The sequence below is a fragment of the Opisthocomus hoazin genome, chromosome 1 (assembly GCF_030867145.1).
Source record: "Opisthocomus hoazin isolate bOpiHoa1 chromosome 1, bOpiHoa1.hap1, whole genome shotgun sequence".
Classification (NCBI taxonomy): domain Eukaryota; kingdom Metazoa; phylum Chordata; class Aves; order Opisthocomiformes; family Opisthocomidae; genus Opisthocomus; species Opisthocomus hoazin.
The window spans coordinates 148,710,983-148,771,930 of NC_134414.1; the positions used below are offsets into that span (position 1 = coordinate 148,710,983).

Here is a 60,948-nt window from a genome sequence, read left to right on the forward strand (position 1 = left end):
CCACTACGCTACAATTTTTGCCTGTCAAGTCGCCGGGGTGTTCAAACAACACGGCTGCATTTTCAGCTGCTCCGTACGCAGCAGCTCCTGCTCCAGCTCCCGAGAGCCACCCCGGTGTGGGATGCGTGGCACAGGTCCCTCTCTTCCCAGCAGCTGCTGAGTCTGTACCGGGACGTCTGAACTGGATGGAGAGTTTCAGAACATGCTGAGGGCCTTCCTGGTCACACTTGTACCACGAGCCATTCCTCCACCATCCCCAGCAGGGGAAGAGCCGAGGGACTGAAGAGGCTGAAGCTGTAGGAACGGAAGATTTTGACAGCTCCGCACACCAAGCACAATCTTAATCATATCACTGCCGTCTCTTTTGTACATCTTTATTTCATGTTGCCTAAGACAAAAACCTCCTCTTTAAACAAAGACATTTACAAACTGCCCTATGAGCTTAAATAGCTCGCTGAATTACATCTTCTTGTATCTTACTGGAAGATTCCATGACAGACTCGCTGCTGGCCAAGGCCAAGCACAACAGTGATGGTGCCAGCGCCTCTGTGACAATGTATTTCAGATGGGGGAAAAAAAACCCTGCAGCAGGAGAGAGGAGTGAGATGATGTGAGAGCAACAACTCTGCAGACACCGAGGTCAGTGAAGATGCAGGGCGAGCAGCTGCTCCAGGTGCCAGAGAAGAGAGCTTTCACCTGCAGCCCGTGATGAAGACCATCCCGAGGCAGACTGTCCCCCTGCAGCCCATGGAGGTCTACGGTGGAGCAGATCTCCACCTGCAGCCCATAGAGGACCGCACACCAGAGCAGGTGGATGTGGGAGAAGTCCTTCCCTGAGGAGGAAGGAGCAGCAGAGACAGCGTGTGATGAACTGACCACAACCCATTCCCTGTTCCCCTGTGCTGCTCAGGGGGAGGAGTTAGAGAATTCAGGAGTGAAGTTGAGCCCGGGAAGAAGAGAGGGGTGGGGGGATGGTGTTTTTAAGATTTGTTTTTTATTTCTCATTATCCTGCTCTGACTTGATTGGTAATAAATTGAACTAATTTCCCCAACTCGACTCTGTTTTGCCCATGATGGTGACTGGTGAGTGATCTCTCCCTGTCCCTCCCTCAGCCCATGAGCCCTTAGTTGTGTTTTCTCTCCCCTCTGCAGGTGAGGAGGGGGAGTGATAAAGCAGCTTTGGTGGGCACCTGGTCTCCAGCCAGGCTAAAGCATGACAATGGAATACAACATAACATAGAATACGGTCCAAAATGTCAGAAAGGGTAGAAAGTTCCCCAGAACTTCCAGATATGAAGGCCAAAGCTAGGTGGGGGTCAGAGGTATGCACTTGTTTTCCAGTCACTGCTTTTTCCCCAAAAAGGCAGATATCTTCATTCAAGTGATGATGATTTATCCATAAAATAAAAACAAAACATATCTTCATTCAAGTGATGATGATTTATCCATAAAATTAAAAAAAGAGGTTTCATAACACAAAGACCTCCGTCAACATTAGTCATTATATAACTTTCATTCACCTCGAATCCACGACAAGCCGGTCAACAACAGAATTTGAATCCGAAAGTACCACATGTTCTGTAAAAGTGGATCGTTATTTAAATTACCATTTTTGTACAGTGATAGTAAATTCTCAATTTTTTCCTAGTCTGATCCTTAGCAACATTATTCAGCCTTCAGGTCAAGACATCAAATGCCGTTTACAGGCTCGCTCAATACTGACTTAGTTAATGAAGACTTTGATTAAAAACATAAGACACAAGTGCCACTTCCTAAAAAGGAGAAATACACAGTTTTATGAACTTTTGTAAGTAATATGAGCAATAGGCTTTAAAACATGCCATGATCCTTAATAGAAACTGTAAAAAAAAGCAGAAATTCATAAACAAGAAGCCAAAATTGTCTTGCTCACACCTTGTTCCCCACGGAACCAGGGACTCCTTTCCTGCTCCTTGCCGACCCTTCAGCTCCAGCTTCTCCGACCTCCACTCCCTGCCCAGCCCCCCACTCATTCTCCCCGTCTGTCTGTCCATCTGCCATCCCTCTCCAGCCACCCCACCTCCCTGCCCTGTCCTGCCCTGTCCTGTCCTGGCCCCCCTCTCCTCCTCCTCCTCCTCCTCCTCCTCCTCCTCCTGCTCCATGCCCCCTTGCCCGAGACTCCCCCAGACCCACCAGGCACCGCAGGGCCGGGGCTCGGCAGCACTTGCCAGTGTCTCTCGACCGCTCCGTCCCTCTCACAGCTCCCCCTGCTCCGGCACGGGCTCCCCACGGCCGCAGTCGATACCTCCTGGCGCTGGGATCGGCTGGGGCACGGCCGTGGCGGGACGCAGCCCTGAAGCAGGGCTTTCAGCAAGCGGAGCCGCAGCTCTGGAGCAGAGCCGGCTGCTGGAGCCGCTGCCCCGCACAAGGCCTCGGGCTTATTCACATGAAATCCTGCGCCGCTGTCACGGCCAGTAGCAAAGCGCCTGTGCTTCTACACGCTACAGAAATCTGGGGCATGGTGGAGGGAGTTCAGCCAAGGGCAATGAAGATGACGAAGGGATGGGAGCATCTCCTGTGCGAGGACACACTGGGAGAGCTGGGCCCCTTCAGCCCGGAGGAAGGAGAGCTCTGGGGACCTTAGCAATGCATACCCAACGGGGACAGTAACAATGACAGAGCCAGAGCCCAGTATAAATGCTTATTTGTTATGAGCAGACGCATGTTCCTTTTTGGAAGAGCAATTCCACAAAACAGTGAGGGGATCTGAAGACTTGTTTAGACGGGAGCACTGCAAACGCCAGCCTCTGAGTTCATGACCTGCCTCCCATTAATGTTAGGTGAGATTGTATCCACCGTGAACAACCACACAAAAACAACGGCGCTTTGGAAAAGACTCAAAATTTTTATCACAATTCTCATAAAATTCAGTGTCCTTCTGAAAGCTCAAGAGCAGGAGGCTAAGGTCACTACGGACGACTACCAGCTTTCTCTTCAACTAATGAGGTTGATTTCAGGGTTTTTTCCCCCCAACACACTATTATGGATATAAGCTTTGTGAAATATATTCATCTGATTCGTGTCAATGCTAGGGCAACAGGATAAGATGTGATTTTCTGTTTTGCATATCATTGTATAGCCACAAACTTAGAGAAAACAGAGCGGTTAATATACATAGTTTCTGTATCTTGCAAAGTTGCCTGACAAACACCTTGGTATCCCAGTTTAGACCAGTTTTGTCACTAACCACATGGTGTTATGTACGAGAAGCCTATAGGGTGTAGGTACGGGTGCTGGGTGATCTCTCCACAGAGCCAGCACACCGCTCAGCAGAGGCCCACGGACCATGTACTCTTACCAAAAACCAGAAGAAATTCCTCGTTACATTCCGATCGGTTCGTGGCGTTACAGCTCACCTTAGAGGTATACTCCTGCCTTCCTTAACTGCACGTGCTCACGCGCTGGGGAGGTGCAGCCTTTTTGGTTCTGAATGGAGGTGGTGGTCGCCATCTCCCCCTGCCGCCTTTACCTTTCTCCAGTTGCCCTGGATTTTTGTGAACTTGGTGCTTCATCGGCAGTCATCCCGCTTTCGGCGCCCTCGGGAATGGATGTTCCTCTTCTATCGCCTGTCAGCTCCTCTCCAAGCCGTAATTGTTAGGAAGGCACGCATTGCTTACACAAAGTAGCCAGGCCTAAATTAAAAAATGCCACTACGACCTAAGCATTATTATGCTATAAATGTTTCTGCCCGCTATCACAGTCACCAGCAAGTCAGTTAAATGTGTATTTGCACCCAGTCTGGAGAGAATTAACCTGAGGTGAGACACAGGACAAGACACAGAACCTTTGGAGGCTGCTTCACATCTCCTGGACTGTCCCTGCCTGGGTGTCCTCAGAAGCTGCACGTCAATGCGATCTTGATGAGGTGCCACTGCGAGTGCCATCGACCCTGCCATTCTCATGGCCCTTTTTCTGCCAGTCCCGAGTCTTCCACGCTCAGATGTTTCCCTCCATGCTTGGTCATACCACTCACCAAACCACAAAATCATTCCTAGCAGAAGGAGGTCTGGAAGGATGAGGACTCTTGTGCAACCACTGGCTCAGGGCAGGGTCAACAGTGAACACAGACCTGGCTGCTCGGGGCTGTGGCCACTCAGCACTTGAAGGCTGACCTCAGGCTGAGGGTTCCCACCTCCTCTCTGGGCAACCCTCTCCAGTGCTTCATGATCCTCACACGGATTTTGGTTTTGACGCCTTATCTCCAGCCTGAGCCTCTCTCGTTTCAGGAGATGCCACCGTCTGCCACCCTCCCTCCGGGCAGTGCTGGCAAGAGCCTGTCCCCATCCCCTTGATGCCTTCCCCAAAGCCACTGCGCTGTACTGTGAGGTGTCCCGACCCCTCCTCTGCTCCGTGCTGAACCAGCCCCATCCCCACAGAGCCTCCTTGCCTGCCCTGAGCCCCTCTGGTTTGTCAGCCTGTCTGCGGGACCCCAAATGTGTCCCAGTGCCCGGAGGAGGCCTGGTGGGTGCTGAGCAGAGGGGATCACCCTTGTGCCCTCTGGCTAGGGGAGAGAGACGGGAGAAGACCTGCCAAAGCGATCCAAGCACTGCCTTTGATGCCCCGTGGGAGGAAGCAGGGGAGCCCTGAGGGCTGGCCAGCAGTGCTGGGGTGTGGGGAGAGCCAACGGGACTTTGTCCTGCAGCCCCCCAGGGAGGCACGAGGTGTTACCCAGCGAACCTCTTGCCATAGGTGCCTGGAGACTCTGCCCCGGCCAGAGCGACCTGACGGGGCCCTGGGAAGACATGGCCGAAGCCTCGGTACCTGGCAGGAAACACCAATGCCGAGCCCAGGGCAAGAGGTGAGGGGACGGAGTGGGCCATGGCGTCACCCACGACGCTCGCCCCAGCATCGCCGTGGCCCCAGCACATGTGTCGGGGGTGGCGATGGCCTGTTGGAATGTCCTGGAGCGAAGGGTTCCGCCGTCAGTTGGGTTCTGGATGGGTTCTGTTGTCAGCAACGGATGGTTCCGATGTCACCTAGCGATGGATTGTGCCCAGGAGCCTCTCGCAGCCTATCCCTGGGCACCGAGCCCCAGCCACAGCTTTGGTGCTGGTGTCCTGCGTGGGGAGTTGTTCTGTGCTCTCCGCACCCGACCCCAGAGCCGCTGAAGGATTTTCCCCAGCCTTGCCAGCCTCAGGCAGCCGGGGCACCCAGGAGCCGCGCTCGTGGCAGCAGAGGTGAGCTGGGGGGGAAACCTCACCCTGGGCAGCTGGGAGGGTTTCCTTCTTGAGGGACCTGGGCACTTCTTCCACCCCTCCCCAGGCCAGCCAGTGACTGTGGCCTCTCTTCCTTTTCCAGCACGACACCAGCTGCTGCATCGCCCGTGAGAGGGAGCATTTTGTCATCTCCAGCTCCCCCAGCCGACTGCAGCGGGTGGAGAGCATGGCCGCAGAGGTGGGGGACCGCTGCCCAGTGTGCCTGGACAGCTGGGATGATGCCGCCTACGTGATGCCGTGCCTCCACCGCTTCTGTTACCACTGCATCCTGCGGTGGGCTGAGAGCAAGCCCGAGTGCCCCATCTGCAAGAGGGGGATCCAGTCCATCATACACTCGGTGCAAGCGGATGACGACTTCAAAGAGGTCGTCAACAGACCATCCGGGCTGGCAGCAGCTGGCACCTGGCAGGCAGGAGGAGCGCCCCGGGACCCAGCCACCCAGAGCCCCCCTCGCCTGGTCAGACCCCAGAGAGTAGTGGTGGAGTCGGTGCACAGGGCTGCAGTGGGCGGCCTCCAGCCGGGCACCTGGGCGGACCTCTTCGATGAGCACCCGGCTCTCCTCCAGCCCCTTCTGCCCTGGCTGCAACAGCAGCTGGGGCAGATGTTTGCGGAGGAGCCTTCAACAGCAGCCATGCTGGAGGAACTCATCGTGACCGTGCTGAGCCTCTTCGGGCTGGACGAAGAGGTCCTGGGCCAGCTGCTGGAGCCCAGCCTGCAGCACCGCGCGGCGGCATTCGTGCAACACCTCCTCGATGCCGCCGTGCAGCGCTGCAGCCGGGAGGCCCATCGTCTGCTGGGCCTGGAGGGCGGCCCCGCTGCCGAGGGGCGGGAGGGCAGCCCCGCGGGGGCCCCTCGTCCTGCTGCCTCCCGAAGGGGGTCTCCCGCCCCCGGCCCGGCCCCCTCCGGCAGCCCAGCAGCAGCCCACCAAGAGGAGCGCCCCAGCACCTCCACCGCTGCTCTTCGCGGGGGTCCCAGCAGCCCCCCGAACGCCCCCGTTCCCACCCACGGGGAGCAGGAGGGGCCGCACGAGGGGCCGGGGGAGGCCGTGGCAGGGCCCTCCTCTCCCAGCCGGGGCAGGGACCAGCGCCCTGCGGGGCCACGGCGAGCCCCGAAGAGGAGGGCCGCCAGCTCCCACCACCCCTCCCAGCCCCGCAAGAGGCCACCCCGCCGGCACCGCTAGAGCCAGGCCCAGGGGCTGCCAAACCCAGGGCCGGGCCAGCAGCTGGGGCACCTGCCGGCCCGCGACTCCATCACCAGGCTCTCCCTGCTCTAGACCCAGGCTCACGTCACCAGCCGGGGGGTCTCCAGGGCCAGCCCGTGCCCCACCGCTCATCTCCCCAGCCCCGTCCCCCTCCCCACCGCACCCTCTGCCCCACGGCCCGGGGCTCTGCTCTCCTACCAGCCTGCGCTGCCCGCTGCAGCCTCGCGACGGCGGCGCCCAAATCCCTGCTCCTGCACGGAGTCACGGCTTGGGGCTGCTCTCGGCATCACCCCAGGCCCCTGCCCTGCCAAGGCAGGAGCCCCAGCAAGTTCAGCCAGGGGAAGCGCAAAGTCCTGCACCTGGGGAGGGACAAGCCCAGGCTCCAGCACAGCCGGCGGGCTGGGCTGCCTGGCTGGAAAGGAGCTTGGCAGAAGAAGCCCTGCAGGTCCCGGTGGGCACCAAGCTGACCGGGAGCCAACAACGCGCCCTTGCCACAAGGAACACTAACCGTGTCCTGGGCTGCGTCAGGAGGACTGAGGTGAGGAAGGTGAGCCTTCCCCTCCACTTGGCACTGGTGATGCCACAGCCGGAGCACCGCGCCCGCTTCTGGGTTCCCCAGAAGCAGAGAGACAGGCACGTACTGGAGAGAGCCCAGCAAACGGCTGTGAAGATCATTAGGGCACTGCAGCATCTCTCCTCTGAGGAAAGGCTGAGTGAGCTGGGACTGTTTAGCCTGGGAACGAGGAGGCTCAGAGGGCATCTCATCAACGCAAAGAAAAGGCCTGAAGGGAGGCTGCAGAGTAGACACAGCCAGGCTCTCTCCACTGGTGCCCAGACACAGGAGAAGGGATACTGAAGAGCAGTCTGGACATGATGCTGGGGCAGCAGCTCCAGCCGTCTCTCTGCTGGAGCAGGCAGCCCTGACAGGATGGCATCCTGAGGCCCATTCCAGCCTCAGCCTTCCTGGGACTCTGTGACAGTACTTGAGCTGTGTATGGAATCCATTCTTAACAACTTCATTTTGGTTCTCTGCATTAAAGAAGGAAAGTAGTACAGTTCTGCTCTGCTGACTCTTATTAGCCATCCTCAGCACACACACCAGGACGGATGGCACAAGTGCAGTTTCTGCTGCGAAGTCAAGGGACTGAAATCTAGGACTACTAGGAAAGACTCAGAACCACTACGCTACAATTTTTGCCTGTCAAGTCGCCGGGGTGTTCAAACAACACGGCTGCATTTTCAGCTGCTCCGTACGCAGCAGCTCCTGCTCCAGCTCCCGAGAGCCACCCCGGTGTGGGATGCGTGGCACAGGTCCCTCTCTTCCCAGCAGCTGCTGAGTCTGTACCGGGACGTCTGAACTGGATGGAGAGTTTCAGAACATGCTGAGGGCCTTCCTGGTCACACTTGTACCACGAGCCATTCCTCCACCATCCCCAGCAGGGGAAGAGCCGAGGGACTGAAGAGGCTGAAGCTGTAGGAACGGAAGATTTTGACAGCTCCGCACACCAAGCACAATCTTAATCATATCACTGCCGTCTCTTTTGTACATCTTTATTTCATGTTGCCTAAGACAAAAACCTCCTCTTTAAACAAAGACATTTACAAACTGCCCTATGAGCTTAAATAGCTCGCTGAATTACATCTTCTTGTATCTTACTGGAAGATTCCATGACAGACTCGCTGCTGGCCAAGGCCAAGCACAACAGTGATGGTGCCAGCGCCTCTGTGACAATGTATTTCAGATGGGGGAAAAAAAACCCTGCAGCAGGAGAGAGGAGTGAGATGATGTGAGAGCAACAACTCTGCAGACACCGAGGTCAGTGAAGATGCAGGGCGAGCAGCTGCTCCAGGTGCCAGAGAAGAGAGCTTTCACCTGCAGCCCGTGATGAAGACCATCGGGAGGCAGACTGTCCCCCTGCAGCCCATGGAGGTCTATGGTGGAGCAGATCTCCACCTGCAGCCCATAGAGGACCGCACACCAGAGCAGGTGGATGTGGGAGAAGTCCTTCCCTGAGGAGGAAGGAGCAGCAGAGACAGCGTGTGATGAACTGACCACAACCCCATTCCCTGCTCCCCTGTGCTGCTCAGGGGGAGGAGTTAGAGAATTCAGGAGTGAAGTTGAGCCCGTGAAGAAGAGAGGGGTGGGGGGATGGTGTTTTTAAGATTTGTTTTTTATTTCTCATTATCCTGCTCTGACTTGATTGGTAATAAATTGAACTAATTTCCCCAACTCGACTCTGTTTTGCCCATGATGGTGACTGGTGAGTGATCTCTCCCTGTCCCTCCCTCAGCCCATGAGCCCTTAGTTGTGTTTTCTCTCCCCTCTGCAGGTGAGGAGGGGGAGTGATAAAGCAGCTTTGGTGGGCACCTGGTCTCCAGCCAGGCTAAAGCATGACAATGGAATACAACATAACATAGAATACGGTCCAAAATGTCAGAAAGGGTAGAAAGTTCCCCAGAACTTCCAGATATGAAGGCCAAAGCTAGGTGGGGGTCAGAGGTATGCACTTGTTTTCCAGTCACTGCTTTTTCCCCAAAAAGGCAGATATCTTCATTCAAGTGATGATGATTTATCCATAAAATTAAAAAGAGGTTTCATAACACAAAGACCTCCTTCAACATTAGTCATGATATAACTTTCATTCACCTCGAATCCACGACAAGCCGGTCAACAACAGAATTTGAATCCGAAAGTACCACATGTTCTGTAAAAGTGGATCGTTATTTAAATTACCATTTTTGTACAGTGATAGTAAATTCTCAATTTTTTCCTAGTCTGATCCTTAGCAACATTATTCAGCCTTCAGGTCAAGACATCAAATGCCGTTTACAGCATCACTCAATACTGACTTAGTTAATGAAGACTTTGATTAAAAACATAAGACACAAGTGCTACTTCCTAAAAAGGAGAAATACACAGTTTTATGAACTTTTGTAAGTAATATGAGCAATAGGCTTTAAAACATGCCATGATCCTTAATAGAAACTGTAAAAATAAGCAGAAATTCATAAACAAGAAGCCAAAATTGTCTTGCTCACACCTTGTTCCCCACGGAGCCAGGGACTCCTTTCCTGCTCCTTGCCGACCCTTCAGCTCCAGCTTCTCCGACCTCCACTCCCTGCCCAGCCCCCCACTCATTCTCCCCGTCTGTCTGTCCATCTGCCATCCCTCTCCAGCCACCCCACCTCCCTGCCCTGTCCTGCCCTGTCCTGTCCTGGCCCCCCTCTCCTCCTCCTCCTCCTCCTCCTCCTCCTCCTCTTCCTCCATGCCCCCTTGCCCGAGACTCCCCCAGACCCACCAGGCACCGCAGGGCCGGGGCTCGGCAGCACTTGCCAGTGTCTCTCGACCGCTCCGTCCCTCTCACAGCTCCCCCTGCTCCGGCACGGGCTCCCCACGGCCGCAGTCGATACCTCCTGGCGCTGGGATCGGCTGGGGCACGGCCGTGGCGGGACGCAGCCCTGAAGCAGGGCTTTCAGCAAGCGGAGCCGCAGCTCTGGAGCAGAGCCGGCTGCTGGAGCCGCTGCCCCGCACAAGGCCTCGGGCTTATTCACATGAAATCCTGCGCCGCTGTCACGGCCAGTAGCAAAGCGCCTGTGCTTCTACACGCTACAGAAATCTGGGGCATGGTGGAGGGAGTTCAGCCAAGGGCAATGAAGATGACGAAGGGATGGGAGCATCTCCTGTGCGAGGACACACTGGGAGAGCTGGGCCCCTTCAGCCCGGAGGAAGGAGAGCTCTGGGGACCTTAGCAATGCATACCCAACGGGGACAGTAACAATGACAGAGCCAGAGCCCAGTATAAATGCTTATTTGTTATGAGCAGACGCATGTTCCTTTTTGGAAGAGCAATTCCACAAAACAGTGAGGGGATCTGAAGCCTTGTTTAGACGGGAGCACTGCAAACGCCAGCCTCTGAGTTCATGACCTGCCTCCCATTAATGTTAGGTGAGATTGTATCCACCGTGAACAACCACACAAAAACAACGGCGCTTTGGAAAAGACTCAAAATTTTTATCACAATTCTCATAAAATTCAGTGTCCTTTTGAAAGCTCAAGAGCAGGAGGCTAAGGTCACTACGGACGACTACCAGCTTTCTCTTCAACTAATGAGGTTGATTTCAGGGTTTTTTCCCCCCAACACACTATTATGGATATAAGCTTTGTGAAATATATTCATCTGATTCGTGTCAATGCTAGGGCAACAGGATAAGATGTGATTTTCTGTTTTGCATATCATTGTATAGCCACAAACTTAGAGAAAACAGAGCGGTTAATATACATAGTTTCTGTATCTTGCAAAGTTGCCTGACAAACACCTTGGTATCCCAGTTTAAACCAGTTTTGTCGCTAACCACATGGTGTTATGTACGAGAAGCCTATAGGGTGTAGGTACGGGTGCTGGGTGATCTCTCCACAGAGCCAGCACACCGCTCAGCAGAGGCCCACGGACCATGTACGCTTACCAAAAACCAGAAGAAATTCCTCGTTACATTCCGATCGGTTCGTGGCGTTACAGCTCACCTTAGAGGTATACTCCTGCCTTCCTTAACTGCACGTGCTCACGCGCTGGGGAGGTGCAGCCTTTTTGGTTCTGAATGGAGGTGGTGGTCGCCATCTCCCCCTGCCGCCTTTACCTTTCTCCAGTTGCCCTGAATTTTTGTGAACTTGGTGCTTCATCGGCAGTCATCCCGCTTTCGGCGCCCTCGGGAATGGATGTTCCTCTTCTATCGCCTGTCAGTGGCCACTCAGCACTTGAAGGCTGACCTCAGGCTGAGGGTTCCCACCTCCTCTCTGGGCAACCCTCTCCAGTGCTTCATGATCCTCACACGGATTTTGGTTTTGATGCCTTATCTCCAGCCTGAATCTCTCTCGTTTCAGGAGATGCCACCGTCTGCCACCCTCCCTCCGGGCAGTGCTGGCAAGAGCCTGTCCCCATCCCCTTGATGCCTTCCCCACAGCCACTGCGCTGTACTGTGAGGTGTCCCGACCCCTCCTCTGCTCCGTGCTGAACCAGCCCCATCCCAACAGAGCCTCCTTGCCTGCCCTGAGCCCTTCTGGTTTGTCAGCCTGTCTGCGGGACCCCAAATGGGTCCCGGTGCCCGGAGGAGGCCTGGTGGGTGCTGAGCAGAGGGGATCACCCTTGTGCCCTGTGGCTAGGGGTGAGAGACGGGAGAAAATGCAAGAGACCAAGACAAGTGCTGCTTGTGACTCCCCAGGGGACAAACTAGGGGAGCCCCGAGGGCTGGCCAGCAGTGCTGGGGTGTGGGGAGAGCCAACGGGACTTTGTCCTGCAGCCCCCCAGGGAGGCATGAGGTGTTACCCAGCGAACCTCTTGCCATAGGTGCCTGGAGACTCTGCCCCGGCCAGAGCGACCTGACGGGGCCCTGGGAAGACATGGCCGAAGCCTCGGTGCCTGGCGGGAAACACCAATGCCGAGCCCAGGGCAAGAGGTGAGGGGACGGAGTGGGCCGTGGCGTCACCCACGATGCTCGCCCCAGCATCGCCATGGCCCCAGCACATGTGTCGGGGGTGGCGATGGCCTGTTGGAATGTCCTGGAGCGAAGGGTTCCGCCGTCAGTTGGGTTCTGGATGGGTTCTGTTGTCAGCAACGGATGGTTCCGATGTCACCTAGCGATGGATTGTGCCCAGGAGCCTCTCGCAGCCTATCCCTGGGCACCGAGCCCCAGCCGGCTGGCTCGTGCCCGCACTCCAGCTGAGCAGTTCGCGAGGCTGGAGCGTTGAGCACAGCTTTGGTGCTGGTGTCCTGCGTGGGGAGTTGTTCTGTGCTCTCCGCACCCGACCCCAGAGCTGCTGAAGGATTTTCCCCAGCCTTGCCAGCCTCAGGCAGCCGGGGCACCCAGGAGCCGCGATTGTGGCAGCAGAGGTGAGCTGGGGGGGAAACCTCACCCTGGGCAGCTGGGAGGGTTTCCTTCTTGAGGGACCTGGGCACTTCTTCCACCCCTCCCCAGGCCAGCCAGTGACTGTGGCCTCTCTTCCTTTTCCAGCACGACACCAGCTGCTGCATCGCCCGTGAGAGGGAGCATTTTGTCATCTCCAGCTCCCCCAGCCGACTGCAGCGGGTGGAGAGCATGGCCGCAGAGGTGGGGGACCGCTGCCCAGTGTGCCTGGACAGCTGGGATGATGCCGCCTACGTGATGCCGTGCCTCCACCGCTTCTGTTACCACTGCATCCTGCGGTGGGCTGAGAGCAAGCCCGAGTGCCCCCTCTGCAAGAGGGGGATCCAGTCCATCATACACTCGGTGCAAGCGGATGACGACTTCAAAGAGGTCGTCGTCAGACCATCCGGGCTGGCAGCAGCTGGCACCTGGCAGGCAGGAGGAGCACCCTGGGACCCAGCCACCCAGAGCCCCCCTCGCCCGGTCAGACCCCAGAGAGTAGTGGTGGAGTCGGTGCACAGGGTTGCAGTGGGCGGCCTCCAGCCCAGCACCTGGGCGGACCTCTTCGATGAGCACCCGGCTCTCCTCCAGCGCTTTCTGCCCTGGCTGCAACAGGAGCTGGGGCAGATGTTTGCGGAGGAGCCTTCAACAGCAGCCATGCTGGAGGAACTCATCGTGACCGTCCTGAGCTGCTTCGGGCTGGACGAAGAGGTCCTGGGCCGGATGCTGGAGCCCAGCCTGCAGCACCGCGCGGCGGCATTCGTGCAACACCTCCTCGATGCCGCCGTGCAGCGCTGCAGCCGGGAGGCCCATCGTCTGCTGGGCCTGGAGGGCGGCCCCGCTGCCGAGGGGCGGGAGGGCAGCCCCGCGGGGGCCCCTCGTCCTGCTGCCTCCCGAAGGGGGTCTCCCGCCCCCGGCCCGGCCCCCTCCGGCAGCCCAGCAGCAGCCCACCAAGAGGAGCGCCCCAGCACCTCCACCGCTGCTCTTCGCGGGGGTCCCAGCAGCCCCCCGAACGCCCCCGTTCCCACCCACGGGGAGCAGGAGGGGCCGCACGAGGGGCCGGGGGAGGCCGTGGCAGGGCCCTCCTCTCCCAGCCGGGGCAGGGACCAGCGCCCTGCGGGGCCACGGCGAGCCCCGAAGAGGAGGGCCGCCAGCTCCCACCACCCCTCCCAGCCCCGCAAGAGGCCACTCCGCCGGCACCGCTAGAGCCAGGCCCAGGGGCTGCCAAACCCAGGGCCGGGCCAGCAGCTGGGGCACCTGCCGGCCCGCGACTCCATCACCAGGCTCTCCCTGCTCTAGACCCAGGCTCACGTCACCAGCCGGGGGGTCTCCAGGGCCAGCCCGTGCCCCACCGCTCATCTCCCCAGCCCCGTCCCCCTCCCCACCGCACCCTCTGCCCCACGGCCCGGGGCTCTGCTCTCCTACCAGCCTGCGCTGCCCGCTGCAGCCTCGCGACGGCGGCGCCCAAATCCCTGCTCCTGCACGGAGTCACGGCTTGGGGCTGCTCTCGGCATCACCCCAGGCCCCTGCCCTGCCAAGGCAGGAGCCCCAGCAAGTTCAGCCAGGGGAAGCGCAAAGTCCTGCACCTGGGGAGGGACAAGCCCAGGCTCCAGCACAGCCGGCGGGCTGGGCTGCCTGGCTGGAAAGGAGCTTGGCAGAAGAAGCCCTGCAGGTCCCGGTGGGCACCAAGCTGACCGGGAGCCAACAACGCGCCCTTGCCACAAGGAACACTAACCGTGTCCTGGGCTGCGTCAGGAGGACTGAGGTGAGGAAGGTGAGCCTTCCCCTCCACTTGGCACTGGTGATGCCACAGCCGGAGCACCGCGCCCGCTTCTGGGTTCCCCAGAAGCAGAGAGACAGGCACGTACTGGAGAGAGCCCAGCAAACGGCTGTGAAGATCATTAGGGCACTGCAGCATCTCTCCTCTGAGGAAAGGCTGAGTGAGCTGGGACTGTTTAGCCTGGGGATGAGGAGGCTCAGAGGGCATCTCATCAACGCAAAGAAAAGGCCTGAAGGGAGGCTGCAGAGTAGACACAGCCAGGCTCTCTCCACTGGTGCCCAGACACAGGAGAAGGGATACTGAAGAGCAGTCTGGACATGATGCTGGGGCAGCAGCTCCAGCCGTCTCTCTGCTGGAGCAGGCAGCCCTGACAGGATGGCATCCTGAGGCCCATTCCAGCCTCAGCCTTCCTGGGACTCTGTGACAGCACTTGAGCTGTGTATGGAATCCATTCTAACAACTTCATTTTGGTTCTCTGCATTAAAGAAGGAAAGTAGTACAGTTCTGCTCAGCTGACTCTTATTAGCCATCCTCAGCACACACACCAGGACGGATGGCACAAGTGCAGTTTCTGCTGCGAAGTCAAGGGACTGAAATCTAGGACTACTAGGAAAGACTCAGAACCACTACGCTACAATTTTTGCCTGTCAAGTCGCCGGGGTGTTCAAACAACACGGCTGCATTTTCAGCTGCTCCGTACGCAGCAGCTCCTGCTCCAGCTCCCGAGAGCCACCCCGGTGTGGGATGCGTGGCACAGGTCCCTCTCTTCCCAGCAGCTGCTGAGTCTGTACCGGGACGTCTGAACTGGATGGAGAGTTTCAGAACATGCTGAGGGCCTTCCTGGTCACACTTGTACCACGAGCCATTCCTCCACCATCCCCAGCAGGGGAAGAGCCGAGGGACTGAAGAGGCTGAAGCTGTAGGAACGGAAGATTTTGACAGCTCCGCACACCAAGCACAATCTTAATCATATCACTGCCGTCTCTTTTGTACATCTTTATTTCATGTTGCCTAAGACAAAAACCTCCTCTTTAAACAAAGACATTTACAAACTGCCCTATGAGCTTAAATAGCTCGCTGAATTACATCTTCTTGTATCTTACTGGAAGATTCCATGACAGACTCGCTGCTGGCCAAGGCCAAGCACAACAGTGATGGTGCCAGCGCCTCTGTGACAATGTATTTCAGATGGGGGAAAAAAAACCCTGCAGCAGGAGAGAGGAGTGAGATGATGTGAGAGCAACAACTCTGCAGACACCGAGGTCAGTGAAGATGCAGGGCGAGCAGCTGCTCCAGGTGCCAGAGAAGAGAGCTTTCACCTGCAGCCCGTGATGAAGACCATCCCGAGGCAGACTGTCCCCCTGCAGCCCATGGAGGTCTACGGTGGAGCAGATCTCCACCTGCAGCCCATAGAGGACCGCACACCAGAGCAGGTGGATGTGGGAGAAGTCCTTCCCTGAGGAGGAAGGAGCAGCAGAGACAGCGTGTGATGAACTGACCACAACCCATTCCCTGTTCCCCTGTGCTGCTCAGGGGGAGGAGTTAGAGAATTCAGGAGTGAAGTTGAGCCCGGGAAGAAGAGAGGGGTGGGGGGATGGTGTTTTTAAGATTTGTTTTTTATTTCTCATTATCCTGCTCTGACTTGATTGGTAATAAATTGAACTAATTTCCCCAACTCGACTCTGTTTTGCCCATGATGGTGACTGGTGAGTGATCTCTCCCTGTCCCTCCCTCAGCCCATGAGCCCTTAGTTGTGTTTTCTCTCCCCTCTGCAGGTGAGGAGGGGGAGTGATAAAGCAGCTTTGGTGGGCACCTGGTCTCCAGCCAGGCTAAAGCATGACAATGGAATACAACATAACATAGAATACGGTCCAAAATGTCAGAAAGGGTAGAAAGTTCCCCAGAACTTCCAGATATGAAGGCCAAAGCTAGGTGGGGGTCAGAGGTATGCACTTGTTTTCCAGTCACTGCTTTTTCCCCAAAAAGGCAGATATCTTCATTCAAGTGATGATGATTTATCCATAAAATAAAAACAAAACATATCTTCATTCAAGTGATGATGATTTATCCATAAAATTAAAAAAAGAGGTTTCATAACACAAAGACCTCCGTCAACATTAGTCATTATATAACTTTCATTCACCTCGAATCCACGACAAGCCGGTCAACAACAGAATTTGAATCCGAAAGTACCACATGTTCTGTAAAAGTGGATCGTTATTTAAATTACCATTTTTGTACAGTGATAGTAAATTCTCAATTTTTTCCTAGTCTGATCCTTAGCAACATTATTCAGCCTTCAGGTCAAGACATCAAATGCCGTTTACAGGCTCGCTCAATACTGACTTAGTTAATGAAGACTTTGATTAAAAACATAAGACACAAGTGCCACTTCCTAAAAAGGAGAAATACACAGTTTTATGAACTTTTGTAAGTAATATGAGCAATAGGCTTTAAAACATGCCATGATCCTTAATAGAAACTGTAAAAAAAAGCAGAAATTCATAAACAAGAAGCCAAAATTGTCTTGCTCACACCTTGTTCCCCACGGAACCAGGGACTCCTTTCCTGCTCCTTGCCGACCCTTCAGCTCCAGCTTCTCCGACCTCCACTCCCTGCCCAGCCCCCCACTCATTCTCCCCGTCTGTCTGTCCATCTGCCATCCCTCTCCAGCCACCCCACCTCCCTGCCCTGTCCTGCCCTGTCCTGTCCTGGCCCCCCTCTCCTCCTCCTCCTCCTCCTCCTCCTCCTCCTCCTGCTCCATGCCCCCTTGCCCGAGACTCCCCCAGACCCACCAGGCACCGCAGGGCCGGGGCTCGGCAGCACTTGCCAGTGTCTCTCGACCGCTCCGTCCCTCTCACAGCTCCCCCTGCTCCGGCACGGGCTCCCCACGGCCGCAGTCGATACCTCCTGGCGCTGGGATCGGCTGGGGCACGGCCGTGGCGGGACGCAGCCCTGAAGCAGGGCTTTCAGCAAGCGGAGCCGCAGCTCTGGAGCAGAGCCGGCTGCTGGAGCCGCTGCCCCGCACAAGGCCTCGGGCTTATTCACATGAAATCCTGCGCCGCTGTCACGGCCAGTAGCAAAGCGCCTGTGCTTCTACACGCTACAGAAATCTGGGGCATGGTGGAGGGAGTTCAGCCAAGGGCAATGAAGATGACGAAGGGATGGGAGCATCTCCTGTGCGAGGACACACTGGGAGAGCTGGGCCCCTTCAGCCCGGAGGAAGGAGAGCTCTGGGGACCTTAGCAATGCATACCCAACGGGGACAGTAACAATGACAGAGCCAGAGCCCAGTATAAATGCTTATTTGTTATGAGCAGACGCATGTTCCTTTTTGGAAGAGCAATTCCACAAAACAGTGAGGGGATCTGAAGACTTGTTTAGACGGGAGCACTGCAAACGCCAGCCTCTGAGTTCATGACCTGCCTCCCATTAATGTTAGGTGAGATTGTATCCACCGTGAACAACCACACAAAAACAACGGCGCTTTGGAAAAGACTCAAAATTTTTATCACAATTCTCATAAAATTCAGTGTCCTTCTGAAAGCTCAAGAGCAGGAGGCTAAGGTCACTACGGACGACTACCAGCTTTCTCTTCAACTAATGAGGTTGATTTCAGGGTTTTTTCCCCCCAACACACTATTATGGATATAAGCTTTGTGAAATATATTCATCTGATTCGTGTCAATGCTAGGGCAACAGGATAAGATGTGATTTTCTGTTTTGCATATCATTGTATAGCCACAAACTTAGAGAAAACAGAGCGGTTAATATACATAGTTTCTGTATCTTGCAAAGTTGCCTGACAAACACCTTGGTATCCCAGTTTAGACCAGTTTTGTCACTAACCACATGGTGTTATGTACGAGAAGCCTATAGGGTGTAGGTACGGGTGCTGGGTGATCTCTCCACAGAGCCAGCACACCGCTCAGCAGAGGCCCACGGACCATGTACTCTTACCAAAAACCAGAAGAAATTCCTCGTTACATTCCGATCGGTTCGTGGCGTTACAGCTCACCTTAGAGGTATACTCCTGCCTTCCTTAACTGCACGTGCTCACGCGCTGGGGAGGTGCAGCCTTTTTGGTTCTGAATGGAGGTGGTGGTCGCCATCTCCCCCTGCCGCCTTTACCTTTCTCCAGTTGCCCTGGATTTTTGTGAACTTGGTGCTTCATCGGCAGTCATCCCGCTTTCGGCGCCCTCGGGAATGGATGTTCCTCTTCTATCGCCTGTCAGCTCCTCTCCAAGCCGTAATTGTTAGGAAGGCACGCATTGCTTACACAAAGTAGCCAGGCCTAAATTAAAAAATGCCACTACGACCTAAGCATTATTATGCTATAAATGTTTCTGCCCGCTATCACAGTCACCAGCAAGTCAGTTAAATGTGTATTTGCACCCAGTCTGGAGAGAATTAACCTGAGGTGAGACACAGGACAAGACACAGAACCTTTGGAGGCTGCTTCACATCTCCTGGACTGTCCCTGCCTGGGTGTCCTCAGAAGCTGCACGTCAATGCGATCTTGATGAGGTGCCACTGCGAGTGCCATCGACCCTGCCATTCTCATGGCCCTTTTTCTGCCAGTCCCGAGTCTTCCACGCTCAGATGTTTCCCTCCATGCTTGGTCATACCACTCACCAAACCACAAAATCATTCCTAGCAGAAGGAGGTCTGGAAGGATGAGGACTCTTGTGCAACCACTGGCTCAGGGCAGGGTCAACAGTGAACACAGACCTGGCTGCTCGGGGCTGTGGCCACTCAGCACTTGAAGGCTGACCTCAGGCTGAGGGTTCCCACCTCCTCTCTGGGCAACCCTCTCCAGTGCTTCATGATCCTCACACGGATTTTGGTTTTGACGCCTTATCTCCAGCCTGAGCCTCTCTCGTTTCAGGAGATGCCACCGTCTGCCACCCTCCCTCCGGGCAGTGCTGGCAAGAGCCTGTCCCCATCCCCTTGATGCCTTCCCCAAAGCCACTGCGCTGTACTGTGAGGTGTCCCGACCCCTCCTCTGCTCCGTGCTGAACCAGCCCCATCCCCACAGAGCCTCCTTGCCTGCCCTGAGCCCCTCTGGTTTGTCAGCCTGTCTGCGGGACCCCAAATGTGTCCCAGTGCCCGGAGGAGGCCTGGTGGGTGCTGAGCAGAGGGGATCACCCTTGTGCCCTCTGGCTAGGGGAGAGAGACGGGAGAAGACCTGCCAAAGCGATCCAAGCACTGCCTTTGATGCCCCGTGGGAGGAAGCAGGGGAGCCCTGAGGGCTGGCCAGCAGTGCTGGGGTGTGGGGAGAGCCAACGGGACTTTGTCCTGCAGCCCCCCAGGGAGGCACGAGGTGTTACCCAGCGAACCTCTTGCCATAGGTGCCTGGAGACTCTGCCCCAGCCAGAGCGACCTGACGGGGCCCTGGGAAGACATGGCCGAAGCCTCGGTACCTGGCAGGAAACACCAATGCCGAGCCCAGGGCAAGAGGTGAGGGGACGGAGTGGGCCATGGCGTCACCCACGACGCTCGCCCCAGCATCGCCGTGGCCCCAGCACATGTGTCGGGGGTGGCGATGGCCTGTTGGAATGTCCTGGAGCGAAGGGTTCCGCCGTCAGTTGGGTTCTGGATGGGTTCTGTTGTCAGCAACGGATGGTTCCGATGTCACCTAGCGATGGATTGTGCCCAGGAGCCTCTCGCAGCCTATCCCTGGGCACCGAGCCCCAGCCACAGCTTTGGTGCTGGTGTCCTGCGTGGGGAGTTGTTCTGTGCTCTCCGCACCCGACCCCAGAGCCGCTGAAGGATTTTCCCCAGCCTTGCCAGCCTCAGGCAGCCGGGGCACCCAGGAGCCGCGCTCGTGGCAGCAGAGGTGAGCTGGGGGGGAAACCTCACCCTGGGCAGCTGGGAGGGTTTCCTTCTTGAGGGACCTGGGCACTTCTTCCACCCCTCCCCAGGCCAGCCAGTGACTGTGGCCTCTCTTCCTTTTCCAGCACGACACCAGCTGCTGCATCGCCCGTGAGAGGGAGCATTTTGTCATCTCCAGCTCCCCCAGCCGACTGCAGCGGGTGGAGAGCATGGCCGCAGAGGTGGGGGACCGCTGCCCAGTGTGCCTGGACAGCTGGGATGATGCCGCCTACGTGATGCCGTGCCTCCACCGCTTCTGTTACCACTGCATCCTGCGGTGGGCTGAGAGCAAGCCCGAGTGCCCCATCTGCAAGAGGGGGATCCAGTCCATCATACACTCGGTGCAAGCGGATGACGACTTCAAAGAGGTCGTCAACAGACCATCCGGGCTGGCAGCAGCTGGCACCTGGCAGGCAGGAGGAGCGCCCCGGGACCCAGCCACCCAGAGCCCCCCTCGCCTGGTCAGACCCCAGAGAGTAGTGGTGGAGTCGGTGCACAGGGCTGCAGTGGGCGGCCTCCAGCCGGGCACCTGGGCGGACCTCTTCGATGAGCACCCGGCTCTCCTCCAGCCCCTTCTGCCCTGGCTGCAACAGCAGCTGGGGCAGATGTTTGCGGAGGAGCCTTCAACAGCAGCCATGCTGGAGGAACTCATCGTGACCGTGCTGAGCCTCTTCGGGCTGGACGAAGAGGTCCTGGGCCAGCTGCTGGAGCCCAGCCTGCAGCACCGCGCGGCGGCATTCGTGCAACACCTCCTCGATGCCGCCGTGCAGCGCTGCAGCCGGGAGGCCCATCGTCTGCTGGGCCTGGAGGGCGGCCCCGCTGCCGAGGGGCGGGAGGGCAGCCCCGCGGGGGCCCCTCGTCCTGCTGCCTCCCGAAGGGGGTCTCCCGCCCCCGGCCCGGCCCCCTCCGGCAGCCCAGCAGCAGCCCACCAAGAGGAGCGCCCCAGCACCTCCACCGCTGCTCTTCGCGGGGGTCCCAGCAGCCCCCCGAACGCCCCCGTTCCCACCCACGGGGAGCAGGAGGGGCCGCACGAGGGGCCGGGGGAGGCCGTGGCAGGGCCCTCCTCTCCCAGCCGGGGCAGGGACCAGCGCCCTGCGGGGCCACGGCGAGCCCCGAAGAGGAGGGCCGCCAGCTCCCACCACCCCTCCCAGCCCCGCAAGAGGCCACCCCGCCGGCACCGCTAGAGCCAGGCCCAGGGGCTGCCAAACCCAGGGCCGGGCCAGCAGCTGGGGCACCTGCCGGCCCGCGACTCCATCACCAGGCTCTCCCTGCTCTAGACCCAGGCTCACGTCACCAGCCGGGGGGTCTCCAGGGCCAGCCCGTGCCCCACCGCTCATCTCCCCAGCCCCGTCCCCCTCCCCACCGCACCCTCTGCCCCACGGCCCGGGGCTCTGCTCTCCTACCAGCCTGCGCTGCCCGCTGCAGCCTCGCGACGGCGGCGCCCAAATCCCTGCTCCTGCACGGAGTCACGGCTTGGGGCTGCTCTCGGCATCACCCCAGGCCCCTGCCCTGCCAAGGCAGGAGCCCCAGCAAGTTCAGCCAGGGGAAGCGCAAAGTCCTGCACCTGGGGAGGGACAAGCCCAGGCTCCAGCACAGCCGGCGGGCTGGGCTGCCTGGCTGGAAAGGAGCTTGGCAGAAGAAGCCCTGCAGGTCCCGGTGGGCACCAAGCTGACCGGGAGCCAACAACGCGCCCTTGCCACAAGGAACACTAACCGTGTCCTGGGCTGCGTCAGGAGGACTGAGGTGAGGAAGGTGAGCCTTCCCCTCCACTTGGCACTGGTGATGCCACAGCCGGAGCACCGCGCCCGCTTCTGGGTTCCCCAGAAGCAGAGAGACAGGCACGTACTGGAGAGAGCCCAGCAAACGGCTGTGAAGATCATTAGGGCACTGCAGCATCTCTCCTCTGAGGAAAGGCTGAGTGAGCTGGGACTGTTTAGCCTGGGAACGAGGAGGCTCAGAGGGCATCTCATCAACGCAAAGAAAAGGCCTGAAGGGAGGCTGCAGAGTAGACACAGCCAGGCTCTCTCCACTGGTGCCCAGACACAGGAGAAGGGATACTGAAGAGCAGTCTGGACATGATGCTGGGGCAGCAGCTCCAGCCGTCTCTCTGCTGGAGCAGGCAGCCCTGACAGGATGGCATCCTGAGGCCCATTCCAGCCTCAGCCTTCCTGGGACTCTGTGACAGTACTTGAGCTGTGTATGGAATCCATTCTTAACAACTTCATTTTGGTTCTCTGCATTAAAGAAGGAAAGTAGTACAGTTCTGCTCTGCTGACTCTTATTAGCCATCCTCAGCACACACACCAGGACGGATGGCACAAGTGCAGTTTCTGCTGCGAAGTCAAGGGACTGAAATCTAGGACTACTAGGAAAGACTCAGAACCACTACGCTACAATTTTTGCCTGTCAAGTCGCCGGGGTGTTCAAACAACACGGCTGCATTTTCAGCTGCTCCGTACGCAGCAGCTCCTGCTCCAGCTCCCGAGAGCCACCCCGGTGTGGGATGCGTGGCACAGGTCCCTCTCTTCCCAGCAGCTGCTGAGTCTGTACCGGGACGTCTGAACTGGATGGAGAGTTTCAGAACATGCTGAGGGCCTTCCTGGTCACACTTGTACCACGAGCCATTCCTCCACCATCCCCAGCAGGGGAAGAGCCGAGGGACTGAAGAGGCTGAAGCTGTAGGAACGGAAGATTTTGACAGCTCCGCACACCAAGCACAATCTTAATCATATCACTGCCGTCTCTTTTGTACATCTTTATTTCATGTTGCCTAAGACAAAAACCTCCTCTTTAAACAAAGACATTTACAAACTGCCCTATGAGCTTAAATAGCTCGCTGAATTACATCTTCTTGTATCTTACTGGAAGATTCCATGACAGACTCGCTGCTGGCCAAGGCCAAGCACAACAGTGATGGTGCCAGCGCCTCTGTGACAATGTATTTCAGATGGGGGAAAAAAAACCCTGCAGCAGGAGAGAGGAGTGAGATGATGTGAGAGCAACAACTCTGCAGACACCGAGGTCAGTGAAGATGCAGGGCGAGCAGCTGCTCCAGGTGCCAGAGAAGAGAGCTTTCACCTGCAGCCCGTGATGAAGACCATCGGGAGGCAGACTGTCCCCCTGCAGCCCATGGAGGTCTATGGTGGAGCAGATCTCCACCTGCAGCCCATAGAGGACCGCACACCAGAGCAGGTGGATGTGGGAGAAGTCCTTCCCTGAGGAGGAAGGAGCAGCAGAGACAGCGTGTGATGAACTGACCACAACCCCATTCCCTGCTCCCCTGTGCTGCTCAGGGGGAGGAGTTAGAGAATTCAGGAGTGAAGTTGAGCCCGTGAAGAAGAGAGGGGTGGGGGGATGGTGTTTTTAAGATTTGTTTTTTATTTCTCATTATCCTGCTCTGACTTGATTGGTAATAAATTGAACTAATTTCCCCAACTCGACTCTGTTTTGCCCATGATGGTGACTGGTGAGTGATCTCTCCCTGTCCCTCCCTCAGCCCATGAGCCCTTAGTTGTGTTTTCTCTCCCCTCTGCAGGTGAGGAGGGGGAGTGATAAAGCAGCTTTGGTGGGCACCTGGTCTCCAGCCAGGCTAAAGCATGACAATGGAATACAACATAACATAGAATACGGTCCAAAATGTCAGAAAGGGTAGAAAGTTCCCCAGAACTTCCAGATATGAAGGCCAAAGCTAGGTGGGGGTCAGAGGTATGCACTTGTTTTCCAGTCACTGCTTTTTCCCCAAAAAGGCAGATATCTTCATTCAAGTGATGATGATTTATCCATAAAATTAAAAAGAGGTTTCATAACACAAAGACCTCCTTCAACATTAGTCATGATATAACTTTCATTCACCTCGAATCCACGACAAGCCGGTCAACAACAGAATTTGAATCCGAAAGTACCACATGTTCTGTAAAAGTGGATCGTTATTTAAATTACCATTTTTGTACAGTGATAGTAAATTCTCAATTTTTTCCTAGTCTGATCCTTAGCAACATTATTCAGCCTTCAGGTCAAGACATCAAATGCCGTTTACAGCATCACTCAATACTGACTTAGTTAATGAAGACTTTGATTAAAAACATAAGACACAAGTGCTACTTCCTAAAAAGGAGAAATACACAGTTTTATGAACTTTTGTAAGTAATATGAGCAATAGGCTTTAAAACATGCCATGATCCTTAATAGAAACTGTAAAAATAAGCAGAAATTCATAAACAAGAAGCCAAAATTGTCTTGCTCACACCTTGTTCCCCACGGAGCCAGGGACTCCTTTCCTGCTCCTTGCCGACCCTTCAGCTCCAGCTTCTCCGACCTCCACTCCCTGCCCAGCCCCCCACTCATTCTCCCCGTCTGTCTGTCCATCTGCCATCCCTCTCCAGCCACCCCACCTCCCTGCCCTGTCCTGCCCTGTCCTGTCCTGGCCCCCCTCTCCTCCTCCTCCTCCTCCTCCTCCTCCTCCTCTTCCTCCATGCCCCCTTGCCCGAGACTCCCCCAGACCCACCAGGCACCGCAGGGCCGGGGCTCGGCAGCACTTGCCAGTGTCTCTCGACCGCTCCGTCCCTCTCACAGCTCCCCCTGCTCCGGCACGGGCTCCCCACGGCCGCAGTCGATACCTCCTGGCGCTGGGATCGGCTGGGGCACGGCCGTGGCGGGACGCAGCCCTGAAGCAGGGCTTTCAGCAAGCGGAGCCGCAGCTCTGGAGCAGAGCCGGCTGCTGGAGCCGCTGCCCCGCACAAGGCCTCGGGCTTATTCACATGAAATCCTGCGCCGCTGTCACGGCCAGTAGCAAAGCGCCTGTGCTTCTACACGCTACAGAAATCTGGGGCATGGTGGAGGGAGTTCAGCCAAGGGCAATGAAGATGACGAAGGGATGGGAGCATCTCCTGTGCGAGGACACACTGGGAGAGCTGGGCCCCTTCAGCCCGGAGGAAGGAGAGCTCTGGGGACCTTAGCAATGCATACCCAACGGGGACAGTAACAATGACAGAGCCAGAGCCCAGTATAAATGCTTATTTGTTATGAGCAGACGCATGTTCCTTTTTGGAAGAGCAATTCCACAAAACAGTGAGGGGATCTGAAGCCTTGTTTAGACGGGAGCACTGCAAACGCCAGCCTCTGAGTTCATGACCTGCCTCCCATTAATGTTAGGTGAGATTGTATCCACCGTGAACAACCACACAAAAACAACGGCGCTTTGGAAAAGACTCAAAATTTTTATCACAATTCTCATAAAATTCAGTGTCCTTTTGAAAGCTCAAGAGCAGGAGGCTAAGGTCACTACGGACGACTACCAGCTTTCTCTTCAACTAATGAGGTTGATTTCAGGGTTTTTTCCCCCCAACACACTATTATGGATATAAGCTTTGTGAAATATATTCATCTGATTCGTGTCAATGCTAGGGCAACAGGATAAGATGTGATTTTCTGTTTTGCATATCATTGTATAGCCACAAACTTAGAGAAAACAGAGCGGTTAATATACATAGTTTCTGTATCTTGCAAAGTTGCCTGACAAACACCTTGGTATCCCAGTTTAAACCAGTTTTGTCGCTAACCACATGGTGTTATGTACGAGAAGCCTATAGGGTGTAGGTACGGGTGCTGGGTGATCTCTCCACAGAGCCAGCACACCGCTCAGCAGAGGCCCACGGACCATGTACTCTTACCAAAAACCAGAAGAAATTCCTCGTTACATTCCGATCGGTTCGTGGCGTTACAGCTCACCTTAGAGGTATACTCCTGCCTTCCTTAACTGCACGTGCTCATGCGCTGGGGAGGTGCAGCCTTTTTGGTTCTGAATGGAGGTGGTGGTCGCCATCTCCCCCTGCCGCCTTTACCTTTCTCCAGTTGCCCTGGATTTTTGTGAACTTGGTGCTTCATCGGCAGTCATCCCGCTTTCGGCGCCCTCGGGAATGGATGTTCCTCTTCTATCGCCTGTCAGCTCCTCTCCAAGCCGTAATTGTTAGGAAGGCACGCATTGCTTACACAAAGTAGCCAGGCCTAAATTAAAAAATGCCACTACGACCTAAGCATTATTATGCTATAAATGTTTCTGCCCGCTATCACAGTCACCAGCAAGTCAGTTAAATGTGTATTTGCACCCAGTCTGGAGAGAATTAACCTGAGGTGAGACACAGGACAAGACACAGAACCTTTGGAGGCTGCTTCACATCTCCTGGACTGTCCCTGCCTGGGTGTCCTCAGAAGCTGCACGTCAATGCGATCTTGATGAGGTGCCACTGCGAGTGCCATCGACCCTGCCATTCTCATGGCCCTTTTTCTGCCAGTCCCGAGTCTTCCACGCTCAGATGTTTCCCTCCATGCTTGGTCATACCACTCACCAAACCACAAAATCATTCCTAGCAGAAGGAGGTCTGGAAGGATGAGGACTCTTGTGCAACCACTGGCTCAGGGCAGGGTCAACAGTGAACACAGACCTGGCTGCTCGGGGCTGTGGCCACTCAGCACTTGAAGGCTGACCTCAGGCTGAGGGTTCCCACCTCCTCTCTGGGCAACCCTCTCCAGTGCTTCATGATCCTCACACGGATTTTGGTTTTGACGCCTTATCTCCAGCCTGAGCCTCTCTTGTTTCAGGAGATGCCACCGTCTGCCACCCTCCCTCCGGGCAGTGCTGGCAAGAGCCTGTCCCCATCCCCTTGATGCCTTCCCCAAAGCCACTGCGCTGTACTGTGAGGTGTCCCGACCCCTCCTCTGCTCCGTGCTGAACCAGCCCCATCCCCACAGAGCCTCCTTGCCTGCCCTGAGCCCCTCTGGTTTGTCAGCCTGTCTGCGGGACCCCAAATGTGTCCCAGTGCCCGGAGGAGGCCTGGTGGGTGCTGAGCAGAGGGGATCACCCTTGTGCCCTCTGGCTAGGGGAGAGAGACGGGAGAAGACCTGCCAAAGCGATCCAAGCACTGCCTTTGATGCCCCGTGGGAGGAAGCAGGGGAGCCCTGAGGGCTGGCCAGCAGTGCTGGGGTGTGGGGAGAGCCAACGGGACTTTGTCCTGCAGCCCCCCAGGGAGGCACGAGGTGTTACCCAGCGAACCTCTTGCCATAGGTGCCTGGAGACTCTGCCCCGGCCAGAGCGACCTGACGGGGCCCTGGGAAGACATGGCCGAAGCCTCGGTACCTGGCAGGAAACACCAATGCCGAGCCCAGGGCAAGAGGTGAGGGGACGGAGTGGGCCATGGCGTCACCCACGACGCTCGCCCCAGCATCGCCGCGGCCCCAGCACATGTGTCGGGGGTGGCGATGGCCTGTGGGATGTCCTGGAGTGATGGCTTCTGTTATCACCGAGTCCCTGAAGGATGGGTTCTGTTGGCAATGATGGATGGGCTGGGATTTCACCTAGCGATGGATTGTGACCAGGAGCCTCTCGCAGCCTATCCCTGGGCACCGAGCCCCAGCCGGCTGGCTCGTGCCCGCACTCCAGCTGAGCAGTTCGCGAGGCTGGAGCGTTGAGCACAGCTTTGGTGCTGGTGTCCTGCGTGGGGAGTTGTTCTGTGCTCTCCGCACCCGACCCCAGAGCCGCTGAAGGATTTTCCCCAGCCTTGCCAGCCTCAGGCAGCCAGGGCACCCAGGAGCCTCGCTCGCGGCAGCAGAGGTGAGCTGGGGGGGAAACCTCACCCTGGGCAGCTGGGAGGGTTTCCTTCTTGAGGGACCTGGGCACTTCTTCCACCCCTCCCCAGGCCAGCCAGTGACTGTGGCCTCTCTTCCTTTTCCAGCACGACACCAGCTGCTGCATCGCCCGTGAGAGGGAGCATTTTGTCATCTCCAGCTCCCCCAGCCGACTGCAGCGGGTGGAGAGCATGGCCGCAGAGGTGGGGGACCGCTGCCCAGTGTGCCTGGACAGCTGGGATGATGCCGCCTACGTGATGCCGTGCCTCCACCGCTTCTGTTACCACTGCATCCTGCGGTGGGCTGAGAGCAAGCCCGAGTGCCCCCTCTGCAAAAGTAGAGTGCGATCCATCGTGCACTCGGTGCGGGCGGACAACAGCTTTGAAGAGGTCGTTTTCAGACCATCTGGGCTGGCCTCAGCATCAGCTGGCACCCACCAGGCAGAAGGAGCTCATGGCCGTCAAGCTGCCCACAGCCCTGCAGCAAGAGAACAGCAGCCTGTGGGGATGGTGCCCAGGGCTCCTCTGGACGGCCTCCGGCCTAGCACCTGGGCAGCCCTTTTCCAGGATCACCCTGATCTCCTCCAGTCCCTTCTGCCCTGGGTGCGTCAGGAGCTGCGACTGATCTTTGGCAATCGACGTTCGCGGGCAGACATAGTGGAGGACATGGTCATGCCCCTGCTGGTCCTGTTCGGGCTGGATGAAGATCTGCTGGTCCAGCTGCTGGGGGCCACCCTCCAAAACCATGCGGCGACATTTGTGCACCAGCTTATTGATGTCGCCATGCAACGGTGCGGCGGGGAGGCCCGCCGTCTGCTGGGCCTGGAGGACGGCCATGCTGCCAGGGGCTGGGAGGGCAGCTCTGTGGCTGCTCCCGGCCCCGCTGTCTCCCGAGGAGGGTCTCCTGCCCTCCACCTGGCCCCCTCTGACAGCCCTGAGGGAGACAACATGGACAACCTCCCCACCACCTCATCAGCTGCCCTTCGTGGGGGTCCTGGCAGCCCTCCCTCTTCCCCCGTTCCTATCCCCGGGGAGCAAGAAGAGCCCCGGGAGGAGCCCGAGGAGGCCGCGGCACGTCCATCCACTTCCAGCCGCGGCAGGGAACGCTCCCCTGGGCGGCCACAGCGACCGGCAAAGAGGAGGGCTGGCAGCCCTGAGGCCTCTTCTCCAGCCGAGAAGAGGCCACCCCGCCGGCAGCAGTAGAAGAACGGCCCAGGCGCTGCCAAAACCAGGGCTGGGCCGGCAGCTGGGGCGCGTGCTGGCCCTCAAGGGCTCCTGGCCCTCTGAGTTGAATGAGAGACAGTAAAAGAAAAGCAAGGCCTGAAAACTGAGGAAAAAGTCTCAGTGTCACTGACAGTGCTGGTGGAGTTGCTATCCCCACCCGTGCTGCTTTCTGCCCCTTTTCCTGGGGCTGTGTCCAGCATTTCCTGGGCAGTCAAACACTGGAACAGCCTTCCTAGAGAGGTGGTCAATGCCCCATGCCTGTCAGTGTTTCAGAGGCATTTGGACAATGCTCTTAACATGCTTCAACTTTAGGTCAGCCCTGGAGTGCTCAGGCAGTTGGACTAGATGATCATTATATGTCGCTTCCAACTCCTCTCCTCTCCTCTCCTCTCCTCTCCTCTCCTCTCCTCTCCTCTCCTCTCCTCTCCTCTCCTCTCCTCTCCTCTCCTCTCCTCTCCTCTCTTCTCCTCTCTAGGACAGAAGGAAACAGATCAATAGCAAAAGCGAACCAGAATGCACCTATACTTTGACCTTGCCACCCTCCTGAGTTTTCTAGTGCCTTCCTTCAAGCCTGGTATGCACAAGTGTCAGCTAAGCCTCTGTTCCACCCTGTGAGCGTTTCTGTTGTGTACCAAACGCTCATCTCTAGGAAATGGAAAGGAGTCCAGCTAAGAACGTCCTGCTAACTTTGGGTGACACATCTGGCCACGTTTGCATTTGGGAATTAAATTTTCATGAAAAAAAAACAAACTAAAGCTCATGGGGGCTTCTGATTTTTTTTTTCTTTAATCTAAAAGCAAAGGATGCAAAGTTGTATAGTATAATGTTGTGTTACTGCAAGTACAGCTTGCTTGTTTTCATTTCTTTATTTTGGAGCATATCCTATCCATCCCTTCCATAGCTACAGATTGTGTGGCTGGAGAACACAGGCAGTTTTGCTAGCCTCCTATGGGACAGGCAGAATTATACACTTTAACAAGCACCAGTTTACATATGATAGTGTTGAATAGAAATGAAGTGTTGGAGAAACTCGAAGAAGCACCATAGCTCTTGCTCTGGATCTCAAATACGCTTGCACATCACTCCAACCATAAAAACAGCATTACCGAAGTTGCAGGTGGAAGGAGATTTAAAATTTTATCAGTGAACATTTTTGCACTGATTAAATGATGCAGTTAAAAAAGTGAACTCCAGGGCTCACAAGAAGGATTAAAGCCTTGTGCAAAAATGCTCTAGATTGGTCTAGAACTGTGATCCCCAAGTTTGATCTGTCAAGCCACGGCAACTAGTTTGTGGCTGCCCTACAGAACTATTTTAAGTACTGAAATGCTTACGTTTTAATTACATTTCCTTCACTTCAGTTGCAGTGTGAAGCTGGACAGTGATGCTTGAAAAATATTGAGGTTTAAGAATGGTCTTGGTGGAAGTATTTGGGAGCCATTGGTCCAAAAATTCAGCTAATTATCCAGGTGAAGTTCAAGTACCTTTGGCTACGGAATCTGAAAAGTAACTGTGTAGCTTATACTGCACCATTTTGATTCCATATTGATGTGATGTAACCCCAGCAGGCAGCTCAGCCCCACACAGCCGCTCCTTCAGTTCCCCTCAGTGGGAGGGGGGAGAGGGTCAGAACAGTAGAAGTGAGACAGCTTGTGGGCTGAGGTAGAGACAGTTTCACAGGCAAAGCAAAAGCTGCGCAAGCAAGCAAAGCGAAAAAAGGCAATCAGTCACTACTTTCCCTTGGCAGGTAGATGTTCAGCCATCTCCAGGAAAGCAGGGCTTCACCACGTGTTATTTGGGAAGACAAATGCCATCACTCCACAGCACCCCCCTTCCTCCCTCTCCCCCCAGATTTGTGTTGCTGAGCATGGTGTCGTACGGTCTGGAAGAGGAGGGTGAGCAGAAAGTGGAGATTGTACCTTTGTTATACTAAGGAATAAAAAGGGGAATCAAAATGTGAAATGATAATTGAAATTAATAAAGCTCTGCCTCTATTATGGTTAAAAGTTTAAAATTAACTATACTGGGTTTAGAAAAACTAATAAACAGGATTTTGAAGGATGAGTTACTGTTTCCTAAGAAGGATGTACCTGTCCAAAGTAGAACCAGAGAGTGAGGAGTTGTAAGAATAGCTGTGAAAAGCCGCTGAGGTTGCTGAAAGAAACGGGTAACTAGGGGAAAGGTAATCCCGGCAGGGAGAGACTGTGACCACCGACTCACAGACCACCTGCCTCAGTTATCCCCCAGACTCAAAAGGTGAAGAAACTGAGCGTGCGTACTAATTTACATGCTGGACGAAGAGACTTTGACCAATCATTTAACAGAATAGCAACACATGTGTATTAGGAAGGTGAACTTGGTCATGTGAAGTGTATAAACAACTCTCGATTTGTGAACCAGGTGTGTTGTCTGGGGACAGAGACCCGTATTTGCGCAAATACGCAATAAAACAGCTCTGCTCTGTGTGTATGTTGGCGTACTGCACACCAGGGAAACGAACCCCAGCTTTTGGGACAACAGCGAGAGTTAATTGTCTTCGCAGCAGCTGGTCTGGGGCTGTGGTTTGGATTTGTGCTGAAAACGGTGTTGGTAACACAGGGGTGTTGTAGCTACTACTGAGCAGTGCCCACGCAGAGTCAGGGCCTTTTCTGCTTCTCACGCTGCTTCACATCATGCAGCGAGTATGTGCAAACACAGACATGCAGTCTTTAGGGCCTCACTGCATAAAATGCTGAATATCCACAATTTCCTTTGGCCCCTCTTTGGGGGCCTGAGGACGGAGACTGCCAGGCCACAGGGGATGAAGTAAGCTAACAGGGATCTGGAAAACATGCATGTATTTTTATGATTTATTAGTAATTATGCCTTAAAACATAGCTCGTAAAAACCATTTCAACGGTCAGATTTTCAGAAACAGATTAAACAGCATACTTTTTAAATTTCCATTTTTTTATCAGTCTTGAAATGTTATAGTGTACTTCCTTCATCCTGTTTTCTAACTTGCAATTTAATCATACATTGATCTCCAGTTGATCATTTCCTTATTTCAATTTAGATTGTTCTTGTCGACTGAAGCACTCGCTTCACCTCTTTCTCCTGTCCCTCCTGTCCACGTAGCATTCTCCTTTTCTATTCACTTCCATGTCTTCTTGACTCTGTTGTCAAAAGAGACATACAGAACATTCTGTGCACAATTTATTAGAGCAGAACTATGTGCTCTTTCAGAAATACCTGAAGAAGTAAGCTTTCAACGAGAGACACAAGGTAGAGGTTGTAATCTTGGCTTTCAGGACAGGTGTAAAATGTAGTCATGGTCCTTAGGGTATCTTGTGAATGTTTTGTAGCCTGAGTCCTTTCAGGAATTTGGACCTCGGCTGATCATCGTTCAGCTATGGCAGATGCCCCATGAGCAATCAAAGAGAGAGGCAACGAGATCACACTCCCATGCTCTCTGCTGTGCTTTGTCTGGTGCTGCAATCCAAACCCCACTGCTTGGAGCTCCTGACTTGAAAGGCAGCTACATATTTCGCTCTCATATCAGTACTGGTGGGAAAAATTAGAAACCACGGGTTAGTTCTACAGGCAAAATTACGCGTGGTCAAAGAAACAAAACTATGAAGTGCTCTTTCAGACTCCTCAGCATTGCTTAGTATCTGGCAGGTTTGGGCCAGGGAGGTTTTAAGAGCACTTTTGCATTTCCGAGGTGGGGAGAGACAGGACACTTTTCCTAAAAAGACCGAACTGTAAAAATGCCTCTCAAACAGTTACCTGAATGGTTGTTTTGAACTTGGAGAATGTTTTCGCATGTGGATTTCTTTTCTTCCAGGTTGCTGCATTGGAAGATCCTGAAGTATATTTGTCTGTAGAAAAAACATACACATTGTTTTTTCGTTTCAGCTACAGTTTCAGGAAAGACTGTCTTAGTGTGATATGGGAATTAAAAGTTACAGTAGCTGAAGTGTCAACGAACGCATCAGGTGAATCGTACACCACCTCTGAAACACAAGCTCGTATGAAATACAGACATTCTCGAGTGCTTTATGAAATACACACTCTCTCTCTCTAGTACTTAGAAGATATCTGCCACCTTGCAGCGCTTCTGTCAGGCTCACAGGATGTTCCAGATGAGGCGATTCTGCCACGGACATCCTTGACTTGAGCTGAGTGATTGTTCCTGTGTTGAAAATCTTCCCAAAGGCATCAGCTGCTTTTAGATTAAAGGAATGCATAATCCAGTCTCCTCTTTTACCCTTACTTGTGAGAGCACTAGGTGCAAGCAGCAGTCTGTTGCTGGGCTGGGCAGATGACTTTGCATCAGAGTGTGCTGCCTAATGACTAAATATTTTCTGTAAAATTTGGTTAAAAATTAATATTATTAATACTTTGGATTTCTGTTAATTCCACCTTAATTGTGTAAATTTGTATTATTAATTCCACAAGAATCCTTATATTTTCAGTTTATATACAACAGGTAATTATTACCATAGCTTTCCGTTTGGGTCCCAAATCTCCTGTTTGTGTCAAGCTGATTCTTTTGTTCGGAGCATTTCCCGCCAGACGGCTCAGGTACTGCTGAAAAGAAAGGTAGCGAAAGCGGTAATGGCTGCTCTTCCGACAAAAAGGCCGATCCCCCTTTTTTTTTTTCAAATGTTCTATCCTTTTTGAACCTGGGAATTTGCTAAGATGTATTCTTCACATTGAGAATGTTCTCGCTGTAATCTCTATACCAATCTGTCCACATTTAATCAAAGCAAACATTCAAAGATATAAGAAGAAACCCACAACTGTTTGTCCCCGGAGACGAAGCAGTGATGTTGGGATTCATGCCACTGAACTTTATTCATCTGCAAGTGGGGCTTACTCTGTCTGAAGGAAGTTCCTTTCACTGGAAATTAGGACAGTGAGGCACCTCGAGACGGAGGTTCAACTCAGCTTAAGAGAGGCGACTGAAATGGGCAAGACGAAACCACTTTCTTTATTTAGGACTTTTTGAATTATTTACCACTAAATTTCTTGATGAAGTGACAGATGGAAAACCACAATTACGCATAGAAACCATGGAAATGGAAAGTGGAAAGGCAAATACACCCCAAATTCTGTACTGGACTGTGGGAAGCTCTATTAGCAAGGTAAAAATAAAGGGAAAGATGCAAAATCATGCTTACACCTGAAACAGGGTGCCAAAAAAAAAAGATATGAGACTTGGAATCCCACCCGTAGGTTTCTTGTCAAATTTATGACAAGGGACATACTATGAAGGGGGACAGTAGGGTATGTCGGAGATGGAAAAAAGGTGAAGGAAAATATCACCCTGGATGTATGGCAGGAAGAATGAATTCAGCCCTCTGTCCAACCTAAACAACGTGCAAAAATAATACCATAAATCACAAAATGTCACAATGTGGAAAAAGACGGTGTAGAGCAAGGTCATTCCTTCCTCCCCTGCTGGGAGGAAAAGTGTTGAACAGCAAATGTTTCTTGAGAGGAAACTGAAATTCTCATGCAAAACTACCTCCACTACTATCGCTATCAACAGTTAGAGTAAAATGAGAAGTTGAAGGCAGACTATTCTGAGATTTAGTCAATATTTCAAAAAAATAAATCACACAAAAGATGCTGTAAAAATTGGGGATCATTATATTCGTGCACATCGGCACATCATTCACCACAAGATGTTCAGCAATGAGTAGCAGATGCCAAAGTATATTATTACCTTCATCGTCAAAGGGTCTACGATCTCTTCTGGGAACACTCTGTTATTCCTCTCTATGAGCGGGGGAGCAGTTTAGTGCAATTTGCTTGAACTTCTCGCTTTATACTCTTCTTTCTCTTTTGTTGGTTATTTGCATCCTGCCTAGTGTTAACTGATGTCTAACTCTCATGCTCTCTAACAAAATACCATAATACACAGGCTCAGGAAGACTATGGCTCCAAAGTAAAGAACCCGCTACAAACTACCTGCTCGTTCTTTAGCTTCTCACTTGTAACGCATGATATTTATGAATCCCGTCTGACCAAATTACATGGTGTTTTCAAGACACATGTCATCGTGGTACCTAAAACCTCAGAGAACTCCACTGAAGAAATGAACTGGGGAAAAATCTCTATCCTTTTCTCTGAATGTATCTGCATTTTCAGACTGACCCATTCGCAGCTGTGAACGCAACCGCCTCATCCACTGCTTTTCTCTGAGTGCAGAATCAATTGGATGTGCACGGGGCATTTTTTTTTTAGTGTAATCCTAAAGCAAGCAGAATCTTTAACAATGGCTTTGATTATTATAGTTCATGCTGCAGCGTAAGCGCCTCTAGAACACGAAGAGTAAAGAATAACTCAAAATGGTGGAGTTTAATGCATGCATCTTCAGTTATTTGATTTACCACATGATGTTGAGCAAGGACAAGCTGATGGTAAAGCGTATTACCTCCATTTTGAAAGGATTTACGATTTGTTCTGGGAATACCCTCTGCTGGTCCTCTCCTTCTGGAAATCTCTCCTTCTCGTGTTCTTAAATTTCGGAGGAATCGCATTACCATCACCTGGAAGAGCAACAGAAAGAATGTTCTGTTTGTGTTGAAAATTGTTGCTATCCTGTTGGAAACCTGATCTCCCACTTCATACACAGATCTTCTTGGGTGGAATGTGGTTTTACATGTTAATTACTCTAAAAGTATCATTCCCCAAAAGGAGAGCAAAAAGAGTGGCTATATTGACTCTCTCATAAGAAATCTTGAAAGCAGTCTCAAAAATTGACTATAGACACACAGAGACTAGATACATCCTTCCTCTACACTGCGTGGGTGGTGTGTGGACCTCTCAGTCTAGGTCAGAATGTGGCCGAAATTCTGTACTTCTGCTTCTGTTTATGGGGTACTTCACAAAGGTTTACTTCTCTGTCTATGGATATTGTTTCAATCTATTTAGGAATATAATGCTGGATCAAATTTATTCTTGCCTATATTTGGGCATAAATAACTCAATATTCACCCACAGGGACAAAATGAAAAGCAACACAATACAGACAGGCATATCTGCGGCATTTTAAGAATCCTGCATAAGTAGGAACCCACCTGTAGAGCCACTGAACTTTGGCTCTTCGTTGACAGGGACGGAGTGATAGATGACATACGCAGATCTTCGAGGCTCTGAAGGATTCAAATAACTCTTTCTTCCAGTTTTTCTCAGAGAACGAGTGTCATCACCATCACTTTGACCCCTCGGTTGGTAAGGTGGTTTTCCTCTGGGGTCTGAAGTGTGAATTCCTAAAAGTGAAAACACAGACAATAATGTTGTGCTGTTACTCAACGTTTGACATACTGCAGGAGACTGGAGGCTGGAAGGCAAGGTTAAAAAACTGTTCTTTGTGGATAGTCCAGTCCAAATATGGATTGTTCATATTTGACCCTAAGAACAGAAGTTACCTCAGTGGTGCTAAATCATCTAACAGTTTAGTACAGAAAAATGAATAAGCCAGCTGTTTTCCTGAAATACCTTTGCCTGTTCCTCTATTAGGTGAGTTTCTTGGCTCCTCAGAAATCCGTTTCTTTTCCTTGACCTCTTTACTGTGATGGTTCTTTGCCAGCTCAGTCGGGTTTGTTTCTGAGGGATTACAAGAACACATAGTTATGTTTTTAAAAAGCACACAAAATTTTCTGATTCAAAAATGCTACAGCTTTTTCGTGAGCCTAGTCTCCCACTTCATGCACAGGTCTTCTTGGACGGAACGTGGGTTTACATGTTAATTACTCTAAAAGTATCATTCCCCAAAAGGAGAGCAAAAGTGGCAAAATATCTTCTAGCAGAGGAAATCTTGAAAGCAATCTCAATAATTGACTATAGACACACAGAGACCAGATACATTCTTCCTCTACCACGTGTGGATGGTGTGTGGACCTCTGGGCCATCCAAGGTTGAGCCCATGCAGACCAATGCACTCTGAAGTACACCTTGTGGCTGTGCTATGAATTTCTTCTTCTGTCTGTAGCATCTAGGGACATCCTGGACATGGGCAGCGCGTGAACAGAATAAAATGCTGGAAAAGGTGAGGCTAAATTTCTGATGGCATTGGTTGCATAGGGAAGCACACTTCACACTACAAACAGAACTTGACAAGGCAACTTGCAGTAGAAAGCAGCCACAGCGCTCTTCACCTGGCCCCTCTGCTCTGCAGGAAGATGTGGCTTTGCCTGCTCTGCCTTTTCTCCCGCTAAGGTAAATAAGCACTTTGGGTTCCTCTCAGTTCAGGCCAGAATGCGGCCGAAATGCAGTAGTTTAAAGCCAAAATCTGCCCTTTTTTTCTTTTTTACTCCAAAACTGCATAGTAATCATGACATGACAAATATATTCTAGAGTTCTCTTGTGAAAAGGATGAAGTCTATGCATCATGGTAATTAGGTGTAGGTATTTTAATTTGCTGTATGGGACTAGTTTTTAAGTGAACTTGATCAACTGTCATGCTCTTTCCTTGACCCAATTCTTACCGGGTCTATTTAGGTTCATGTTTGGTGAGATACCCCCTACATTCAAATCTATTTTACTTGATGGAAGTGGAAAGTGCACAGGCCGTCACATGATCAAACGTGTGGGTGTCAGAGATTTTGGGTGCCCGGGAACTGATTCTGCTCACAGTGAATCTAACAGATGATGCAGCCTGGCTAAAAGCAGTAGAACTGGACTATAACATCCAACAACTGCTGCTGTGTTGCAGTGAAGGAAATCACACTGTTAATGGAAAATTTCACTTCAGGTTGGGTTTATGCCAAGTACATAACATCCACCGCACTTGCAGAGGAACAACAATAATCTCGTCTAAAAATTAGGAAATGTGCAATAATCAAGTACCTTTCCCATTGGAATACTTTGATGCAGTTGGTTCTTTTTCCCAGGGTAGTGCCTCGCATGTTTTCTCTTGAACAAGTGTGTTCCTCTGTGCCACAGAACAGTCACCTCCTACAGGAAAGGAGTCTCACAAAGTTATCTGCACTCAAGAGCACCCTGAGAAACGAGAGCAATACAAAGAATCCACTCTTTTTCTAATTATATTATGTTTTTAACTGAAATTACTAAAAAAATGCAAAGAATAGAAGGAAACCAAGTAGCTGGTTTGTGGAGGTCCACAAAAGATTAGAGAAACAGCCCATTTCAAAAGCTATAAATACAGATAGGGATGAACAGAGATTTATTGCAGACTTGTTTCTCAGTCCGAACTGTTTATTACTGAGGGTAAAGAACATCTAAAAGAAAGACACATTTTCTGCATAAAGGTCGTAGGAAAAGAAGTAGCATGTGAGATCCATTTGTACTGTGCAATCCAGTTCTGGAGGCAGAAGATACGTACCGGTTTGCTCAAAGCTAGAGCGAGCATCCCTAGCGTGGTACCGCATTAATTTGCATTGACAAACAAAGTGCAAAAAGAAAACTACAGCAATTATTATTATCATTTTTATCACTAATAAATATTTATGAAGGAAAAGGATTAAATACCACCAAGTAGGAAGTAAATTCAAGCAGAAGAGGGCATTTGTCAACCGTAATGACATGATACTGGACTGAACCCAATGGGGCAAACCACTCTGTCTCCATTAAGATCAACCAAGTTTGTGCAGAGGGATCAGCTCCCGTTATGCAAGAGGCAGGATTGCACCTTTCATATTTCTCTGTATGAGAACTTAAAAATACAAAGCCTATTCATCTTAACTAGGGATAAACAGTGGGTTTGATTGTTATAAATAATGGTGCAGCATGAGAAAGAGTCTTTAGCATTGCCATTCTCTTCCACCCCCTTTATGAGGGGGGGAGTAGTTTAGTACAATTTCCTTCAACCTCTCATCTTATGTTCTTCTTTCTCTTTTGTTAGTTATTTGGATCTTGCCTAGTGTTAACCAATGTCTAACTCTCATGCTCTCTAAGAAAATACCTTAATACACAGGCTCAGGAAGACTACAGCTCCAAAGTAAAGCACCAGCGACGAATTACCTGCTCATTCTTTAGCTTCTCACTTTCATAAATAATATTTATGAATCCTGTCTAATCAAATCAGATGGTGTTTTCAAGATACATGTCATCATGGTACCTAAAGCCTCAGAGAACTCAACTGAAGAAATGTTTTGGAGAAACATCTCTACAAATAAGCACATTTGGTTCCTCTCAGTTCTGGCCAGAATGTGGCAGAAATTCTATACTGCCACTTCCATTTATGGGGTACTTTAAAGCCAACACAATCCGAAATCCATCACAATAAAAACCCCACTAAAAAAAAAACCAAACCTCTACTGAAAAACCACTTCTATGGCTATCAATATCTAGAGTAAAATGAGAAGTTAGAAGTGGACCATTTGCAGATGTAATAACTCTTTCCAAAGAATAAATCAAATAACCCAGTCCAAATATGGATATTTTCTATTTGACCACTTAACTAGGTAGTGCTAAACTGTGTAACACTTTAGTAGAGGAAGATGAATCAGCCAACCGTTTTCTCAAAATACCTTTGCCTGTTCCTGTAACAGGTGAATTTCTTGCCTCCTCAGAAATCCATTTCTTTTCCCCTGCTTCTTTGCTGTGATGGTTCTTAACCAGCTCAGTGGGGTTTGTTTCTGAGGGATTAAATCTATCTTATGATGCAATAAATAGCCCCACAAGAGTGCCTGTCTCTCTCCATTTCCAGCAGAAGCTGTGGATAAGAAATTTAAATGAGATTTCTAACCTTAGGATAGTTAAAATTAGACTACAAATGTCTTGATCTCGAAGAAAAATTATAAAAATTATATAAACTATTTGTTGTATCTCAGGAGAGTATACATCGGGTTAATAGCCCATTTCTTCCTTTTCCATCTACAATCGATACAGGTAGTCACCACCTGTGGGACAACATATACATATATATGGGGAAAAATAAATGAAGAATTTTTATGCCCTTTGTAATATGCTATCCTTTATTGTACCAGAATTTAAAAAGTGGGAAGGAGGGGCAAACTGTGTAATTCTTTCTCCCTGAAACGGTAATTTTAAAAGTGGTAAACATTGTCCAAGAAGATGAAAAGTACTTCTCTTTCTGCAGGTCTTGTCTGGTAGCTTCCAAGGGTGCTAGCTGATTTCCCCAAGGTGAAGACACAGCTTTTGGTGATTGCTGGTTGTAAGGGTGCTGAATCCTGTAATACTCTCCTAAACATACCCCAAGAGGAAAAAAAAAAAACCCCAAAGTTTACTATATTGACAACACTGCTCTTTAGGAAAGAGAGACTAACATCATACTTACCAGATTTACAGCATATTTCTCTTCAATATCTGCAGCAGGCCTAGGCACCCAATTAGAAACATCTGTAGGAAACAGATTTAAAAGATCAATAGACAGCTACAGAAAGACCTTCAACAATTCTCAATAATCAAACACCACAATGAATTTTCTTTTGGTCACAATTAATTTTTTTCCTGACTGCACTCCCTGTTTCAGTGACTGTGGCTTACTCCGACTAAAGCCGAAGTAGGGAGCACTAACAGGCAGCCCTGCCAGCCAGCCTGCAGGGCAGGGGGAAAGTGAAAAGCAGCTTGGGGCTGCCTGAGAGCTTGCACCATCATGGGCGGAGTGCACACATGTGAGTAGGTCATTCTCTCACCTTCACTCTCTGGGAATGTGCAATTCATTCCTTCCCCGTGGACTGATCATCCCAAAGTAAGACACGGGGAATGGATTAACTACGTTTTAAAAAAAACAAACAATGAAACTATATAAATAGATAAACGCATACATTCAGTTAAGCTAGTAAGAGTTTTGTATGGATTCCCTTTGCTAGATTTAAGAAGAACTTTCTGTAATAAAACGAGGCTGCCTACAGAGTTTAGGAAATGACTGGAACAAATTGTTTAAGTTGAAGTCACACAACTACCTTTTGGAAACAAACCTGAGAATTCCCCTTGAGCGATGAGTGTGTCCAGGCCCTGTTCAAAAATTTGTTTCCCAGAAGAGAAGTACCTCCTAAACTCGTAATTTTGTCCCCAAGTGTTGAGAAATTTCAAAGAGTCTTTGACAACCATCTGAACTGTGGCTCACATTTTAAACTCTATTTAACAAACAAAAGGTATGTGCATTATACTGCTGCTGAAATACACAGCTAGGCGTTTCACAGGAGTTAGAAGATGTTGCCTCACTCACATCTGATGACTACCAGTTCCAGTGTTTTGCAGAACAGCTGGGAACTGTTTCAAAACCTTGTCAACAACTCTTTTCTAAAAATGGAAGTGTGCTTATAAGAAATCAGTGGTGAAGCACATTGCAAGAGTCAAAGAAATCCATTCTACTTCCTTGTAAAAAAAAAGAAAAAAACTGCTTACAGTTCTCTTCCTCTTCATCATCCTCTTCATCGTCCTCGTCGTCGTTGAGGTCTATAATCAGTGGAGGGTGAATTGGTAGGACAATATTCTCTTGATATCTGAGTGATTCTAGACAGTGGGCTGGAGGCTGAGTACCTCCTTGGACACCCTGTTGCACTGGGGCACCTGCAGAAAAGACATTCATTTTGTTGGGAGGGAACTCGAATATCGAGTCCAGGTTCAGAGCAGCAGGTATAGTTATGAAACCATTATCCTGTTGAGGGAGTCATTAAGTAAACCGATTGTGCCTTTTAGGACAAATCTTCTGCAGAGGTTGGCAAAAGAGCACCTTGCAAGTACAGAAAGCGTGAAAATACAGATAGGTATTGACAACACAGGGAAAGGTGTGATTAGGAATTCCTGGGCTGAAGTGAGTAAATGAGTTGAGGACCTCGCCTGTGAAAATACTGTAAACATGCTGAAGAGTAGGCAGGCCGGTATCCCTCCCCATGGCATCACTTTTTAAGAATTTAGCAGTGCTAAGCACAGGATCACCCATTCTTAGCTTGTGGACATCTTTTTACCGTCAATTTTCAGAATCACAACTCTCTCTACAAAGTACAAAATGTAGATTTTGAGAAAGAAGATGAAGTTCATGAAAATAATTGACACTTAAGGAGAAGAAAATCAGAAAAGATATTATTTTCCATCGAAATTTCTATCTACGTGTAATGTTTGCAGCAAAACTATTCCAGACCTGGGATTCTTTTACCTGCTGTGCAATAAGCCAACCCTGATGCACTCAGCAGAGATCTGTTTTTATTCGGGCCTGGGTGCTCGGTGGACTTTCCACAGATCAAGCGCACCCAAGGCCGGCCTCTTAGTTACATTTATACATCAAATTAATGCATGTTCTACCGGTCTAATACATGTTCATTCTGATCTACGTGAGTTGTGCAACCATGAGGCATCATTCTTCTCGACTCCTTTTCAGACCCCTCTGCGCATGTCTTCCTCCTTTTGGGGGTGTCTGGGCGTCCTTGGTGGTCTTCCTGGATGAAGTACCCTAACTCCTTTTATCCACACATGGTCACGTGTCACCTAAGGACAATTTCAGGCTACTTTCTTTAGCCGGCTTTCCTTTGTTCCTTCATGGAGGAGAATTTGTCTTTGATTAATCGGAGAGTGGAGACGGCCGAGATCTGCTGTCTCTACGCTTGGGTTACACCTTCACATCATTCTGGCCACGCGCTAATTGGCCAAAGGGACGCTGCTAAACACCAGCTGCACCCCTGCTTCCCAGGGGAAGAACTTGTCCTGTCAGAGGAGAAACCGCCCTGTGGACAGGCGCCGGAGCAGAGGTTCCCCTGCAGCCCCTGGAGCAGCCCGTGGCAAGGCAGGATGTGCCCCTGCAGCCCGGGGAGGCCGGCGGCGGAGCAGATCCCCACCCGCAGCCCGGGGAGGAGCCCATGGAGCAGCTTTGCTGGCAGCGCTGGTGACCCCCCACGCTGGGGCAGGGAGGAGTGTGAGAAGGAGCGGCAGAGAGCCTGGGGCGAGCTGACCACAGCCCCCGCTCCCTGTTCGGGGAGGAGGCAGAGGGAAACCGGGAGTGAGCCTGAGCGTTCCGGCTGACATTGTTTTGACACTGAGGTTTCATTTCCCATCTCCGCAGTCGGATTTCACCGGCCACAAACCGGTTTCCCCGGGCCCGGTCCCTGCTGCCCGTGAGGGCGAGGGGTGCGTGTTCTCTCCCCCCCATCTCGGCCCAGGGCCCTGTCGCTGCTGGTTCTCTCCCCCACCCAGCTGAGGAGGGCAGCGCTCGAGCAGCTCGGGAGGGCACCGGGCCTGCAGCCGGGCTCAGCCCAGCCCCGGTTCCGCGGCCGGACCCCGAGGCGGGGAGCCCGGGCCCCGCAGCAGGCGGCTGTGCTGACGGAGCCAGGGCCGGGCCAGGCCGGGCCGGGGAGCGGCAGAGCCGCCGCCTCCCCCCGCGCTGCCGGAGAGAGGCGGCCGCGTCCCCCCCCGCCCCACCTGGCGCTCGGGGCCTTCCCGCGCTGCGGACTGGAGGGCGGCGCCGCGCTCCGTTTCCCGCCGCGCAGGGCGCGCGCGGAGCGGCGCAGGCGCAGTGCCGGCGGGGCGGGGGAGCGGGGGCGGGGCCGTGAGGCGGCGGGAGATGCTGGGGGCGTTCGTGACCGAGGGGAAGGAGGAGCCGTCGGCGCGGCGGGAGGGGCAGTGCCGGGGCCGGGGGAGTTGCTGGGCCGTGGGTCGCGTCGGTGCTCGTCGGGGCGGGGGGGAGCGGCAGCAGCACCGACCGTGTCAGCGCGGGGGTTTTCTCCCTTGAGCCCTTCGGCTCCTCTGCTCCGTCCCGGCGGGGGGAGCGAGCGAGCGGCCGTGTGGGGCCGAGTTGTCGGCTGGGGCCGAGCCACGACGCTCCCTGAGGCGCAGGGAAAGCCGGCGGGGAGCTGGGGTGCGCGGTGTTTTTGAGCTGCTTCCTTGCTCTCTTGTAGCATGTGAGTGAAAGGGAGTCGGAGATTGTATCCCGGAACACAGGGCGTTTGCTGACTGTACTGAGAGTTAATTGTTAAAAGAGAAAGAAGTCGGTTATACTCTGCTAGTTTATATGCCTAAAAGGACCATAAGCAAGAAGACATAGAGTTATACTGCACGGATGACTTGTCTGTTGAAACGACTGTTTCAGTGTAATCAAAGGAGCTCAGTGATGTTTCTGTATACTCCTAAACACAATGCATTCAGTATACAGCAACCATTTCCATAGCATTTGTCTCAAATTGTTATATATTCTCTGCAGCAGGTACAAAAGCCTTATTAGTCTGATTAACACATTTTTTAAGCATAGTCATACAGTCCTCAGCGGACATTCTTATTATAGAATGTAAATGCTGAAAAAAGACACTATATGTCACTGGCTGCCGAAGTGGTTGAAGAAATAGGGAAGATTACATGAATACAGGAAGGCAGATACACTGCTGGCTAATAATTTCAGTCATATGGACCAAGCCTTTTCCTTCTGACACTCAAAAATGCAAGCTGAACAGCTTTTGGAAACGGTTGCTAAAGACACGAGTTGGCTGCGTTCCTGTTTGTGTACTTTTTATTTTTTTGTAAGAAATATGTTGTATCTTTGTGTGAATGTTTTCTAAGGCATAAATATGGTGTTCAGTTTTCAGAAGTATCTGTAGGGCATTCCTTTTCTTCATACAATTTATTCTTTTGGATAACTAATATCTGACATTATTTAATTAGATTAGATTATTTAAGCTTACAGACTTTGTTCCATTCACATACTGATTTTTTTATTTTATTTACTCATTTGGAAGATGTAAGCCTGGGCTGGTTGTATGGTGCACTGGCACTTTATGGAAGGATTGGCCTGTGGTCCTGACTGGAGGAAAAGATTGGAGATGCTGTAAAGGACAGAACACGACTATAGAGTAGGTTGTCTGAAGCCACGAATGTGGTCCCTTGGCTCTTCCCCCGTTGGGGTTGGTAGAGAAATGAATTGCTTTTGACTATCTTCAAAACTTCAGCAGCAAAAATGCCCTACTGAAATATTGCTGGAGTATAGTTTAAAATTACTGACAGCTTGTGGTAAATGTTATGTTAAATATAATGAAAGCTATAATGTACAAGTTTATTTCTCAAGTGAAAAATACATTTTTCCTCAAACTTCTTTGAGTTCGTGGTGAGGAAGAGAACTTAAACTTGTTGGAGCTGAAGAGCAGTGTCTTAAGCTGAATGTTAAAATGACAGAACACTGATGATAAATTCAATACAAACCGTGCCATGGACACACAGGCCTCTGGAGCCCTGCTACCTGTCGTGTGTACTGGCAGCGTGTGCATCTCTTTCTCTGACTGAAAACTTTCCCACAGCTGTTGGCTGCGGCTTTACAGCAGAACAGGGGCAGTAGTGGTGGCCATACCACGTCTGGGAATATGAAGACACAGAGAGCTTCCAGCTGTGCTGGCATCACTGATGATTATGCTGAGACATCTGTCTTTCAGCTGGGACTGTTTGGGTAGGTGCCGTTTTGAAGTACTCCTGTTGTGTTGTTTGCCTAGCTCTGCTACATATGTTTTTGTAGCTTACTGTTCAGATTTTTGTCAAAAGTGAGCAGAAGCTAGAGAAAAAGGCTTGCAGACCTATTCAGCCACCGAATGACTAGAGGGAGGGTCATTTTTTTTGCCAAAGGGTTGCTGAGCAATCAGTTTTTAGTGCTGCTTTGTTTTATGAGACTTTTTTCCCATAGCATGACTGTACTTTGAACAAAAAGTAATGAAATGGTGTTTCAGAGATGTTCTTTATGAGGCCGATGTTAATTGGTGCTTTCTTTTTCAGCTAATCTGCCTGTACCTGCTGTTGCTGCAATAGGTGGAAGTGCATTAGACGGTGGCCCAGAACTTGCGTTAGCCTGTGATAGGAGAGTAGCAGGTAGGTCTGAATCCTGTTCACAGAAGGTAGGATTGTTAGTGTTGCAGCCAGCTTGCCTAATCCTTGTCTGGGCAACAATCTTACCAGACTTATTTTGTATTTGATGTTGTTTATAAGCAGTTGTTTTAAAGGGATTTAGCAGAAACCTGTCTAGGTACTGGCTAATGCTTCATTTCGGAGAACTGAGCACTGACAGCTGGATTGTTGTTGTTACATGTTTTATTTTATTCTTATGACCTTCGTTTTATCAGTATTACCAGACAGTTTAGCAAGCAAAGTGACAGCAGCGCTTGAAAAGAGGAACCTTGAGCTATCCAGCTGTCAGAACTGTAAAGCCATTTGATGGAAAGTAAATGGAAACTTGGTCCTGAACGGTTGCCATTAACGTATGGTGTATAAAGCTGTTTGACCCTTAGAGAATATTGTGTCAGCTAAAGAATTCATAATAATCTGATACAGAATTCTGATTATTAGAATTCTACCCCGTTTTAAGATGTTAAATAATACCAGTCTTTTTCTGTTAGTGTTTCACATTTTGCAAAGAAGTCTCTGTTATTCACTGTAATTGCTTACTTGGTACGGAGCTGCCTTGATGGGAGTAGTGGGATCTTTTACTAAAGGCAGGTCAGTCGAATCTGTTTAAAGATTTTCATAAACAAATGTTTTTTAAGTAATTTATTCTTTATAAAGGAAATGTAATAAATGAACAGTCTTGTAGTTCATGATTACATATTTTGCAAAGTTTCTTTCTTATAGATTATAGAAAGGACTTGTTTACAATCTGGTTTTTAGCCTCTTCTGCTAAAATGGGCCTAGCTGAAACAAAGTTGGCAGTCACTCCAGGTGCAGGTACGAATGTTTTACTTTCGTTGCCATGGTTACCTAAATAACATGTGCTCTTGATACTTGATTTTGGCTTCTTGTTTATGAATTTCTGCCTATTTTTACAGTTTCTATTAAGGATCATGGCATGTTTTAAAGCCTATTGCTCATATTACTTACAAAAGTTCATAAAACTGTGTATTTCTCCTTTTTAGGAAGTAGCACTTGTGTCTTATGTTTTTAATCAAAGTCTTCATTAACTAAGTCAGAATTGAGTGATGCTGTAAACGGCATTTGATGTCTTGACCTGAAGGCTGAATAATGTTGCTAAGGATCAGACTAGGAAAAAATTGAGAGTTAACTATCACTGTACAAAAATGGTAATTTAAATAACGATCCACTTTTACAGAACATGTGGTACTTTCGGATTCAAATTCTGTTGTTGACCGGCTTGTCGTGGATTCGAGGTGAATGAAAGTTATATCATGACTAATGTTGACGGAGGTCTTTGTGTTATGAAACCTCTTTTTTTAATTTTATGGATAAATCATCATCACTTGAATGAAGATATGTTTTGTTTTTATTTTATGGATAAATCATCATCACTTGAATGAAGATATCTGCCTTTTTGGGGAAAAAGCAGTGACTGGAAAACAAGTGCATACCTCTGACCCCCACCTAGCTTTAGCCTTCATATCTGGAAGTTCTGGGGAACTTTCTACCCTTTCTGACATTTTGGACCGTATTCTATGTTATGTTGTATTCCATTGTCATGCTTTAGCCTGGCTGGAGACCAGGTGCCCACCAAAGCTGCTTTATCACTCCCCCTCCTCACCTGCAGAGGGGAGAGAAAACACAACTAAGGGCTCATGGGCTGAGGGAGGGACAGGGAGAGATCACTCACCAGTCACCATCATGGGCAAAACAGAGTCGAGTTGGGGAAATTAGTTCAATTTATTACCAATCAAGTCAGAGCAGGATAATGAGAAATAAAAAACAAATCTTAAAAACACCATCCCCCCACCCCTCTCTTCTTCCCGGGCTCAACTTCACTCTTCCCCCTGAGCAGCACAGGGGAACAGGGAATGGGGTTGTGGTCAGTTCATCACACGCTGTCTCTGCTGCTCCTTCCTCCTCAGGGAAGGACTTCTCCCACATCCACCTGCTCTGGTGTGCGGTCCTCTATGGGCTGCAGGTGGAGATCTGCTCCACCATAGACCTCCATGGGCTGCAGGGGGACAGTCTGCCTCCCGATGGTCTTCATCACGGGCTGCAGGTGAAAGCTCTCTTCTCTGGCACCTGGAGCAGCTGCTCGCCCTGCATCTTCACTGACCTCGGTGTCTGCAGAGTTGTTGCTCTCACATCATCTCACTCCTCTCTCCTGCTGCAGGGTTTTTTTTCCCCCATCTGAAATACATTGTCACAGAGGCGCTGGCACCATCACTGTTGTGCTTGGCCTTGGCCAGCAGCGAGTCTGTCATGGAATCTTCCAGTAAGATACAAGAAGATGTAATTCAGCGAGCTATTTAAGCTCATAGGGCAGTTTGTAAATGTCTTTGTTTAAAGAGGAGGTTTTTGTCTTAGGCAACATGAAATAAAGATGTACAAAAGAGACGGCAGTGATATGATTAAGATTGTGCTTGGTGTGCGGAGCTGTCAAAATCTTCCGTTCCTACAGCTTCAGCCTCTTCAGTCCCTCGGCTCTTCCCCTGCTGGGGATGGTGGAGGAATGGCTCGTGGTACGAGTGTGACCAGGAAGGCCCTCAGCATGTTCTGAAACTCTCCATCCAGTTCAGACGTCCCGGTACAGACTCAGCAGCTGCTGGGAAGAGAGGGACCTGTGCCACGCATCCCACACCGGGGTGGCTCTCGGGAGCTGGAGCAGGAGCTGCTGCGTACGGAGCAGCTGAAAATGCAGCCGTGTTGTTTGAACACCCCGGCGACTTGACAGGCAAAAATTGTAGCGTAGTGGTTCTGAGTCTTTCCTAGTAGTCCTAGATTTCAGTCCCTTGACTTCGCAGCAGAAACTGCACTTGTGCCATCCGTCCTGGTGTGTGTGCTGAGGATGGCTAATAAGAGTCAGCAGAGCAGAACTGTACTACTTTCCTTCTTTAATGCAGAGAACCAAAATGAAGTTGTTAGAATGGATTCCATACACAGCTCAAGTGCTGTCACAGAGTCCCAGGAAGGCTGAGGCTGGAATGGGCCTCAGGATGCCATCCTGTCAGGGCTGCCTGCTCCAGCAGAGAGACGGCTGGAGCTGCTGCCCCAGCATCATGTCCAGACTGCTCTTCAGTATCCCTTCTCCTGTGTCTGGGCACCAGTGGAGAGAGCCTGGCTGTGTCTACTCTGCAGCCTCCCTTCAGGCCTTTTCTTTGCGTTGATGAGATGCCCTCTGAGCCCCCCGGCTGGTGACGTGAGCCTGGGTCTAGAGCAGGGAGAGCCTGGTGATGGAGTCGCGGGCCGGCAGGTGCCCCAGCTGCTGGCCCGGCCCTGGGTTTGGCAGCCCCTGGGCCTGGCTCTAGCGGTGCCGGCGGGGTGGCCTCTTGCGGGGCTGGGAGGGGTGGTGGGAGCTGGCGGCCCTCCTCTTCGGGGCTCGCCGTGGCCCCGCAGGGCGCTGGTCCCTGCCCCGGCTGGGAGAGGAGGGCCCTGCCACGGCCTCCCCCGGCCCCTCGTGCGGCCCCTCCTGCTCCCCGTGGGTGGGAACGGGGGCGTTCGGGGGGCTGCTGGGACCCCCGCGAAGAGCAGCGGTGGAGGTGCTGGGGCGCTCCTCTTGGTGGGCTGCTGCTGGGCTGCCGGAGGGGGCCGGGCCGGGGGCGGGAGACCCCCTTCGGGAGGCAGCAGGACGAGGGGCCCCCGCGGGGCTGCCCTCCCGCCCCTCGGCAGCGGGGCCGCCCTCCAGGCCCAGCAGACGATGGGCCTCCCGGCTGCAGCGCTGCACGGCGGCATCGAGGAGGTGTTGCACGAATGCCGCCGCGCGGTGCTGCAGGCTGGGCTCCAGCAGCTGGCCCAGGACCTCTTCGTCCAGCCCGAAGAGGCTCAGGACGGTCACGATGAGTGGCTCCAGCACGGCTGCTGCTGAAGGCTCCTCCGCAAACATCTGCCCCAGCTGCTGTTGCAGCCAGGGCAGAAGGGGCTGGAGGAGAGCCGGGTGCTCATCGAAGAGGTCCGCCCAGGTGCCGGGCTGGAGGCCGCCCACTGCAACCCTGTGCACCGACTCCACCACTGCTCTCTGGGGTCTGACCGGGCGAGGGGGGCTCTGGGTGGCTGGGTCCCGGGGCGCTCCTCCTGCCTGCCAGGTGCCAGCTGCTGCCAGCCCGGATGGTCTGACGACGACCTCTTTGAAGTCGTCATCCGCTTGCACCGAGTGTATGATGGACTGGGTCCCCCTCTTGCAGAGGGGGCACTCGGGCTTGCTCTCAGCCCACCGCAGGATGCAGTGGTAACAGAAGCGGTGGAGGCACGGCATCACGTAGGCGGCATCATCCCAGCTGTCCAGGCACACTGGGCAGTGGTCCCCCACCTCTGCGGCCATGCTCTCCAGCCGCTGCAGTCGGCTGGGGGAGCTGGAGATGACAAAATGCTCCCTCTCACGGGCGATGCAGCAGCTGGTGTCGTGCTGGAAAAGGAAGAGAGGCCACAGTCACTGGCTGGCCTGGGGAGGGGTGGAAGAAGTGCCCAGGTCCCTCAAGAAGGAAACCCTCCCAGCTGCCCAGGGTGAGGTTTCCCCCCCAGCTCACCTCTGCTGCCGCGAGCGAGGCTCCTGGGTGCCCCGGCTGCCTGAGGCTGGCAAGGCTGGGGAAAATCCTTCAGCGGCTCTGGGGTCGGGTGCGGAGAGCACAGAACAACTCCCCACGCAGGACACCAGCACCAAAGCTGTGCTCAACGCTCCAGCCTCGCGAACTGCTCAGCTGGAGTGCGGGCACGAGTCAGCCGGCTGGGGCTCGGTGCCCAGGGATAGGCTGCGAGAGGCTCCTGGTCACAATCCATCGCTAGGTGACATCGGAACCATCCGTTGCTGACAACAGAACCCATCCAGAACCCAACTGACGGCGGAACCCTTCGCTCCAGGACATTCCAACAGGCCATCGCCACCCCCGACACGTGTGCTGGGGCCACGGCGATGCTGGGGTGAGCATCGTGGGTGACGACACGGCCCACTCCGTCCCCTCACCTCTTGCCCTGGGCTCGGCATTGGTGTTTCCCGCCAGGCACCGAGGCTTCGGCCATGTCTTCCCAGGGCCCTGTCAGGTCGCTCTGGCCGGGGCAGAGTCTCCAGGCACCTATGGCAAGAGGTTCGCTGGGTAACACCTCGTGCCTCCCTGGGGGGCTGCAGGACAAAGTCCCGCGCGTCTCCCCACACCCCAGCACTGCTGGCCAGCCCTCGGGGCTCCCCTAATTTGTCCCCTGGGGAGTCACAAGCGGCACTTGTCTTGGCCTCTTGCATTTTCTCCCATCTCTCTCCCCTAGCCAGAGGGCACAAGGGTGATCCCCTCTGCTCAGCACCCACCAGGCCTCCTCCGGGCACTGGGACACATTTGGGGTCCCGCAGACAGGCTGACAAACCAGAAGGGCTCAGGGCAGGCAAGGAGGCTCTGTGGGGATGGGGCTGGTTCAGCACGGAGCAGAGGAGGGGTCGGGACACCTCACAGTACAGCGCAGTGGCTGTGGGGAAGGTGTCAAGGGGATGGGGACAGGCTCTTGCCAGCACTGCCCGGAGGGAGGGTGACAGACGGTGGCATCTCCTGAAACGAGAGAGATTCAGGCTGGAGATAACGCATCAAAACCAAAATCCGTGAGAGTATCATGAGGCACTGGAGAGGGTTGCCCAGAGAGGAGGTGGGAACCCTCAGCCTGAGGTCAGCCTTCAAGTGCTGAGTGGCCACAGCCCCGAGCAGCCAGGTCTGTGTTCACTGTTGACCCTGCCCTGAGCCAGTGGTTGCACAAGCATGAATTATGTTGAACTAGACAGCTATGGCATATTGGCAGAGATATTTGATGGTGATATATTGATGAATGTTCCAATTAAAAGGTTGTCTTGGCATCCTCAAATGTTGAAGAGCTAAGGGATGAGGGTATCAAGTGCAGGAAAGCTGCCACCTTGCTTCATGGTAACACAGGAAGCACAGGAGTTTTTTTGCTGTTTGTTTTTCCCTTTGGGGCGCTTAGCTTTTCTGAGTTGGTTCTCCTTCTTTAAGAACAGCTTTTTGGCCTATAGCCTTGTGGTTTAGTTTGGTTGTCAAACTTCCAGGTTTTTTTGCCTTGTGAACAGTGAAGCCGGCTGCTCTGCGTAACAGAGAAGCTGAGCAGCGTTTGAACTCAAGTCCTTGCTGGGCATGTGACCAGTGCTTGCCAGCAGCATTTCCTAAAGTTGCTGCTACTTTTCTGTTTTACTGTTTTGTTGTTAAAAATGTATTGTCCTGTGGTACAAGCAGTGGTGAATAAGCAAAAGCCGTAATGTATGTGTAGTTCAGTCTGTAACCTGCCATCCCATGTGGCATTTTCAGTGACATTTTTCACAAAACACAAAGTTTTGTGAGCTACTGTGGACAAAGGGATATATTGCCACGATCTGTTGGCAAACTTGCCAAAGGAAATAAGCACCATGTGCCTGGCTCGGTTGTTGCAAGGCTGTAAAAACACTCGCGCTAATGAGGCAGGTGCTGAAATTCAAAAGGCTTTGCAAGTCCCCTTTGAATAAAGTACCTCCAGTGGCTGGCTGTCCTCTGAGCAAATCTGTGCTCGTGGCAGCAGTGCATGTGTAGTGTTTTGGATTCTATCCTCACAAGGCTGATGAGAGACTATCACACAGAAGGAGTGGTGGATGCTGCTGCTAAGCCAGAGGAACGAGTCGTGGAGGGAAACCTGTGGGAGGACAGCCTGGGCACAAGCTTGCTTCAACCAACGCCGAATTCAAAACCTGCCCTGTGCTGCCGTTGTAATGTAGGGGAATGATGGCTGGGGTAGTCGATACTCCCGAGGGAGTGGATCTGTGCGGTGGAACAGTAAATACTCACATAGGCCTGGCAAGCTGTACAAATTTTTAAACCTGTTCAGCTGAGAAATCGTGATGTCTCCAAAGTCTGAGGACGGATGATGGAAAGGCACCAGTCCCATTTTCTGGGCATCGCTCAGGAAGACACTCGAAAGCCAGCGCTTGGGGAGCCGGTTCAGTGCGTGTACGCGTGTGCGAGTGCGTTCTCCTCTCACGTGCGCTGCCTCGTGTGCTCCTTACGCTTCCCGGCCTTCTGATAGTGCTGGGCTCTCTGCGTCGACAGTGTGTTTAACGGGACTTGCCGACAGACAGCGTGACGCTGTTGTTGCTCCTGGCAGCCCCCTCGCCTGTCAACCGTGCCTGCTGTGTGAAACCAACCACATGTTTTCGCTCTGCCTCCTCTTTTTCCAGAGTTTTCTGCTGAACTCAGCGCAGCGACGTGGCTCAACGTGCCGAGGCTTGGCGGGCCGTTGGCGGGATGGCGGAGGACTCGGTGCCGGCGGTGCAGCTCCAGGAGCGGTGGGATGCGGAGGATGAGGTGATGGCGGCAGCAGCAGTGGGCCCTGTGGCCCTGCTGGCCCCCTCGGCCCTCCGCCCACTGCCGGTGGTGGACGAGGCCTGGGAGCTACCGGACCCCAGCCCCAACATGCGCAGCCTCAGGATTGCTAGCTTTGAATTAAGTGATTGCAAGAGATCTGATAATTTATAGTATTTCTTCTGCTCGTTCAGTCACAGTTTATTCTAAGGAATTTGCTGGCTTAATTTTTTTTTTTTTGCTTGTTGATGTTGCGTTTTTCAAGTAACTACTAAAAGCGCTTTGTCATGTTTTGAGTTACCTGAAGTGTGTTGGAAGGGGCCAGCACTTTAACTGCGACTCTCAATTTTCTTCACAGACTACCGAAGCAAGTAGCTGCAATATTTTATTTCCGTGTCTTTCAGCTCTGCTGGAGCGTGCATATATGAACGAGCAGGTGGAATGTGTTCCATTCATCTGAGCGAGCCGCTCCTGAAGTTAAGACCAAGAAAGGATCTTGTTGAGGTATCTGAAGGTTGCTCGTGAATTTGCACACAAAGCGTATTGTGCCTTGTCCCCACTTCATATGCACATTTTATGTTTCACAGTGGGATTCTTACATACAGTGACTTACAGATCAGAGAATAGGGGTGGCTTTTTTTTTACCTTTTTGTTGCTTGTGTTGCAACATCGTGATAACCTTTCAGTTTTATGTTTCTAAATGGGGAGTGCTGAGTAGGAGTCTAAACTCACTTGTTTATTTTACTGACTTTTAAAGGAAAAAAAACAACTCTTTTTTACTCCTAAGCTATCCTCTAATATTAAAACCAAACACAGACTGTAAGCGCAATCAGAAAGTGGCTGTGGTTTCACCTGCTAGGTCAAAAGGCCAACAGCAGAAAACAAGGATCTAGGATATGGCTGTAAACATCGCTTGTGTGGCGTCTTGTCCCTCTGTCAGGGCTGCTTGTTTGAGTTGGCTCAACGTTCAGATTTGCTGAATGAAGAGAAATGGTGCAGGGCGTCGCCCCTATCACAAGCGTCTCCTTCTTTGGTTGTAGAGGGGATCTTCTCTTTAAAGATCTGACTTGATTTTGAGGATGATTTCTCCTTTTTGGAATGTTGCTTGTTACAGTAATGTTCTCCAGCATGTTCTGGTGGTATGGGAATAGAGGGAATTTGGCTTGATAGACAGAATAAGTATTATGCTTTTGTGACCCAGAGTGAACATGTGAATGCATGAAAATAAGGTCAGTACCAAGATAAATGGAAAGCAGGAAAATATTTCCAGCATAATTTTGAAACTATACGTAATGCTTTTCAGTAAATAGCTAATGATTTGCATCGTTTCAGACACTGTTTCATGAAATGATCCATGCCCTGCTCTTTGTTACTAATAATGCAAGGTTCGTGAGTATCGTGGACCAGAGTTCTGCAAACACATGCGTGTCGCGTTCATCGTTTGACTGGAGCCAATGTCACAGTAATCCACTTAACCTAATGTAATAAAGATTTTTTTTTCCTGATGTGGTTTTTCAGTATGCCTGGTGGGATAAAGAGCAATATACTTGTTCTTGTTAGGCACTGGTGGCACTGATACAAATTTGCATCCACATGTGTGCCAGTTCCACAGTTACTTTGTTGGGGATGAGGGTGGGAACAGGTTGAGGCAGAGGTGGTGGGTTATTAGTTGTCTAATTTTTTGAGTATACTTGTTGTGGCATGGGCTCAAGGACTAGACCAATATGATCCATAACAGTTAACTTTATTAGCAGAGAATCTGGATTATATAGACACACTCGGTTATGATTAATCACTATACATAAACACTCTATACAGCACTCAGTTATGATTGGTCACTATGCATAAAACCTCTATCAATAAAACACCTGGGTTACATAAGCAGTACTCAACTGTGAGTGGTCATTATTCATAGAACGACTGTTTACCCGCAGCTGGCCTGGGAAATGCCTGTTTTCCCGCAGCCGGCCTGAGAGTGGCCTTGAGGCCTGTGCTGCTTGAAGCCTGTGCTGCTACAAACCGATCAAGTCCATATTGAGAGTGTCTGGGCTGCTCACAATATGTCCCTGTTCTTCCAGAAATCCCACATATACTCTCTGCAAGTATTTTTCTTTGAGCTTTTGTTTTAAACTTGAAACAACTTAAGTGATGCCAGGGACAGAATAGGTCCACGGTCAGAATGATATCTGGGTAAGAGCAGTCTGCTTTAGTTAAGATTTGTATCAGTAGAGGCTAATGAGTTGAAGATATTTAAAAACCATGTGTCTGATAAGGTAAATTAACATTCCAGCTGGAGAGAGAGCACAAAATGGTGTTGTTTGCAGTGCATGCTAAACAGTGTGTCATTTAGGCTGAAACTGTAGACAGGCTTTTAAAGCGGTTTTATTGCCGTTCAAACAAGATAGCCAGGACATATTCCTATAGATCCTGTCATTTTTTTTTTGAAGCTTTATTTTAATAACATCTAAATGTTGATCAGATTTCACCCAGGTTCAGCTGTTTTAGCTGGTAATGTAGAAATCAGAGCAGGAATGGAAGGAATGGTAATATATTTTTAAAAAATACATTGTGGAACTAGTGATACAAAATTAGAACCTTTCTGATTGACTGCTTTTTTTTTTTTTTTTTTCGGAAACTTAGATCCATCATAGTTTTCGTGATGAGGTGGATTTGTACGGCCAGCACTGGTGGCGATGCAATGGCCCCTGTCAGAATAGCAAACCTGACTTTGGATATATGAAACACTCAATGAATAGAGCACCCTCTGCACGAGAGCATTGGTGGGTTGAGCATCAAGAGACATGTGGAGGTACCTTCACAAAAGTGAAGGAGCCGGAGAACTTCTCCAGGAAACTCCGGGGAAAACCCAACCAGCAAAACTTCCAAATTCCAACTCAGCTAACAAAGGTGTTTAAAATCATTCTGTTTTTTCTTTGCCAGACTCTTTTTGTCCAAACAGGCCCTTGACCAAATACAGATCAACCGCTACATGAGCTTTGTTTAGATATTACTGCAAACATTAAGTAATTATAGTATTACTGCTATTAATTAATCACAATATTACTGCTATTGCTGTAAGAAACTGCCCATTTTATTTGTGCATTTTTAGGTGGCTCCTCAGCTTATTTGTTTGCAAAAGGTTTAGTTTGCTATGCTGTTTTCAAGCAGCAGTTTTTTCTGGGCGAGGCAGGTAAAGTACTAAGCCCATGATTTCTATATGAAAAAGTTACTAATTTTTCTTACTTTCGTCTCTTCTTGTTTTGCAGGGAAGACACAAACGCATGATGTGCAAGATCTAATGCCATGCAGGGGAAAAGGATATCGGCTTGGAGGAGGAGACAGTGGACTCTCAGGAAAAAGCGCAGATGCCAGCAGCCTTGTTAGAAACAGTGAAGCGCCTGGTTCACAGCATCGTTCAGCAGTCACCCCAAAATGGCATCTTCTTTCCACTTTATGCTGATGATGCCAGTGAGAAAATCAACTTAGCTTCAAAGTGTGAGTTTCCTGAACCCTCTGTTGCTGATACAAAAGCTTACAAGCGTGTTAGTGAGCTGCCTGTCAAAATTGCTTGCGGTGTGGGAGAAAAATCAAACCAAGGCTCTGCAAATGGCAAGAGGGCTGTGCCATTTTATGGCAGGCCATCGAAACAGTTTTGTTTTGAGCAGACAACAGCAGCTCAGGTTACATCTGAGAAAAATGTTAAAGATTTTATTCTCACACGAGTGGGTTACACTAGGTATTGCTTTATTCACAACTCAGAGTTCGTCCGTCACCTCAGTGAGTGGCCAAGCTGAACTCGCTAGACCAGTTGATATACATTTATTAAACCGATTACATCAAGTCTAGAATCTTCATAAGTTTCTAAGCAACCGTTCCATTCCTTTAAGTACATCATTTATTAATTTCTTTCTATTCTTCTGTCTTTGTAGAATTCTCCCTCGCTGGTTTCAGTGTTGTCTCAGAGTTGTCGTCTGTCCTTCATCTTCTTTTGTGAATTCTGTTTGGTACAATCGGTACGGTTGGTTTCTATCCCAATTGCAACATACCGATTGTGTGGTTTCTTAACACAGCTGTGTTTACACAACTGAATCTGTGTTCTAGTTCTATAATTTTATTCTGTTCTGTAATCAATCTTCTTTATAATCATTCTCTAACATTCCCTCCTTTTGTTTTTATTGCATCCCTGCTATTACTAACTACTATATTTCCAAACTTCTTTTTGCACTTCTTAGTGATTGACATTAAGCAAGTTAATATACATTGAAAACTCACAAACAGACAAACAACTATTGTTACAACAAAGAATAAGATTACTAAAGCTTTCTTTAACCAAGTAGCTAGGTTCGGGAACCAAGAGGTTAACCAAGAAACAGTATCAGTGAATCCCCGCGAGGTGTCATCTTTTTGCACTTGTTGCATCTGTTTACTAACTTGCCAAATTTTCTGCACATCAGTAATTAACTCTCCACTATGATCGGTGTACATAAAAAACTTACACTTAAAATGGTGCAGACCACTCCTTGGGAAGCTAATATCAGATCCAATGCCATCCTATTTTGTATTGTAATTTTTGAGAATTCAGAAACTACTTTTTGCAAAGTGAGCAGTCCATGTGCTGTGGAATTTGCTAGTTTTTCAGTCTCTCCAGAAATGTTAAGAATTGCTTTTTCCAATTCACTTACCTCTAAAGAAGGGATAAACCAACGGAGCAAAGAGTGAAATCCTGTAGGTCTTTCTATCAGGGGATTAAGATTTCTTCTCCAACGATTAATATAGGTCATGTGCCAAGTGTCTTTGGGTAAAACTTTAGGATGTATTTGCAAATCTGAAGTGAGAACTCCAAGAGCACAAATTCCTCCCCAAGCTAGAGGTAAAGCTTTATATGCTTTTGTTCCACAAAGCCAAAAGATACCTGAATCTGGAGGGGCTTGCCAGCTTAACCGCAACCCAGAACTTATTGTGGTTGTGGTTTGGCAGTTTGTCCAAGTTCCCACAAAAGTGTGATTTCGGCATAGGAATCAATTAGAACACGTAGAAGGATAACATCTTTGAACACAATGGACTTGGGAATAGTTCCCTTGCTTGGGTAACTGAATATCCCAGATTTGCTCTTTGTAGGTGTCAGTGAATGTAGTATTATACCAATATCGATTCCAATTTACTGCTTTAGGTACAGGAATACCTATTAGCTGGAATCCCTGATCAACAGTTTTTGGCAACGAGACGCAGATCCAGCATTTGGTTAGATTTAGATTCTTAATAAAGGAATTCAGGAGTGACACATACATGTTATTATGCCATTTATTTTCAATCTGTTCTCTGTGGTTTATTTCCTCCAGACCCTTTAGGCGTCTGCTTAACCATTGAGGGGTTTGCATGCTTTGATATACAGTAGGTTGATTAATCCTAAAGACAGACATCAAATTCAAAAGGTTAGTACATGTATAGCCATAAATCACAATCCTAAATTCACCATAAAAACGATTGCCTGATAAATCATATCTATGACAGCACCAATCTCCACGGCCATAAATTCCCCACATGATGATTGTAGCACCATGTTCCTCTTTCCCAGAGGGGGTCTTGTAACTGAATATGATATGCAAATACAGAGAATTTGCCACTATCCCAGTCCTGGTACACATGCAACCGTTTAGAGCTACTGTAGCTGGAGGTCCAAGTATCCCATCGATTGTCAAGCAGAGTTCGTACGTTGACACAGAATTGCAGAGAATCTCCATATAGATTGATAGCGTCTCTCGTCTCAATCTTCGGACAGTCAGAGGTAAGAATGAACCGCCCAGAGTCTGTCTTCATTCCTGCAGCTTGGCCCTTAAGTTCGCAAGACAAATTGCTATACATAAGATTAGCGATATTGGTACCGGCATCTTGATAGCGTGTTGTTGATCTTACCCAGAATCCGTGGAGACTGCTAACAGGTATTTTACATAGAAAAATTAGCAACACATATACCCAATTCATTGCTCTTCAGTATCATTCCGGACGTGAGAATAATGGACCCAGGTCTCTTTCCCAGCAACCTTAACTGCATAAAAAGAGGTTAGTAGTACAGTGTATGGTCCTTCCCACTTTGGTTCGAATCTATTTTTCCATTTGTAATTTCTCACATAAACTTTATCTCGTGGCTGTATATCATGTAGCTGGACTTCAGGAGATATACCTTGATACCAATAAGCATGATTTCTCATCTGGGACAAAGAATCCTGGAGGTACAAAAGGTATTGAGTGATTTGTTCATCTCCATCCAAAAGGCTAGTTTTTGCTGGAACATAAGTTCCCGGAACAGCAAGAATTCTGCCAAAAAGAATTTCTGCAGGGGACACTCCTACAGGTTGTCCTGGAATGTTTGTAATATCCCATAAAACTAAGTTCAAAGCTTCTGGCTATTTTAATCCAGTTTGTTTACAAACCTTAACTAACTTCTCCTTAATAGTTCTGTTCATCCTTTCTACTTGTCCAGAGGACTGCGGATGATAAGGGGTGTGTAATTTTTGTCTAATTCCTAAAGCATGATATATTTGAACCAAAACAGCTGCCGTAAAGTGTGCTCTCCTATCTGAGTCAATTATTTCTGGAACGTCATATCGTGGAATTAATTATTTGAACAAAATCTTTACTGATTTTGAATCACAGAATCACAGAATGGTAGGGGTTGGAAGGGACCTCTGTGGGTCATCTAGTCCAACCCTCCTGGCAAAGCAGGGTCACCTACAGCAGGCTGCACAGGACCTTGTCCAGGCGGGTCTTGAATATCTCCAGAGAAGGAGACTCCACCACCTCTCTGGGCAGCCTGTTCCAGTGCTCCGTCACCCTCAGAGGGAAGAAGTTCTTCCTCGTGTTCAGCTGCAACTTCCTGTGCTTCAGTTTGTGCCCATTGCCCCTTGTCCTGTCCATGGGCACTACTGAAAAGAGTTTGGCCCCATCCTCCTGACACCCACCCTGCAGATATTTATAAGCATTTATTAGGTCCCCTCGCAGCCTTCTCTTCTTCAGGCTGAACAAGCCCAGCTCCCTCAGCCTCTCCTCGTAGGAGAGATGCTCCAGTCCTCTCACCATCCTCATAGCCCTCTGCTAGACTCTCTCCAGTAGCTCCTCATCTTTCTTGAACTGGGGAGCCTGGAACTGGACACAGTACTCCAGATGGGGCCTCACCAGGGCAGCGTAGAGGGGAAGGAGAACCTCCCTCGACCTGCTGGCCACACTCCTCCTAATGCATCCCAGGATGCCATTGGCCTTCTCGGTAGCCAGGGCACACTGCTGGCTCATGGTTAACCTGTCGTCCACTAGGACACCCACGTCCCTCTCCGCAGAGCTGCTCTCCAGCAGGTCCACCACAAGCCTGTACTGGTGCATGGAGTTGTTCCTCCCCAGGTGCAGGACCCTGCATTTGCCCTTGTTGAACCTCATCAGGTTCCTCTCTGCCCAACTTTCCAGCCTATCCAGGTCACGCTGAATGGCAGCACAGCCTTCTGGTGTATCTACCACACCTCGCAGTTTGGTGTCATCAGCAAACTTGCTGAGGGTACATTCTAACTCTTCATCCAGGTCGTTGATGAAGAAGTTAAACAAGACTGGGCCCAGTACTGACCCCTGGGGGACACCACTAGTTACCGGCCTCCAAATAGACTCAGCGCTGCTGATGACAACCCTCTGAGTTCTGCCATTCAGCCAGTTGTCAATCCACCTCACTGACCACTCATCCAGCCCACACTTTCTGAGCTTCCCTAGGAGGATGTTATGGGAGACCGTGTCAAAAGCCTTGCTGAAGTCTAAGTAGACAACATCCACAGCTCTCCCTTCATCTACCCAGCCAGTCATGCCATCATAGAAAGCTATCAGATTGGTCAGGCATGATTTCCCCTTAGTGAATCCATGCTGACTACTTCTGATAACCTTCTTTTCCTCCACTTGCTTGATGATGACCTCCAGGATAAGCTGCTCCATCCACCTTTCCCGGGATGGAGGTGAG

At 51.1% G+C, this 60,948-nt stretch overlaps 1 protein-coding gene across 1 annotated transcript; it reads left to right on the forward strand.

Moving 5' to 3' along the window:
* The first annotated feature begins 52,901 nt into the window (after positions 1–52,901).
* Positions 52,902–57,962, forward strand: LOC142360858 (DNA-dependent metalloprotease SPRTN-like). Its single transcript, XM_075416389.1, is given in 10 exon segments — positions 52,902–53,131; positions 53,363–53,462; positions 54,291–54,336; positions 54,339–54,385; positions 54,388–54,420; positions 55,599–55,815; positions 55,818–55,865; positions 56,225–56,375; positions 56,377–56,694; positions 57,860–57,962. Coding segments are annotated over 10 exon segments (1,293 nt in total).
* The last annotated feature ends 2,986 nt before the right edge of the window (positions 57,963–60,948 follow it).